Raw genomic sequence first — 72,089 nt, forward strand, 5'->3', positions numbered from 1 at the left:
TATAAAAATACTACTACAAGAGACATTGCTAGCTTTTTATTTCATTTTTGATAATAGATATTTATTAAGATAATTTGCACAAGTTCCGTATATTAAACATGTACATGAATCTCTCAAAGAACTGAGCTGGCAAGGCCACACATGTGCGGCGTCGTAAATGAAATGGTAACAGAGAGCACACATCATCATGGCATGTGGAGACCACTTGATCATGATCACACATCCATTAAAGAACAAACACTTCTGCATCACAACACATACAATCAATTCAACCTCAACTTGCCTTTAGTTTAGTTATGGGATCAGCACCTTAAGGTACAAATTCGTGCAATATAATCTTTGGGGGATATTGCCAACCCCATATATTCACTCCAAAATTATGTCTATAAATAGAATCAACACAACCACATTTGCCACAAACAACCTAAACTAGAGCCATAATTTTTTTTTTTGAAATTTAAGGTAGAGATTAAGGATGTTGAAAAGGTTAACAAGGGTGAGAATAATGAATGAGAGAAGATTGACCAAGATAGAACTTGAGAGCAAGGAAACAAGGTGTCAGTTGTCAGGTCCTCCATTGATAAGATACAAACAAGATACAACTTCAAACACTGTACTTTAGATTTCCCTATATCAACCCCACATCCCATTAAATATCTAAACATAATGCACAACAAACAACAACTTGTCATGTAAACTTCCATGTATCCAAAGGACGCTTCAAAAGCTATGCAAAAACATACCAAATAACAAGTGATGTGATAACTATCATCATCTCACATATATCCCTCCCAAAAAATGACTTTTTTTTTTCTTCCTATTCTCCAATTTTCACCATTGGTAAAACACCAATCCCAAGCACATAAAAGAAATACAAAAAAAAAAAATAAATAAAAAAACTGTACCTAAAGGATACTGCTTCAGTGAGCTTCTCTGGTGTAGGATCCTCCATAGCATGCTATCCATAGGCTTCATCAAATTATGTAACTCTTTGCACAACCATAGTATCTTGAGTGTATATATATAAATATATATAAAAGAACAATCACCATAATTGAGAAGTTGGATTGTATCAAGGTTCCGTTCCAATAAATTTCTCTATATTTATTTATAGAAGAAAAAATAATGAAAAAATAAAATAAACTAAGCTTTTTTATAAATTAAAATAACTTATGCACTAAACATTTATAAAAAAAATTCTTTCATCTATCTTTTTAAAGTTGTCAAATGCATAAGTTACTTTTTAACTTAAAAAAAAGCCAATTTATTTTACTTTTTTCTTGATTTTCTCTTCTATAAATATTTACAGAAAAAATCATCAAAACAAAACAGAGCTTTTTTTTTTATTTTTTGTCTTTCTCAGATTCTATCGAAAACTTGGGGCAGGTGTGTACATTGCAAGATCAGACCAACCATGAGAACCATTCCAACAGCCCGAATCAGCATTCTGCATTCCAAGAAAACTCTCTGAACTCGCATTACTCTGAACCTGCAACCCCGGGTCGGTACCCGAACCCGAATTCAAACCCGGGTCAGAACCCACGCCCTCCCCAAATTCAGCCATTTTGGGACCCGACCCAGATGGATTGAGACCCTCCAAGATGGTTCCGAAGTGGCCAGAAGATGCCAAAAGGGAACTGAAGCTGCCACCACCAATGGTGAGCACCCCTTGATCAACCGGGACGGTGTGGATCCGGGTCGGGTCGGGGTCGGAAACTGCAGGGGAAGGTAGTGCAGAAGAGCGTTTAGAGGTTGAAGAGCGTTTTGTGGTCTTTCTGCTTCCACCCCCAACGGGGATGTTTCTCAAGGCGCCACCTTTGGTCCAGTACCTTCTGCAGTTCTTGCAGAAGTGGCGTGGCTGAGAGAGGTTGTAGTTGTTGTAGTAGCAGAACTTCGTGTTTGTCGAATCACAACGTGGGCATTTCAGTTGTTCTTGTTCGGGAAATTGGGCTGCCTTCAAACCTTGGAATGATGTTGCGTCTTGCATCCTTAAAAATCGGTTTTTTAAGGTTTTTGGAAAGAGAATCGTGTGTGTGTGTGTGTGTGTGTGGACTGTGGAGTTGAGAGATGAGTGAGGGGTTGGTTGGTGTGGGAAGATCCAAATTGGTTTTGTGTGTGAAGTGGCAAAAAGGAATTGAAGTTGAAGCCGCACCAATGAGGAGAAAGTAGAAAGAGGACAAAAAGGTTGGATTTTGGAGGCGAATCACATGAAAAAGTTTGTGTTTTTATTTTTTTTGTTTCAATCTAGAGGCGATTTTGAGAGGGTTTGTTTTGTAGGGTAATATGAGTGGGAAATGCAGAGAGATTGAAGGTTTTGTTGTGTGGTGGTGAGTGAGGAAAGCAGAGAGATGAAAGATGGAGCAGCTAGCATTGAAGAGGAAACGAGAGGGATGTGAAATTTGGAGAAGAATGGCATGAAAATGTTGACAAAGATGATGATGATGATAATGAAGATGAGTTATGTATATGTTGCCACTCGGTTTATCCGCGTGGGACTGACTACATACTCACACCTCAAAGCCTCAAATAGAATAACTTCCTATGCCAATTTATACATATCATTGAAAATTTATAAAAATCAGTTTTTTATAAGAATAAAAAAAAACTATAATTTTATTGTTATTTTTAATCAACTTTACATGTACATATACATATTCACTACTCAACTAACTATGTTAAGATACTTTTATTTTACTTTGTGGTGTATTTTTACTTTTATTATAAGTTGAAAATATATAAAAATAAGCAAAATATAAATAATTGAATGAAAATATATAATAAATATTTTAGAAATAAAACTATTTTATTTTAAAATAATAAATAATATATATAGATAAATTTTTTACTATTATAATATTTTTTATAAAAAAATTCTATAAATAAAATTTTCTCGATTTATGTACTCGAATAATACTCTTTACTGAAGATGAAATTTTAAAATTTACTCCAAATAAATTTGTAAAAAAATCTTTCTTTACTAAAGATGAAATTTACCATAAAATGCATGTTTTACTCATGGTTACTATTATTGGAAGAGAAATAAAGAGGTGTTATACCTAACTACTCTTCTATTTCCTCTTCTCTCTACTTCTATTTTATCTCTTTTCCACCAAACTGATCTTTAATTACTATCAATTTCAGAAAATTTGATAAAATTTTAATTTAATTAAAAAGTTAACGTCAAAATTGCTTAAATAAATGAACTTAAATTTATTGCTTACATTTCATTATAACATTTCTAAATTATGATTATAAATCATTATATTATAAATTAGGCATTAACGAGTTAAATTATCACAATTTTCTACGGTAAATGTTTTCCTCAAAATTTTGTTAAAAGTACGCGTTAACTGCAATGACATTTTTATGGGAAAAAAGATATTATAGAAACATTTAGTCATTTAATCGTATGTTAACTTGCTTAATGAAAACATTGTTCAAAAGATGTACTATTAAATAAATAAAATTTTAATTATAGTCAAAATTAAATAGACATTACGAAAAAAATGTTAACTATAATAATATATAAAAAATGTCAATATAAATATAATATATAAATATAAATTTATTTAATATATAATAATATATAATTTTAATATTAATTTTTGAATGATATTAAATAATATATATTATGTGTCATTACAATGTATATATTATAAGAAATATTATATATAATAATATATATAAAAAATATTACTATAAATATAATATATATATATATATATATATATATATATATATTTATGTGTGCGTAAATCTATTTAATATAATTGCACATAATTTTAATGTTAATTTTTATTAATAATATATATTACATATTATTATAATTTATATCTATATTTTTTTAATAATGTATTAATATATATTATATTTATAATTTAAGTAAAAGTAATTTTTAGTGATAAATATTATATTATTATATGATGTGTTACTATATAATAATTATTTTTTAATAAAAATAATAAAATCATTTTTAATTATACATTTATTATCTTATTTTTAACATTTAATTGAATGGACTGCTTATAAATATAAAATTACAACATTAATAATAATAATAATGATAATTTATATAGTATAGTAAATTATACGGTGCGTATAATGAACAATTAAAACTTTGCCAATGAATTTTTTTTTATGCGTCAGAAAGATAACTTTGTCAATGAATAATTGATACAAATGATACATGTTAAAAAATTTAAATTAAGATGGAATTTTCTCGAAACTCACAATTAATGAAGTAGGAATATTAATTTATTTATCTTTGTAGAAGATACTTATAGTTTTAGATTAAAAAATAATTAAATATATAATTCTTAAGCAACAATTAATCATTATAGTTATATCTCTAGTTCCAGTTTAAAAGAGGCAAACCATAACTATCGTCTATCACCTATCATCATCCACTTTCCATACCATAACCGAAAGTGCACTGGTAAATGAAGGTATATTAACAACAAAAATTCCCTTGGTAATAGACAAATTTTATCAACAAGATTAATACTAATTTTCTTAACAAAACATTACTTAGTGATAATAGAATGTCTCTATCAAATTAATCAATCCAATAAATCCACCAACCCAAAGCACAACTATCAACTAAGTGTCTAATCTAATAATTTAAGATAATAGTACTCCCTCCCTTTGTTCTATCGTGTAAGAAAAACTAAACTTTAAAATATTTTTGCAATACAATGTTAAATTTTGTTATATCCTAATAATATTCTTTATAATAAAATTTATTTTACATAATTATTATTTTTTCATGTATTTATTAAATTTATTTTGGTCAATGTAAAAAATCTTAAAATAACACTTATTATAAAACAAATGAAATAATTGTTATGAAGATCACATTGACATATTCCGAAATTTGCACTTCACTAATACGAATTTTTTACTGGAATAATATTTTTTAAAAAAAAATTTACAAGAATGATCACTGTGCAGGATTATTTACCAAGATAGAACCATTTACTGTTCAAGCTCAGAATTCGGTTCCCCGGGAACCGAATTCTGAGCATCAAAATGTAATTTTTTTTGTTTTTTCAACTCAGAATTCGGTTCCCGGGGAACCGAATTCTGAGTTGGTTTTAATTTTTTTTTTTCGTGTCTGGGTAAATGTGGACTGATGTGGGAAGCGGAACGGCCCGTTCCAAAAGCAGAACGGGCCGTTCTGCTTAAAGAAACAGAGTGCAAATTCTTTAAGCAGAACGGGCCGTTTCACATTCAGAATTTGCACTCTGTTTCTTTAAGCAGAATGGCCCGTTCTGCTTTTGGAACGGGTCGTTCCGCTTCCCACATCAGCCCACATTTGCCCCATACACGGAAAAAAAAATAAATTAAAACCAACTCAGAATTCGGTTCCCCGGGAACCGAATTCTGAGTTGAAAAAACAAAAAGAATTACATTTTGATGCTCAGAATTCGGTTCCCGGGGAACCGAATTCTGAGCTTGAACAGTAAATGATTCTATCTTGGTAAATAATCCTGCACAATGATCATTCTTGTAATATTTTTTAAAAAAAATATTATTCCAGTAAAAAATCCTCAGTAATACATCAGAGACAAATAATATTAAAAAGTGTGAAATATAACACGTATATTTATCTCGACATTTGACTAACAAAAATCAATCTAGATAGGTTAAGACAAATTATGAATTTCGTAAGATCAACACATTTAATACCTAATATACATTTTGTCACCTGACACCCCATGTAGAGTTCTTTCATAATGATATACGTTTAATTTTCATTTTGCAAAATTTTTACTTAAACATTGACTTTACCATTAAAGTCCTTATAAGAGCACCTTTTTATATAGCTCGGGAAGCAATTTGTTCAGAGAAGTTTTACTTTTTTTGAAGCGGCACGGGTTAAATGAATGTGACGTAGGGCATCGGTTGCTTTATCAAGCAATGGTACTAGTCCTTCATAAATAATTAAAAAATTATAATAATATCGGTGTAACTTTTACTAAGTATTACACTATTTAATAATTTTATATTAAATGTGAATTTTGTAAATCTAACTATTAAATTGAAAGTTCATATTATTTTATATGTTTATATCAAAATTTGTAAAAATTGAATAATAACTTTAAGGTAATTAAAGTGTTCATAATTTAGTATATTTTGAAATGAATATATTACATCAATTTTGTTTTATAAAATTGAAGTATCAAATCATCTTAGATTAATATAAAATTTCGTATATATGATCTAAGAGATATGAACTTTCAATCTAACGGTTGGATTTACAAAATTCACAATTAATATAAAGTTATTAAGTGGTATAACACTTAGTAAAAGTTATATCGGTGTTATTATAACCCTCCTTTATATATATATATATATATATATATATATATATATATATATATATATATATATATATATATATATATATATGGAGAATGCTAATATACTCCCACCTATTTTTTACTTAGAGTATGTTAGCAACCTACACCAAAATTTTAGAACAAGAAAATCACTCATTTCTTTTGATTTGTTTAATTTGTACAAAGGATATTATAGTAATTGAATTTAATTTTAAAATAAAATAAAATATTTTCTCTCTCTTATTAATTTCATTCTCCAACCCATTTCTCTCTTTTATTAAATTCTTTCTCCAACCCATTTTTCTTTCCTATTAAATTCTTTCTTTAACTTATTTATCTCTCTCCTATTAAATTTCTTCTTTAACTCATCTCTCATGATGTCTTTCCTCTCTCTGAACAAATAAAAAAATTAATTAATAGAAAAAAAATAAATGAGTTGGAGAATGAAGTTAATAAGAGAGATAAAATATTTTATTTTCTTTTATTATTAAATTAAATTATTATAACATCCTTTATACAAATTAACCAAATCAAAAGAAATAAGTAGTTTTCTTGTCCTAAAATTTTGGTGTACATTGCTAATATACTCCAACTAAAAAAATAGGTAGGAGTATATTAGCATTCCTTTCTCTCTCTCTCTTTCTCTCTCTCTCTCTCTATATATATATATATATATATTACTGTTATATAACAAGTTATCATTTTGAATATATTACTGTTAAGAATTTTTTTTTATATAAATAAGGGGATATTTTAAGTTCTTTTACATAATTAAAATCTCATTTTTTTTTCTCATTTGGACTTCATTAAATTTTCAACTTCTTTGATTTGTTTTCATTTGATAGATCCAAATCAAAATTCAGTCAATATGAATCCGTGCTTTAATTTAATGTCAAATTATCAACAATTCACATATCCAAATTTTAAAAATTCTCCAAAATTTTCTAACCTACAATACAATCTTAATAATACAAATTTTCAAAATCCTACACCTCCATTTCATCCATATGAAATTAATATGTTTCAATCACCACCAATTAACCCTTTCATTGATCAAGAGTCTTTAATGAGTAGTAGTAACCCTTTCATTGATCAAGAGTCTTTAATGAGTAGTAGTAACCGACAATGTAATGAAAAAGAGTATGATACATCATCCGAATTCATGCCACAAACTCAAATTCCACCATTTTCCATCCAAATTGAAGGAGCAGGAGAAGAAGAAAAATGAGAAAGAAGAGGAGGAGGAGGAAAGGAAGAAGAAAATGAATGTCTTATCGATGCATGGATAAATGTTTCGAAGAATGCAATTGAAGGAGTAAATAAAAAAGGTCAACTTTATAGATAAAAATTACAGAAAATTACAATCAATATCGTGAACAACATTTGAATCTGAAAGAAGTGTCACAACTAAAATATAATGGTAAAAGATCAATGGTAAATATCAAAATTCTTAATGTGCTACAAACAAGCTTGACAAAGAAAAAAGAGCGATAGCTCCAACATAATGTGAGATGCACATGCAATTTACTTGCACGATAAAAAGGCAAATTTCAAATTAGAGACTGTATAACATGTAGTAAGGAAGAAACCTAAATGGTTGACTCAATTTGAAGAATCTAGTAAGAGAACACAAAATTATGCTTTTAAAGCACACTCATCCTCATCTAATCTATATGTTATCAAGTTACGAGTCAACATCACCTAAAACAGATCGTCCAATAAGAACAAAAGTAGCAAAGAGAGCCACGAAAGTAAAGTAAAGGCAAAATCTTTGGATATTATTAATCTCCCAACTATGGAAGAAGTAATCAAGGCGAAAGTTAAATCATTAGAAATTATTGCACATGTCAAACTTGAACGCTACAAGTTGAAGGATGAAGACATCCAAGTGAGGGACAAAGAAATCGACATGCAAATTCTCTACAAGGACATTGTTGGTATGGTCGATGCACAACTACAAATTCATCAAAAGTTGTGTAACAAAATTATAGAAAAATATGAATTGTAGTAATTATGTTAGTTATTGTGTAATTTTTGTTAATTATTTAGGTTTTAATTATGTAATTTCATTAATTATGTCATTTTTTTTAATTATAATTGTGGTTTTATGGAACTAGTCATTGTAATAAACTAGTCATTATTTCAATTAAAAAAAAAAAAAACTAGTTGTGGAAATAAAATAGTCGCTATTTCATTTGTTGTAATAAACTAGACGTTGTATCTTGTTTATTGATTACTTAAACAATGATTTTTCCACATCTCAATTGTGCAAAAGTTGTATCAAGTTTTTGTAAAATCTATAACTTTACGGTGTTGCATAAGATGGACTCTAGTGATTCATCTCTTAAAGATGAACTCATAGAAGATTTTCTAAATGATGATTGTGAAAAATAATATATATGGGGTTGGTAATGGAATGACAACAACAATAATCCGTTACGAGAAGACAACACCCATTAAAACACATTGAAAAGAGATCGTAAAGATGAGCATGATCGATTATTCAATGACTACTTCTCCAATAATGTAGTTTGCACAAATGACCAATTTCGAAGAACATTTAGAATGTGAAAGAATGTCTTCCTTCGTATTGTACAAGCCCTTGAAGATCAATATTTTCAGTCAAGAGTTGATGCAATTGGAAGGATGGATTTTTCCTCGTTTCAGAAATGCACTACTATTATTCACATATTAGATGGATCACATACTGGTAGTGTCGATGAGTATGTTCGAATTGGAGAAACCACAACATTACAATGCTTAGACAAGTTTGTAAGGAGTGTCTACAATATATATTTGGATTTGAGTACCTGATAAGACCCAACAATAATGGCATTCAATGCTTACTGCAAATAGGTGAGCAACATGGTTTTCCAGGTATGATAAGTAGCATTGATTCTATGCATTGTGAATGGAAAAACTATCCAATAGCATGGAAAGGTCAATTTTATCATGGTGATGCCCTGCCGAAAATCGTGTTAGAAGTAATGGCGTCATAAGACTTATTGATTTGGCATGCATATTTTGGGGTTCCAGATTCAAACAAAGACATCAATGTGTTTAATGAATCTCTTGTCTTTAATGAAATTATGGAACGAGAAACCCCTACAATACAACTTACAGTGAATAGAATCCAATATAACATGGGGTACTATCTAGCTGATGGTATTTATTCAAAATAGGTGACTCTTGTGAAGACTATCCCAAGGCCACAAGGGGATAAAAGAAATTTGTTTGCTCAACATCAAGAAGTAACAAGAAAGAATGTGGAGCATGCACTTAAAGCGCTTCAATATTGATTTGTGATTGCATGTGGCTCTACACGTGGTTGAAATATGGACACAATCAAACATTATATGCATGCATCTACATAACAACATGATTTTAGAAGATAAACGACACACGTATAATGACAATTTTGACTACCATTATGATAATCCCATGGATGATGTCTTGACAATTGGAACACATGTTGGTCCTCATCTAGCTCTTAAACAATAGTTGTAAAGAAGAAGAGAAGTTCATGGTAGATGGCATCATCACCAACTTCAAACAGACCTTGTGAAATGTATTTGAAAACATTTTAAACGCAATAATTAACAAAATTAGATATTATTTTATTATGTAATTTTTAATTAACCTAATTATGTTAAGTTGTTTATGAAAGGTTAGCAAGTTTTATCATTTTAAATAAAATATAATTTACTTATATTTATATTTTAATTTTTATTACATGAATTTTCACAATAATAGTCTATAAAGTTTCATAATTTTAAACTTTAATAATTTGTAAATAACATAATTATTAATTAATAAAATAATAAGTTATTAATAAAACATAATAATTTAAGATTTTTGATGGAACTCATTGGAAACAACTTTGAAGAGTTATCACTATTGTATAGAAAACACTTATAAAGTTATTTGTGTTGAGAAAAAAAAATAAAAAAATATACAAGTGGATCCCATAGCAACAAAGTAAGTTGTTACCATTGTGAATGCTCTAATGACTTGTTTGGTAAAAGGGAAGTGGAGGAGAAGAATGAGGAAGTGTGAAAAAAATTTAAAAAGTGATTGAGTTTGATAAAGAAGAATAAAAGAAAATGAAAAAAGTAATTTTTATTTGATATTTTTAAGTGAAAAATTATATTTTTTAAAAAAAAAGTAATTTCCAAAAATATAATAATACATTATTTATTATTTATAAATAAAAATACTTATAAAGAATCAAACTTTGAATAATAATAAATTTTTTACACTTGTGTGCGGTTTTGTTGTTGTAATTTTGTTTAATTTTTTGTTTGTGATGGCCAAACACAATAATGTCTTTTTATGGAAGGTTGAGACTTGAGATGAGGGAAGGGGAGCCAATGAGCCATGGGCCAGGGCACCTCGCGTGCGACCAAAGCAAAGGGACATGATTCAGTTTTCTGGGGAAGATCAGAGCCGTTCAATAGTAGAAAATGGAATCTGGACCGTCGAGGAGGAATGGTCCATTCCATTGCCGTTGAGTTACCGTCACCCCAGCTGAATGTCACCCGCAACACGTGGCGGAACCCCAACAGAGGCCAGTCAGTGCAGAGAGCAGTGACTGACAGCCAGATTGCTGTGCCTTCATCTTCATCTTCATCGGAATTGTTTTTGTCATTTTGTAATGATGCTACTCATCACGTGGCTTTCATTTTATGGAAGATGCTCTTCAACATGCCAAATAAAATGAAACATAATTTAACAATTAATTGAAGATGAAAAAATAAACATACATGTCAAAATATTAATAGAAACTTAAAATAAATGTTTCATTTTGTTATTCAAAACCTTTTGTTACTACAGTATAATATATGTAGTTTACTCCATTTAGTAAACTTAAATGATGCGGTATAAGTTATATTTTTTTTTATTTATTAAAATTGTAATGATAATATCAAAATTTCAACTTAAAATCATGTATATATTATTTTGATTCTCTTAACAATAGGAGAGAGTTTGAATTTAAAATTATATGTATATTAATTTTAATTTTTCATAATTTATGCATCTTATTATGCTTAGTACATGTTATGATTAGATTACAATAATAATTTATCAACTAATAAAGATAGCCGAGTTTTAAGAAAGAAAATTTGTTTTGTAATAGGAAAAAAATGTGATTAAGAGATAAGTTTATTATTAAGTAGAGATTAGTTATGACTTATGAATGAATAAAATTGTTAAATATTTGATATTATTAAAATATTAAACAGTAATATGTTAAGGAAAAGTATATAATTGGGTGGGATGGTACTTATTGGATTGAATTAGGTGATGGAAGGAGCACTAAGAAGGGTGAGTGGAGCCACTTTTTTATGATAAAAATAATTTAAAGGTTGGGATTTGATTTGGGTGATGAAGAGAAGCACAGTGCACCAAATTGTATAATTATTATCTCAGCAACAACTTGGGGGATTATGATTTGAACGATTTGCTCTCTTCACTCAATAATCAATATTTCACCCCTTTTCTCTACACCTCTTCATCATCACCCTCTCTCAAACATCATGCCCATCTTTTTTATTTTTTCCCTCTTATAAATAATTATAAATAAATTTGTGCAAAATTAGTCTCAATTTCATCTTTATTAGTAAAAACTCAAGAATCTAGATTAGTGTTGTGAAAGTTAGAATAAATATACACATGTCTAGATGCATCAAGATTTAATTCTAAACCTCACAATGATAAAAGAATTTGATTCTCACTGTCGTCGTAAAAAGAAAATAGCAGGAATCTAAATTAACTACTTTTAATTGTTACTGCTAAGAAACACAAAGCAAATATATCCTTAAAAGTTTCAAATACAATAACGAATTGAAACATGATATATTAAATCGTACTAAATTATTAAACTTATAAACTAATTTAACTAAAACAAACTTATTTAATAGAAAAAAAATCTTTTAGTAATTTATAATTAATTTTCATAAGATAATTAAAATTGCTTTCTTATAAATTCTTAAATTATTTTTATTTCTTTTTTATCCTTATTAATTTAATTTAATTTTTTATTTTTTAATTAATTTTTTTTTCTACATATTACTATATTTCTTGTTATCAGATAAATAAATATATTATTTTACATTAATTAATTAATACGTAAATAATAAAATTAGTTTATTAGCTTTGACTAAGCTAATAAACTAATTTTATTAAACAACTCTAAAGAGTGTATTTTTTTAAATAAGGTAAAAAGGAGTTTGAATATTTATTTGAGAAAAAAAAAAAGTGAGCAAGCCAACTCAGAAAATATTCTTGAAGCATAATGAAGGGTTTGTTCAATTGAGTCATATGAATATTTTAAGTGAGTGGACATCACAAGTCTAATTTAAAAAAAACTCATTTAAAACCTTATAAAAATAGGGTTTGAAGATAATAGAAAATATTATACATATTGTATATTTTAGATAGGTTTTAGAAAATAAAAGAAATTGTTGGAGATTGATGTAGGTATCTTACTTTACGTAATTCTTGTTTTTATTTGATTGATGTTTTTATTTCGTTAATTGTTTTATTTTTCTCTTTATACATATTTTGTCTTGATCACCTTCTACATGACTCCATAGATCTAATTGAGGTTGTAAATACTCTTTTGAAACTACCTATGGAAAATAACACTAATAACATTAAGTAGGTTATTTAACAAATTTCACCAAGAAATTGAGATTTTCCTTAAGAAATCTAGAATTTCTCAACTAAAATATTAGGGTTAAAATATTTACATTGATTGTTGAATTAACTTGATGGTTATTGAAATTGAATAATAATTGAAAAAGTTACGTGTGAGAAAAGTTAGTAAAATTAATTATGACATTTTTTATTTTAAATTATCAATTATCTTTTTAATTATTTTATTATTTTAAATTCCTAAAAATATGTTTTTTATCTTTTCAAATAAACTTATATTTTTTAATTAATATTAAATTAAATTAACTAGTTGTTATACAAGTGCCGAAGATTTAATATTTGAACTTTTATCTATTTTATTACTTGTGACAATTGGTATTTTTGTCTAATGTTTAATAATAAGTAATTTTAATAAATAAAATAAAATTGATTAACCTAAATATTAAGATTTCAGATTTTAGAAAGGTAATACAAAATAATTTTTTAAACATGATTAATAATTTCTACATAAGAATATGAATAAAACGTTATGCCATATTCCCGAATATTATATTAATTTGAATATAATAATATTATACTTTATAACATGATAACACTTTTTCACATTTATATATTATTACTATTATTTCTGCGACTCTCCATTATAACAATTATTTTATTCCATTTTTTTTCTTCTATATTTTTTGCCGTATTTTTTTTTTCATAGAATAACATAAAAAGAAATGTAGAAATACTGTTTTTCATAAGAATATAGTGTAAGTTCTATGAATTTTCTAGTACATCATTATTTTATAGAAAATTAAAGAATCTTTGAAATTCATGATGCTCACATAATAATAAGAAAGTGTGTACCTTTCTCCATAGTAGAAAACTCCTTTGATCCTTAGAGTGTTTTGATCTTCTTCGAGAAGAGAACCAAGATTTCACTCCCTTTGACTTTTCTTTTCTACTCTCTATCTTTCGTGATGGCTAGGGTTTGAGAGAATACTTTCTGTCAGGGGTGTGGACCTTGTCTCACATTAATGGATATTTATAATCCCTAAAGATTGTTATTTCCATCAAATAACAATTATTCTCATAAATGCTCCATTAAACCCATTTATGATTTAGTCTTTAATTATTTAATTATTTATTTATTAGTCCCTTTATATATTACATATTTCCCACATGAGACATAATTATCTTACATTCTCCCACTTGACTCATGTGACATTTCTCACAACGGACAAATAAATAAATTAATTAAATTAACATAATGCGCATTAAAATGGCTAAATCATTTAATACATTGGGTTCATCATAATTTCATATTTAAAAATATGAACTAATTTGAGTCATGGCGATTGTACATCAGTTTAATTGGCATAGTCCCTTCCATGTACTACAAACGAGTCTTCTTCTTAATATGATCGTTAATAAGGAGCACATAATTGGTCCAACATTATATCTTTATTCAAGATAACACCTGTTTACATTACTCTAACACAAATATGCATAAAACCATAGAAAACAGGTACTCAGAAACATATCATTAATGAGCTCAAAATGTCAATCACTTAATATCAAATAAACATAATACTCAACAATCATTAGTAACAATAATGCCCATATTTTTAACATGCTCAATAAATGTTTTGGGCAGTAATCCCTTTGTTAAAGGGTCAACTATCATAACGTTTGTACTAATATGTTCTATTGACATTCTTTGTTTCTGAACTTTTTCCTTCACGACAAAGTACTTTAATTTCATATGCTTAGCACCCTTAGAGTACTTGTCATTCTTAAAAAAAAAAAATACTGCTGTAGAATTATCAAATTACATTTTTAGCGGCTTGACAATACTGTCGACAATTCCAAGCCCTGAAATAAAGTTCTGCAACCAATTAGTCTGAATTGTAGCCTCAAAACATGCTATAAATTTAGCTTCCATAATCGATGAAGCAAAAATTGTTTGTTTTACACTTTTCCATGATATTGCTCCTCCAGCTAAAAGAAATACATAGCCAATAGTGGATTTTTTTAATCCACACATCCAACAAAATCAAAATTTGAATATCCAATCACCTTAAGGTGATTAGACCTCCCATATGTAAGCATGTAACACTTTGTTCCCTATAAGTATATCAAAACTTTCTTTGCAGCTTTCTAATGTTTCATTCCCGGATTACTTTGGTATCTTCCTAACATTTCAGCTGCAAAACTTATATCAGGTCGAGTACAGATCTGAGCATACATGATACTCCCAACAACTGATGCATACGGAATTGCTCCCATTTGTTTTCGTTGCAAGTCATTTTTAGGACATTGAGTGAGACTAAACTTGTCTCCTTTCTGAATTGGAACAGGCGATGCTGAGCACTTTTCCATCCTGAATCTCTCTAGTACTTAATTGATATATGTTTTCTAAGACAAGCCTAACAGTCCTTGTGATCTATCTCGGAATATTTCTATTCCTATCACATAGCTTGCCTCCCCATATCTTTCATTTCAAAGTTACTAGAGGGAAACTTCTTAGTCTCATGAAGAAGACCAAGATCATTAGTTGCAAGCAAGATGTCATCAACATATAGAATTAAAAATATAACTTTACTCCCACTGACCTTCAAATATATTCATCGATTAACAATGTTTTCTATAAATCCAAAGGAAACAATGGTATCATTAAACTTTAAATACCATTGGCGGGAAGCTTGCTTAAATCCATATATTGATTTCTTTAATTTGCACACCATGTGTTCCTTTCCTTCAACCGAGAACCCCATTGGTTGGTCCATGTAAACATTCTCGTCCAAATTTCCATTTAGAAAGGCAGTTTTCACATCTATTTGATGTAGCTCCAACTCATAATGGGCTACTAATGCCATGATAATTCTAAAAGAATCTTTTCGTGAGACTGGTGAAAAAGTCTCTTTGTAATCAATGCCATCTTTTTGAGTAAAACTCTTAGCAACAAGTCTAGCCTTGTACCTTTCAAGGTTGCCATCAGAGTCACGTTTAGTCTTAAAGACTCACTTACAACCAACTCTCTTGCAACCTTCTGGCAATTCTACAAGGTCCCAAACATCATTTTGTTCCATGGATTTTAATTCTTCTTTCATGACATTTAACCACTTTTCAGAATTATCACAACTTACAGCTTGTGAAAACGAAACTGGATCATTCTCATTAATACTTGAGTCAGTTTCTAACTCATGTAGATATACCATATAGTCATTCGAAATAGCTGGTTTTTTTCTCTTTGTGACCTTCTTAATGCTATTTCTTGTGGTTGTTCTACAATAGGTTCATTATGAATCATGGATTCATTATTGTGTTGTTCTTCTTCATTGTTGTTTGACTCAACAGTTAGAGGAACACTTACTTTATTGCCAGAGGCATAAGTCAAAGGAACTTGCATTCTAACTTCTTTGACTTCCACTTTCTGTGGAATTGTACTCCCACTAACTTCACCATTTTCAATGAACCTTGCATTTCCAGTTTCAACAATTCTCATATTATGATTAGGACAATAAAACATATACCCCTTTGATTTTTCTGGATAACCAATGAAATATTCACTGATTGTTCTTGCATCCAATTTCTTTTCTTGTGGATTATGAATCCTTATTTCTGCCTGACAACCCCAAACATGTAGGTGCCTTAAACTAGGTGTCCTACCAGTCCACAGTTCAAAAGGTGTCTTTGAAACTGCCTTACTAGGAACCCTGTTTAACAAATACATGGCAGTTTTCAAGGCATACATCCACAAATATATAGGTAAAGTTGAATTACTTAACATACTCCTAATCATGTCCATTAATGTTCTATTACGCCTTTCTGATACACCATTTTATTGTGGTGTACCTGACATTGTATATTGAGCACAAATGCCATGTTTCTGAAGAAGTTTAGCAAATGGACCTGGGTGTTGCCCAGTTTCATTATATCTTCCATAATACTCACCACCTCTATCAGATCTTACAACTTTCACTCTTTTTTTTCTAATTGCCTTTCTACTTCATTCAAGTAAATTTCTAAGGCATCGTCTGCTTGAGATTTCTCATGCAATAGATAGACATAACCATAACGTGAATAGTCATCTATAAAGGTAATGAAGTATTTTTCCTTTCCGAAAGAATTGACATCAAAAGGACCACATATGTCGGTATGCACAATTTCAAGAAGCTGAGTGCTTCTTGTAGCTCCTTTCTTTGTATGTTTTGTTTGTTTTCCATTAATACAATCCACACAAATATTTAGATCCGTAAAATCTAGATTTGGAAGGATTTCATTTTTTTATTAATCTTTCCATTCTTTCTCTAGAAATGTGACCTAAACGTCTATGCTACAAGAAAGTAGAACATTCCCAAGGAAGTTCTCATTCACAGCCATTCCAAAAGACTTAAGTCTTGTTACAATATTTATCATCTCAATGACATGCTCATGCATAGCACGTGAACCATCAAACTTCATGATGGTCAATGTACTCATTAGTGTCTCAGCAAAAAACTTATTAGTTGTTTGAGAGCGCTCTCCCACAAAACCCATAAATTCTTTAACATTTTCAGTTTTAGGTAGAGTTGTCTTAATACTGTCAGCAACAGTCATTCTCATTCTCATTAGGCAGAGTCTATTAGACCTTTTCCAAGCTTTATAATAAGCTTTCTCTTCATTACTACTAGAATCAGTAATAGTAGGAGGCTTCTCTTCCAATATAGCAAGGTCTTGATCCAAAACACCGAGGTGAAATTGAACTTGCTCATTCCAGTCAGAGAAATTAAGCCCATTAAAATTTGGAATAGACGCTACAAGAGAATTTAGTGAATTGGGAACAGATACTGCATAATAAAAATTTTTATGAGTGTTTTGAGACATAAAATACATGCTACACATATAATATATTCAAACATCAATTAATAGTATATTGATGTTCTCCTTTGGGTGATACATCAACACACAACATACAAACATAATGATGCTAATAAATTTAATCATTATTTTGCAACTAAACATGCACCAATTAAAATTATCTAATACCTTTGGGTATATAAATAATTTAATAGCACATATAAGTCACACAATTATATTCATTAATTATGAGAACAACTAATCAACCTTTGGGCGATACATAAATGTCTTATAATAATGAATTTCAATATACCCATAAACAAACAAATATTTTATTTAGCATCCATTATTCTATGGGTAACTGAATTAAATCACCATTAATTTGGAATTAAATAAATAAAAAATTTGGCCACTTTGGTGACTAACAAATTCATCATACAATTAATTCCAAGTAAATAAAAACTTTACTTGTCCCAATTTAAAGTCATTCATGAATTTCATAAAAGAAAGTAAAATAAAACTTCATATTTTAGAAATTGAGAACATTGAAATTCTACGTTGAAATACATGAAGGTAACATGCGCAGTCACAAATTCCAAAATTTGATTAAAAGGAAAAATCAATTATTTCTAATTTGAAATATTAATTTCTACGTTGAAACACATAAGAGTAGAATGCGCAGTCACGAATTCCAAAATTTGACTAAAAGGAAAAAAATCAATTCTTTCCATTAATGTGGAATTAAATAAATATAAAATTTGGTCACTTTGGTGACTAACAAATTCATCGTACACTTAATTCCAAAATTTGATTTATAAAAAAATCAATTCTTTCCAATTTGATATACAAATTTAGGTATTTCATAAAAAGGAAACTTTCAAGAAAATAATTCTTGCGCGATTACCACTAGGATTTCGATAATGTGGGATTTAATATATTGATCATAATTCAAAATTAAGAATTACATTCATGATTCAAAACAAACAACATGCAGCGGAAAATTAAACATAATATTGCAACAATGACCTTGATAGAATTATTCCACTTTCGGTGGTACTCAAAGGATCAAACATAACACTTATATAATATTCGTTTATTTATCTATCCTTTTCCTTTTCACTTTTCATAATATTTTCCCACTTCAGGTGAAGAAAATATTCTTTTATTTTCATTGTCGTACAATTATCTCACTTCGGGTGAGAAAATATCCTTTTATTTTCATTGTTGCACAATTATCTCACTTCTGGTGAGAAAATATTCTTCTCACTTCTGGTGAGAAAATATTCTTTTCATTATTGTACAATTATCTCACTTCCAGGAGAAAAAATTGCTTGACATTTCTTGATTTGACAATGTCTTCTTGATCATTGCAAAATCGTTATATATGTATATATATATATAACATTCATGGAGAATTATACAATTTTACAACACATATCATTAACGGAGAATCATTCAATTTCAAAACCTAGCTCTGATACCACATGTAAGTTCTATGAATTTTCTAGTACATCATTATTTTATAGAAAATTAAAGGATCTTTGAAATTCATGATGCTCACATAATAATAAGAAAGTGTGTACCTTTCTCCATAGTAGAAAACTCCTTTGATCTTTAGAGTACTTTGATCTTCTTCGAGAAGAGAACCAAGATTTCACTCCCTTTGACTTTTCTTTTCTACTCTCTCTATCTTTCGTGATGGCTAGAGTTTGAGAGAATACTTTCTGTCAGGGGTGTGGACCTTGTCTCACATTAGTGGATATTTATAATCCCTAAAGATTGTTATTTCCATCAAATAACAATTATTCTCATAAATGCTCTATTAAACTCATTTATGATTTAGTCTTTAATTATTTAATTATTTATTTATTAGTCTCTTTATATATTACATATTTTCCACATGAGACATAATTATCTTAGATATAGTGGCATTCAATATTTGCCCCGTACTATATAATCGAACTAACAACAACTATCCTTCATTTTCCAAATAAATTATTGTCTCAGTGCGATGTTAATTATAAATGATACATGATTGTGCTGCTTCCATATTAAAAAAAAGATCATCTAGATCGCTAAACAGATATCTAAGCTAAATATTCATGAAATTATTAAAGTCTCATTTTATTTATCTCACTAACAATTATTTTGAAAATAATGTTTTTCCTTAAAATTATGTTTAAACAAACATATAAGAAAGATTTATGTTTTATAAGTTTCTCGTACGAGACATTACGAGCAAGAAATCTGCAAAATCAAACATAAAAAGTACTGAAATATGTTACAATTTATACATACAGCTGGGTAGATGATTAATGCATTCAAGAATTGTAACAGTATAATTAAAATTACTCGGTTTTATAATTATAACATTGCAAAGGTGGTAGAGTGATTAACAATGTCGTAAATTAAGGTAGCTGATTGATAAGTACACATTCTTAAATTAAGGTAGCAATTGACTGGCTTTGAGCTTTTATTCCTTTAAAACGTAAAAATTACTTTCATTACCTTTCATGAAAGCCTTTTTAATATTTTTTATTAAGAAAAGTTTAGTTTTATGTTTCAAGAACTACTAGTATTTTACACTGTGCTTGCACAGGCTTATTTATTATTATATAATTACAATTTATAATCAATTATATATATATATATATATGGCTAAAACCCTATTTTGATCCCTTATATTAATTGTTTGTTTCAATTTAGTCCCATTTTTATTTTTTGTTTCAATTTGGTCCTAAACTAATTAATTAGTTTCAATTTAGTCCCAAATTAATTAATTGGTTTCAATGTGGGACTTCCGTCCAAATTATTTAAACGGAGTTAATTTTTGGCCACGTAGATGCATACGTGGATGCCACGTGGAAGACAATTTTTGGCTAAAAACCTATTTTGGTCCCTTATAATAATTGTTTGTTTCAATTTAGTCCCAATTTTATTTTTGGTTTCAATTTGGTCCTAAATTAATTAATTGGTTTCAATTTGGTCCCAAATATATTAATTGGTTTCAATTTGGGACTTCCGTCCAAAATATTTAAACGGAGTTAACTTTTAGCTACGTGGATGCAGTTTTGATCCCTCAAGTATTACAATTGTGCAGTTTTGATCCCCAAGATTTTAATTGGATAATTTTAGTCCTTAAAGAATTGCAATTGCGCGATTTTGGTCCTTCAATTTTTAATTGAACAATTTTAGTCTCTCGAATATCATAATAGTACGATTTTAGTTTCTCCCATTAAAAATTAATAATCTTAATATATATATATATATATAATGTTTTAAAATTAAACAATTATTTATCTATTCAAATTAACGTATATTATAATTTTCGATATTATATCAATAATATTATTAATATATTTATAGATAAACTAATAATTTGATAAATATAACTTGTTATATATTAATATACTTTTAAAAAAATATAAATATATAAGATCAGATATATACTTATATATATTAATATACTTATATTTTTGTAAAAGTATATTAATATATATTATAAAATATTATGATATTAATTTATGATATTATTGATATTAATTTATGATATATATTTTTATAATATATATTAATATATTTTTACAAAAATATAAATATAAAAGATCAGATATATATTTCTAATTAATATACTTATATTTTTGTAAAAGTATATTAATATATAACAAGTTATATTTATCAAATTATTAGTTTATCTATAAATATATTAATAATATTATTGATATAATATCAAAAATTATAATATACGTTAATTTGAATAAATAAATAATTTTTTAATTTTAAAATATTATATATATATATATATATATATATTAAAATTATTAATTTTTAATGGGAGAAACTAAAATCGTACTATTATGATATTTGAGAGACTAAAATTGTTCAATTAAAAATTGAAGGACCAAAATCGCGCAATTATAATTCTTTAAGGACTAAAATTACCCAATTAAAATCTTGGGGATCAAAACTGCACAATTGTAATACTTGAGAGATCAAAACTGCATCCACGTAGCCAAAAGTTAACTCCGTTTAAATAATTTGGACGGAAGTCCCAAATTGAAACCAATTAATATATTTGGGACCAAATTGAAACCAATTAATTAATTTGGGACCAAATTGAAACCAAAAATAAAATTGGGACTAAATTGAAACAAACAATTATTATAAGGGACCAAAAGAGGTTTTTAGCCAAAAATTGTCATCCACGTGGCATCCACGTATGCATCTACGTGGCATCCACGTGGCCAAAAGTTAACTCCGTTTAAATAATTTGGACGGAAGTTCCACATTGAAACCAATTAATTAATTTGGGACTAAATTGAAACCAATTAATTAATTTGAGACCAAATTGAAACAAAAAATAAAAGTGAGACTAAATTGAAACAAACAATTAATATAAAGGACCAAAATAGGGTTTTAGCCTATATATATATATATACCCTATATTTTAATATATAAATTATATTTAAATTTTATATAAATAAACATTTTAAAACATAAGTTATATTTTAGATTTATGATAAATAATTTATATTATAGTAAAAAAGATTCTTAATTTTTGATAATTTATTTTAAATATTACTATTTAATTAATAAATAATTATGATAAATAAAAACTGAATTAGATAAAAAAAATATAAAGAAAATTTTCACAAACTCAAAGAAAGTACCTAAAATCAATTTTGGTTATCATGTTTAACATATAAGAGTTAATTTTTAAAATTAGATTCACTTCAATTTTTTGAAGATAAGAATTTAAAAAAATTAAATAAAATAAGGCGATTTGAATAACCTAAATGTACACGAATTTTTTATATAAAAAATATCTTTCAATCTAAAATCTTAAATTGACCACTAAAAAATAGAAATTCATTTGAAAGGCTTATTCATCTCGATAGATACTCTTTTATATATAAATACCTAAAAATCGAATCACTGAACATATATAATTAAGAAAAATGATTACTAATGAATCATATATTCCTCGCTATAATATAATAAATGTACATACATTTATAGTTTTATTGTGTTATTGTGTTACCTCATAAGTACAAATTAAAGACCAACGAAGCATATGCAAAATGATAACGATGGATTCCATGGTGGTGCATATAAGGATGCATTATATTTATAGACAAAACTAAGATATAATAGTATAGGTGTTAATATTTTTTTTATTATAATTAGAATTTTATCTATGTAATAAAAATTTATTAACTACATTAACATATATTATTAAAGTGAAACTTCACTCTGATTTTTTTTAAAAAGAAAGTATTGACAACATTTTTTATAGTTTAAATATTAACGGTATTTTTTTAAGTAAATTAATTTATTTTCTAACCAGGAACTAAAGAATAGATTTTTTGAAATATTAAAATTTATATAAGAGACTAATTTCTTTTGATAAATATATTTTTATACATGCAAACAAAAAATTATATACCTAAGAGACAAAATAATTTACTACTTGTATGAAATCTTATAGACAATATTAACATTATTATTTAGTTTGATAAGAAGATATAATTTGTTGACTCATTTTTATCCATGATCGATTGTTGTATGAATAAAATGATATCTTGATCAGAATTTCATAATAAATTTAGAGAGAAGAAAGAAGTGAAAAAAAGAAGAGAAAGTTGAATGTGGAGTTAAGAGTTAAGACATGAATCATGAATGGGTTGGTTTGGGAGAGAGAGCAGCGTGTGCATGCTGTCATGTCCATCACCATGTCCTTCTCCCCTCCAACACGCCACATACAGACATGACGATGACGTGCTCCAACACTATCCCTCTATTTTGTTTCTTTTCGCCCAACCATTTTTTACTCATATATCAATTACTAATTTATGTGCCCAAAAACCTATAGATAAAAGGAAAAATAAATACAATAAAAATGAGTTGTAAAAATAAATTATAAAAATGAGTTGTAAAAGAAAAATTAAAATAAATTATCATCTAAAAATATATATTAGATATTAAAAACATATTTATATATAAATAAATTAAACTTGATTTTTATAAAATTTAACATATTTATTTTTATATTTTTAATAGTGTTAAATTATTATAAAATAAACCTTTACAATTGTAGTTCTATCCAAATATTTAAAAAATGTCTATGATAGATAAATAAGTCATATTTACGATATATATTTTTATAAAAAATTAGGTTCAAACTAACTAAATTATAATAAAATATAATATGACCTAATTTATTTTTATCTTTAATAATAATCGTAAATATAAAAAATTTATAATAAATAATTATAATATATATTTATATTTTTAAAAGTTATATAAAAATTTTAATATTATAAATATATAAATAAGTATTGTCTCTAATATCTAAAAAAATCTAGAACATATTCATGTCCAATTTGTTCTGGATTCCAATATAATAAAGGCAAAACGATAAGATCTTATACTTGTATAGTTTTATATTCTCTCTCTTTTTTCCCTCCACAGTTAGTCTTCTGTAGAGAAAATATAATTCGAGAACACTATATATGTAAACACTTGTCGTGACTTTATGGAAGACCAACCTCTTTAACTGTGTCCGACCCAGTATGTATTATATATACAACTTCCCATGAAACATGCATATTTTTAAATTTAACGAGGAACTTAACTCGCTTTCATGTAACCCTATGCGTGAAACTTATGTGAAGAAACAATATATCCTGCTATTTTGGATTCACCTAGGCTTTCTTCTGTTGGCCCACTCACCGACTCAAAAAAACCTCCTCGATATAAATAAATAAATACAATAAAAGTTGGATTCTGACTGTTATGGGTGTGTATAATTAATAATTGTATATGTAATAAAATATACTTATGTAGTTATTACGAGTATTATTCTTTCTTTTTCTTTATTCTTAAAAATAAAGAACTTGATTTATAAGTTTCTTAAAAGTACTTTAAAAAGGTTAAACCAAACATACTTATGTAGTTATTTACATAGGAAAAACAAGTAAAGAGACATTGGAGATCACATGTTCTGATAAAATAGAGGGTTTAGAGAGGCAAGAGGACTAAACAATTATATGAATATAAGCCTATGTGTGAGTCATGATGGTTGGGAAATTAGCTTTGGCATTGGTGAGCCATGTACATGTTGACAGGAATGATGGTGCTCAAATAAATAATTTTGATTGATGCAGTTAGGATGGAAACATGAGCGATGTAGAATGAAGATCTGAATGCATGGAAAGTGACTAGAATGAGTGATCAAAACGTTGAATAGGAAGGTGTGATAGACAAATACAAAAATAACAACTGAGAATGAATTGGTTGCTGATGAATAGCTGAAAACAGATCAGGTTCGTGAGTAGACATGTGGATACAACATGTTTTTCAAGAGTTTAATACGCTTGTCGGTGCAATAGGATTGCATGAGTTACTGCATGTAAAAAATAAGGAGAAAGAGAAGTCGATAGTCTTAACATTAGCTCACCACATTATGTTTCGGTGCGAATGTATTTACTTTAAGATATTATAAAAATCAACAAATTCATCTTATATTATAATTTATAATTAGGTTCTGATATAATTCTGTATACAGTTAGAAAGTGAGAAATTAACTTTATTGATGTAAAAATAATATTTTAATAGAATAAAAATATCATGTTATTTTCATTTACTAATTTAATATGGTAAAAATATTTAATTCACAAGTAATATTTGAAAACATTTTTATAAATATTTATGATTAATCAAACAAATTGTCATAATTTCAATTTTTAAAATTTATAATTTTCAAGAATCATAATTCCCAAAAATCATGTCTATTATATATGAAAAAAAATTTCATGTATTACACATTTTTTTTAAGCTTAAGAGTTATTAAAAAAGCTCTTTAAAAATGAAAGTTCTTTTTATTTCCAATCTTGTATACAAGACATTTTTATCCAATTTACAAGAACTAAGAAAGTTGATTTAGTCATTGATATTAATTTAATATATCTTACTAATCGGTGGGTGTCATTTTTCTTAATCCTCGTGTTACAAAAAATGTTTTTAGTTTACAACATTTATTTATTGACTAAAAAAACCTACAAATAATTAAGAACATTTTGTTAAGAACATTTATTTAAAAAAATCTTTAATATAAAAAAATATATTTAATGGAAAAATAAAAAAGAAAAAAAATTCAAGTCCCTTGAAAATGCTTATTTTCTTCCTTCTTGGACCTCACCTCATTCCTCCAATACTTGGTTAACTTCTAGCCCAAACGCTTTGCAAATGGAATGCTTAGGCACTCACCATGTAAAAATTGTTATCGATTTTCCATTTGTGTATGTTGCCTAAACTTCTAAAAACACGTTTAGTCATCAGAAACAAAAAAATAAAAAGTACTTAAGAAGCCAAGTAACATAAAACACGTTCAGCAACCAAATCACGAAATTTTTTAAGATAACCTTACATTATGAGCAACACACAACATATTAAGAACAGTTAGTCACAAGGCAAAAAATGAAAATAAAAAAAAAATCCAACAAGTGATAAAACCACAAAAATTGGTAGCAGAGACAACCCTGTTTATCCTACATTGCAACCTAAAATTATTACTCCCCTTTAAAATTTTACACAAAAATTGACCAAGTGCAGCAGCAAAAAATGGAGTTTGAAACAGTGTCAAATTAATTCCCAACACAAAGAATCAATGAAAAAATGATGCACTGCAGGTTTCCACTGCTCCATCCCACAAGACATCTGGGTAAAAAGAAAAGAACTACATTTTATCTTTTATCCTAGTGGCAGATATTGAACATCCTTTAGTATTTGTTGTAGGAGAGCTACAATCACATTTTCTTCTTCATTTTGCAAGCCAAACACAATATGACTGCACCTTCTCTTTTTATAAGAAGAAGATACAGAAAAAGGGGGAAAGAATATTAGGGTTGGAAGGAGGAAAATTGAAAAGGAAAAAAAAAAAGAAAAGAAAAGTAGAGATGCTGCCCCATCCAGAAACAAAATAAGGTCTGCCTACCCAGGAATTTTGAAACAGCCACTTCTGGATCTTTTACTAAAAGCTCCTGCTAAAGATTATGAAGGGCACTTGTAGTGTGAGTTAATGTAGCCTCCAACTCAACGGTTGGTAAGAAGGGTAAAGAAGCCTTCTCCACAGCAACCCAAAAACAGCTCAACCAAAGCAAATACTTATACATGTCCTCCAATCATTCTCTTTCCTCAAGCATAGTACATGTATAAGCTATTTGCAGCAGCACAAGCAATTGAATTCTCTGTTGGGTGCCATGCTAAGTGCAGCAACTTTGTTGTGAAATCAAATGAATTCCCATTCGCATCAACGCCAGCACTTTCTGCTCCTGTTCAAGATTTACCAAGATATTGATATGCTACAAGAAGAACAAGCTAAATAATGAAAACTCAATGTTGTTAAATAAAGAACTGACCGCGTCTTACGACTCTTGTTAAACTGTTTCCCAGTGATCTAGAAGGCCTTGAAGGCGTTGGAACCTGGCGTCTAAGGAAATGGAAAAGTTAATGTATAAATGCTACAGTACTTGACTAAAAGTTTATTTGGATACAAGTTAGAAGTGTTTTCGAGAACTTCTTTTTTGAAAAAAAAAAAAACTTATTTTCAGTAGAGAAGCTATAAGAAACACTTCTAAGCTTGTACCCAAACAATCTCTAAACCACAATTGTTTTCAGAGTTTGATGCATAAAATTACCTCATCGGATTTTTACTGGCTTCCAAAGTTGTAGCCTCAGTACTTCCCGGAACACAACCAAACACACGGAATAGATTGCTGGTATTAAATGAAACAAAATAGTATGAATGTAAGATGCAGACACTAGAATAACAGAACCACAGATAGATTGATCAAATTTAAATCACTGACCTGTAAGACCCAGTTGAAACACGCAATCCATCACCGCTTAGACAACACTCAAACTTGTCAAATATTGAATCATTTTCATATAAATCACAAAGCTGCAAAGAAGAAAAGCCAGTTACTATTGACTCGATAAAGAAGCAGAAATTCATGGCTCATTACTCTAATGTAAACAAGGGAATCCAACCTTTGGCCTCAAATACTCGTGAACCTGGAATGTAGAAACTGGGCCAGAATCCATATTGATGTCCCATAACTGGCATACAAGGGTAAAATGATATGAGACTCGAGGGATTTTGCTCATAACAAGCAAAGAGTGTATCCACACAGTACAATAAATGAATGAAATAGCATGCTCTGCCTGCTCAACAACAATTGAATGTTGAAGGTAAAAAAAGTCGTAAATTAAAAAATTGAACAGAAAAACATTGGCTCAAGGGCATCAACAACCCATCACTAATGGATTCTAACAAATACCAAAATTTCCATAAAAACTAGTTGAACTTGAGATCTCTTCCACACAAAGCGAGAATTTTATCATTGAGACCAAATACCAATGTCTCAAGTAGTACAATTCAATAAATCTAAAGTAACTCCATTCAAAATACTCAAAAGCTTTATTGACAGAAGCATGAAATTTTGAATAATAAATCTCTCAAACCTTGAGGGTCATGTAATCACGGCTAAGTATGTATCTCCCATCCTTCCCAAATTTTATGTCTGAGATGGAAGCAATAATCTCTGTAAAAAATGATCTGGATCCAGGGGCTTCCTGTTCCTCAAATCTGAACAGAAAGTAACTTTGTGAGTCTACCAGGCATAAGAAATCACATAAATGTATACATATAATAGGCTCCAGAAAAAGTGCTTTTCTTCATAGTCAAAATCTGATTGCCCCTGTAAAGAAGGAACCAATCATCTACTCCCCTTTAATTTTAATTTTACCAATAAGACTTTTGTTAAGTGTAAACCTTGGGAAAGCAAAAAGATAATCTTACAGTTTGGCATGAGAATCACATAATGCTGACTGCCGCAAGTCAACAAGACGAATTGAACCCTTTGAACTGCTATATGCCAATGTATTACAATGTGTAGGGTGAAATTCTGCTGATGTTATAACCTCTGCAATAATAGTATCTAGGGTCAAGGCTCAACCAAAAGCTACAAAAAAAAAAAAAAAGATAGAAACAAGATGAATAGTTTTAAAAGGTTCAACTTATGAAATCCAATCCACAAGATTAACTCTTATCTCTCTAACATTGTTACTAATTATCTGCCTGCTTTAGTATCACGAAGTTGTTCAGCTCGTTAATGGGTAACACCTCAATCAGCTAGAGATGCTGACCGCTTCTGGCACCTCACCTCAACATCATAGGCACACCATTTTAGCATATTTGCCTACATTGTTTAGTAGAATGATGATTGAGCCTTCATACTTACAGGTTTAGGACTCTATTCCTCTTTTCTGCAGGATTATTTATAGGTCTACTCAAACTAGTGTGATAGCTTGGTTTTAAACAAAAGATCAGACATATGTAAGACAACATACTGCTATATGCCTGAGTGTGGTGCAACCCAATCCATGATGCAATAATTACACATCATATTTTCTTTGTCAGACATCAAATAAAATTTACCCCATAAAATAGAATCCAAAGTCGATTCTTCAATTCTTCCTCAAACCCATTAAACCTAAACCATTAATACCATAGATATTGTTCACAGCAACTGATAGAGACTTGGGTACTACGAGGTGACTAAGACTAAGTCTCACATCAAGTAGTATGAATGCTTGGTGAAGAACTTAAGTGGCTTGGTTCTCCCACTTAACAGCTAGCTTTAAAGGGAGGGTTCCCCAAGTGCTTGGGTGTACCAAACAGCCATCAAGCCAACCATAAAACTTGATCTGATTGGTTGCACATCCCCTTACCAAGACCTACGACCAATGAACCTTCAGTCTACTGTCTACCTATTAATCTACCCTTAATTCACCCACAAAACCCTATTCTTATAGTTATATCCCAATTTCACCGTACCTCAAGATCACAGAGATGAGACTAGAATGCTTTACACGTGTAAATGAACAATACTTAGATAACTACAACTGACATGTTATTACTTCTTTAAAGTACAAGCTTACATGGTGGTGGTGGTGTTCTCTAATCAAAATTGGCCAAGTGTCATATCTCATCTCAGTAACCACTTTCTACTTTCAATATGGCATCAATTTCATCTAGAAAACTAAAATTGGTATCTAGCTAACAAGTGTTTATTGCGTTATACTTTGATTTGATCAGAGAGCAGTAACACCTATCATTACTTATGATACCATACCTAAGTTTTGAACATTTAAATGGATAAATTAAACCAAGTTACCAGCAGACTAACATTTTCAGCAAATCATAAAAAGCACAACAGGGAAAACTTACCAGTCAGATCCTCCATATTTGTAGGCTTTACATCAACAATATTAAAACTTTGATTGCTAATATCCAGGTTCCAAAGATTTATTCGTAAATCATCAGCTGATATGAAAGTTTCGCCATCGCTAGCAGATATTTGAAACATACCATAGTCCAAATTTGATCAGATTCAGAAAAGCATGCAAGACTATAAAACAAGGGTGCAAAAAACCAAGCATGTTACATAAAACAGCACTAAAGAAACAAAACTAGTTAACATTTTCCAGTAAATACATGACAAGAAATAAAGATAACCACAAAACAAGACTTGACACTGAACAGTCTATGATAGGAACCCTCAGCATTTCTCGCACCATCCAAAATTTACTACATAGAAAAATATGGCACACAGCAACAAAAACTAAAATCACCTGTTATTTGAAATAGAATTAATATGATAGTCATGAGCATGGGCATATACTCTACGACATCGAGCCACCAAACTGGTCTCATGGCTGGTTACCTACATATTTTACAATCCATGTGTTAGCACCGCTGAACTACAAAGACTCAAACAAGTCATTGTCAATGTTTGAAAACAGGCTCTACTACATATTAAAACACAAAAAGGATGGAAAAACCAAACAACATATTAAATGCTAATGTTTATCTTTCTTTTTCCATGGAGGTGTCTACACACAAGGGCTTAAAAAATGTCTGTTATATGAGTGATAACTGGAAAAGTATAGGTGTGTTCCACTGTTTTCCTGCAACTTATGCCAACAAGCATCTATGATAGGAATATGATAAAAAAAGGGCCCGAGCCCAACGAGAGGAAATGTGCACGTTGGTTACAATTGGAGAGTGTGTTGCGTGTCGAGGCGAATGAGAGGGGATAGTGTGGAAAAGACACAGTAGTATTTTGTTGTGAAGCAATTTCTTCTTGGCAGAGAATGCACAGATCATTCCACTTTAAGGAGCCATAGACTCTGAGCTGGTTTTTGGTTGAGTTCAATATTCACAGAAGAGGAATAAGCAAAGGTTGGTTGGAATTGAGCTTAAAAGATGAGGGATTCAGAGAGACAGCATCTTGCACTGAACAACTATATTTTGGGTAATACATGCAGACCAATGAGGTTATTGAAATTCAACCTAGCAATTTATGTACATGCCAATGTGCTCACTGGTTGGTGTCTGCTAGAAATGTTCTTTTAAGGAAATACAATTTCAAAAGTGAAATCTGCCATGTATATACAATACTACTGTATTCGGATTTGATGATATCACCTCTGAAGACCCTGATTTATCTTTAATTTGAGGCTTGGCAGAATCAGATAAACCTGTAACAAAGGCACAAGCAGATACTACCCTCACAAGCAGTGATGCTTTAGATAAAGTTAATGGAATGCGTCATGCATTGAAGCAGAATCTATGACAGAAAATGTTGTTGCCCATAGTTCTTTAGTATCTCAAATTGAGAAGGACATCAATATAAGTAGAGAAGGACTTCCCATAAAAAGGGGGGAAAATCAATGCTGTTGAAAGAATGGCTAAAGAACCGAGACATGAATTGGCAAGGTTAAGAGTTGTGTGCCTTGGTGAACAAAGGTTCTGGTATTGAATCAGAAATGGGGGTTTCTCAAGGTTAAAGCGTGAGGTGGAGGATCAATTGCAAAACCTTTTAAATAACAAAGTAGAAATATTATGTGAAAAGAAAAAAGTTAGCAAACTTAAACAAGTTTACAATATGAACTAGAGGTCAAGCTCAAAGCCTTGATTGGGACTTGGGTAGAAGACAGACCAAGTGAATTGGAGAACAAGAAAAAACCTTAGAGGAGGCTAGAGATTGTGATTAAAGTCATTGGATCAAAATTGTGTTTGAATTTCACCATTGTGAGGAGATCATACAGGAGTTTTGCAGTTAAAAGCTCAGGCAGCTCTCCATCCAAAAAGCAGTTGACAGGACTACATATGTAACGTACAAACTAAAAAAACACTTGAAGCAGCAATTGTCGCTTGTGTTCCTAAGAAAATGTATATTGAGGGAACTGGAGACACAGAATATAACATTTCTTCAACCGAGTTCATAGAAGTTAACAAGACAGAATTTAAGATATATCTTCTGGAATGGGCTAAGAGCTTCTTGAACCAAACAGAATAACCCTCTCCTTTCCTCCCTCTCCACCATTAAAACCACACCCTCCAATTCCCTCCTTTGAACCAAACAATGCATAAAATAAGAAATTTTAAGCATCACAATGAAATTCCAAGAAACATGTTTCTTGTAGTGGTACAAGCCATGTACATTCAACCTATATCTTCCAGGAGGTCTATGGCAAATGGAAAGGTCATGACTACATCCCCATTTTGAGAAACCCCTCTCCCATAATAAATATATATAAAAAAAAGCTATAAGTATCTGTTCAGACAGCGGGTAGATCCATGATCCATCATAAGCATGGCTGAACTTAGTCCCTTTCATGTTAATTGACCAATATCTGGGTTGTTCACAGCAAAAAACCATACTATAATTTTTATTCCCAAGAAACAAATATTGGAAGACAAAAATTTGGAAGGGATGAACACAACTACCGATGGTAATCTTAGTGAAGGTATGCCTCCTGGTGGAAATGAGAAATCTTTGCTCAAATAATTGTATGGTCCATCCGGAGATACTCCATTTGCAAGATATGATTTAGAGCTACTGGAATTACTTGAACTTGCAATAGAGCCATTTCCCATTGCCTTAGGATCAACATTCATGTCAGAAACTTTCTTGACCTTCTTTTCTTGAACCTGTTTAAATCCCAGATAAGGACAAAATATGAATAAGTGGCCAGTAGACAGATCAATCATGTGAATTCATATAAGCAAAAATATTAAAGGAAATGCTATCACAAAAGACATTCATTTCGAATATATGCACAAGCAAACACTAAGGGCAGAGTCCATTAGGATTTATTGATCAGCATGGCCATCTACCGTATCTACTTATCCTCGTAAAATATTGAAAGTAACAATCATTTAATCAATTAGACATTACGAGGACATATTGAATTATAAAATGTTCCAACCAATGTAATTAAAAGATCGCATTGCTCAGAAAGGAAGTCATGACATTAATGCACTTTAAAATGAACAGCTTACACATACATGCACCCTAAAAAGTCACCCTCAAAACGCAGAGATATATGATTAACTGAAAAATGATTTAATATATAGTGACCAAGGAATTAAAATATAATTTGTAATTTGCAAAGGCTAAGCCAAAGCAACAGATTCTATTAGAACCCAAATATATGAGCCTCATAAGCCATAACACATCTTCATAAAGAGATATATTGTCAAAGCATGTGAAACAAGAAACCAACTTAGTTCTACAGGAACAGAAATGTAATCATGTCTGTCATCCATAAATAATAATAAAAAATTATATAAGAAAAAGAGCATTCAGCATCCCACAAGTCAGCATTCACTCCATACCTTCCAAAATTTGATGGTTTTATCATTTGTAGACAGAAGAAACAAAGCACCATTAGATGTTTGGCACCACTTGATTTTGTTAATTTTCTCTTCTATTTCCAAACTCTTAAGATAGTCAAACTGAAACAACAATCACGTGTCATAGATGTTAACATTTCTGCTCCATAGGCATTTCAGGCAGTATTAACAGGTGATCAAAAATTACCTCTGGCTCGTGACTCTGAAACTCTGTTTTATAGCGGAACTCAGGATGTCTACTAATAGAATAGTCCATCCTCTCCATATCCCTTCTTGATCCACGAGGCTGCAAATTACAATATACATAGATGTTGCAAAATTAAGGGTGCCAGATGGAATCTTTCAAAACTAAGTACGGTTACAACAGAAACTGCTGAAGCAAAATTCAAACTTACATCTTTTGTATCTGTCCGCTCAAAGAGAACTACTCGACCACCACGATCACCGGTAGCGAGATGATCACCAGACTTGTCAAATTCAATAGCAGAAATAATGTCCACTGTAGAAAGAAAAATCAGTAAATAATTAGGAAACTTACACATTAACCTGCAACAGTGACTAATCCAATTATGTCAATTACTCCATACTGCAAGACTTGACAATAATGGTGTTAATATGCTGAGAATAAATACCAAACAAGAGAACCCATCAGGTCCAAAAGACCAATGTTGGAATTGCTATTCTTTCTATTCTCTTAATCCCATATTTAAACCATGAAATAAATCTTAGTTACAGTTTGACATAAGTACTGCATGTTTGCTGCGAGTTAAATTAACTTTAAAAAAAGGCAGAAGGTTTCTGTGCATAAAGAAATCAAAGTCCATTTTCCGGGTCCAAATCTCTACCACCATAGTCACGTGTGATATTAAGTCAAAAAATTCCAAAACTACCCAGTTTTATAATAAAACCTGTTCAGATAGATACAAATTCAAGAGAACTACGTGTCTTTAGTTCCCTCGTAAAAAAATGATTACATGAATATATTTCAGAATCCATGTACACTGTCAAAACATCAAACATTTATCTCGTCTTTGTGACTCAGTGTTTTCTCTCTTTTGGTGAGGGTTGGGGATTTGAACTTTAATGTTACTTGGTGGTTAAGTTTTCTTCAGTTATCACTCATAAGTCATAACCTATAAATTAGAACACAGCTCTGCCATTTGAACTAGCGACATGCAGCTTTTTTTTTTTTGGGGGGGTGGGGGGGAGGAGGACATGTAGGCTATTAGTTGCGACAGTAAAAATATGAATTAGCAAGAATGTAACGTTGAATCAGCATTATTGTAAAGTAATATGGTGAAGCCATCCAGATGCTGGATGCATACTCATCCACTTCTACCCTCAAAACTATCCAATCCCAAATGCTTCCTTAGTATAAAGGCAACATCGCATATGACAGAAAAAGCAATACATTGCTTCAATTTCATGACATAAATTTTTATTATCTTATGTTGACAGAAAAAAGGCTTTTCTTCCTCTAAGATACAGACAAATTCCCTAAGCTCTCATTCATAAAAAACATCACCACTGGTACTCCAACCAATCCAATCCCTGAAGCCAAATTCCAATGCCACTCACCACACCACACACCATTAAGATCTAACACCTAGCAGCCGAACTCACATTAAAAGCTAAACAAACCAATCCACCACAACAAAAACTGCCAGCAACACAACCACGAGCTAAAAACACAAAAACCAAAAACGACCATCATCAAGTCCAACAACTCAGTTTCACACTCGTATCAATCCAAACAAGTAAAAATCCACAATGCAAAACCCAAACTCGAACCACTACTTCCCTTCCCCCACAAATCAAAAAACACCCTCACAATCACACACCAATTAGGCAATGACCCAGAATCCAAAACAACAAGGGAGCGTCGAAACATGATCCGAAACAGATCGAAAGCAAGGAACCAAACCCTAATCCGAAAACATCAACTGGATCCGACAAAACAACGTAGGAACAATTACCTTCCTGAACTTCTTCCCCCGCCGTACGTTCCCCGAAAACCTGCGAGAATTTCCACTCCAGCGGCTGCGGTGGACCCGCCGGAGCTGCCACGACCTCATCACGACCGTTCATTTCTCAATCAACGGTTCTCAGAAAATCCCAACAATCTCTATCTACCAGCGCGCATCGAAGGTTTCCTTTCTGGGTTTTCACAAGATCATAGTTTCACAGACACCCACCAATCCAAGATGCAATTTTTTCTTAATCTCCTCTCACACCCTTCTTTGGATTTCCAGTTCAACCATTGGAACACCCCAAAAAAAAAACCAAATTTTTTTCTCTTTCTCTCTCCTGAAACCTCAATCTTTTCTCTCTCTAAAAGGAGTAAAATGGGAATTTTTGTGGGATTAAAATGGTGGAGTAAACGGTTCTTTGGGTTTGGAGATGCAAAAAAAACACACACGCACGCACACTCTTCTCTGTCTACTCTCTCTCTCAATAATAGGTTCCTGTTTTGTTCTTTTCGTACGTAAATATATAATTTCCTCGTCCGTGATAACCTCCCGCGTCGGTCACGCGGGGTTGTGAAAGTGCCGCCTTTGGTTGAATTCTGATGGGTGGTGAGGGTGAAATGTCCTTCTATCTGACGTCTGTGATAAACGTGTTGTGAAAAGCGGGTGAGGTTAGATAATAAATTTTAGACTGGTTGAATTTTTCATTAATTAACAAAGGTACTTGTGATAGGACCAGAAATTGTTGATGGAAAAAGGTTAAGGTGAGATTCTGTGAAATGACTCTCATGCCCTTACCTTTTCTCCCTCAGATATTCTTTCACCACCTTTCATCACAGAAAAGTGGGCCACATAGTTGGAGACAATGCCATGATCAAACGGTTCAGAATTGTAAGGGTTTTTATTAAATAATAATGTTAATATTAATAATAATAAAGAAAAAAAAATGTAAGAAATCTTGTAAGATTATGTTACATACATGATAAGAATGGTGAATACAAGGAACAAGCAAGTGATAGAGAGTGTGATTGATTTGCATGAACAGTGATTTGGCCATGACCATGTCTTTTTTTTTGGTTAAGGATTAGGGATTATGTTGCAAGTTATCCGAAAAGAACATGAACCTCAATAGTAATCATGAACTAAGAAGTCTCAACTAATTACTTAGTTTTACTTTCTTTTTTCCCTTTTTGATTCGATTATTTTCTCTTTCTTTTCTTTTACATTATGTTATTTATCTTATCTTCATCATGACCAAACAAACATTTGGGGTCTGGTACAATTGGCCCAAAAAGTGAAAAGCCACGTTCTTGGAAGGTCATGAAGTGATGGTGATTATTTATTTATTTATTTGGTCAAGTTATTATTTATTTATTTATTACACTAAAATAATTATTTCCGAAAATGTGTATAACTTTGTTGAAGATAACTTTTGGATTTTTCTTTGTCGGAAATACAATATAAATTCCTCAAGACAGAGAGAGATGAGTTGATTTATTTGTTTGGGAAGTTCTTTGTTATCCAGAATTATGTACAAATGATGCTTTTTTCTGGCAGATACATAATATTATCAAATCAGCAATAATATGTGAACAGTGGCATAAAATGTTCTGGTGATGAATTATTATTTTATTCCATGATTGCTTGCATTTTAAGTAAAAACATTAATTTCCGTAGTTAATGAAGAAAGCGTAATGCTAATAATCATATGATTTCGTTAAAATACCAAATTATTGTTTTCAGTTATTAATTGTTAATTCAAGTAAATAACTTTTTGCTACTGAATTATTATTTGAGTGTTTTTTAAGAGATATTTAAGGTTAAGTTATGTACCAATAATATATAATTAATAAACTTCAACTTTTCACTTTAAAGGAATGTGATTAGTGGATTTTTTTTATTTATGGTACGAAATTATGCTTTTATGCATATGTACAATAATGATTATTAATGAGAAAGGTTAGAAGTTCTTTCCAATCACAAAATGTCTATAAATGAGAAAATAATGTATGCATTCATTTATAATGAAAAAACTTTAACATAAGTAGTTGGATAACACATTATAAAAATATTTATTTAATAAAAAATATCCAATTTCACCAATAACGATCATAATACTATAAACAAAATTAATCTCTAATATAGTAATTTGAAGATATTCATGATAGTAAAGGTGTTTATAAATCTTTTTACATTAGATTTTACTAAACTTATTATTTAATCCAATTGAAATTATGTAAATTGGATCGAATTTATATAATTTTTGTCAAACTCAAATGAACCAATTGATGGCAATCTTAAGCACTATGAAGGTGGACAATTGGCTTGAGCCCTATTTTGAGTGAGACACCAAATTTTTTAGTTTATATAAATATAAAAAAAATTATATAATTAAATTATATAAGAAAAATATTATAAAAAATATTCAACAACAATGATCGATTAATATTATGTGGTGTTTTTATTTTTCAACAAAAATCTACGACATAATTTTAAGAAAATAAATCAGTGATGTTAAATATAAAAAAAAATATGATGCATAATATATTATTAACTTTTTCTCTTAATTTGAAATTTTTTCATTATTAATAAATAAAAATTATCTTAAACCTTCTCCCTCTCACTTTATATATATATATATTTTTTTTGGTAAACATGTAACCAAAAAAATTAGGAAATAAAAAATCATTTAATAAATCCTTTATATATATTTAATCTTTTTATTCTCTTTGTTCTCATTGTGATATACCACTATAGTTGATTTTTTTTCACACAAGAAATTAGGAATTTAAGGGAAAGGTTTAGAAATAAGCAATCAAATACTATATTTCATCTTATTGTCATTTATTTATTAAAGACTCATTATTTGATTCACGTATTATAATTTTTTTCTATGTCTAATTGTTTGAGTTTGAACATGTTACCTATAAAATAATCTTCTAGACATCTAAAATGGAAAAGAAACAATTTGATATTAATTCTCAAAAGGGCACTCTTGATAATTTTTTATTAATCATCTATAATTTTTTATTTTAAATGATGAAAATCTAAATAATTTAGACTCCAAAACTATAAATTTTGATAATGAAGAACTATATAAGAACAAATAAAAAAAAAAAAAACTTCGATATTTTAGTTAAAAATAATGAAAATAAAGATGATTATCATGATGAAAATGAACATTTTAATGATGAAAATAAACATATTCATGTTGAACAATCTATTTAGTATTACTCATTAAACACTCATGATCCAACTTACATGAAGGTTTATTAAAATTGGTCTTAAAAAAGATGTCTATGCGAATGGTTCTAATGATATTTTTGATATCTTAATAATTTTTACAATAAAAATATAAGAAGGATAATACTGAGAGCATCATTTTTTTGTTTATCTAAAATCTTAGAAAAACTTAGAATTAACCTTGAAATCAATCTAATACTAAATGAGTTGAATTGAAGTAAATCAATAAGATATTTTTATCAAACACATTAAACAATATAAATATTATTTTAGTTTAAATATATTTTTAGTTCTAATAAAATAAGTAAATTTTAATTTTGATCCTTTTTTTATTTTCTTCATTCTAAAATTTATAAACATTATTTGCTATTATTGCGAAATGAGTAAATTCTGATTTTGTTCTCTATAAAATGTGTTTCTTTGATTTTTATCATTTTAAAATTTAAAATTAATATTTTTAATTTTTAATGACCATAATAAATAATATTTATTTTAAGGTTGTATATACTTTTTTTTAAGATGGAAAGCACTTGTACTTTTAAAAATAATATAAAGTTATCACATAATTACATATTATACTTTTTTTAAGCTTTCTTCACCATGAGGCTTTGGGCAGCCATACCTTTGAACAATTTCCTGTGCCGCATATGATATTTGCAATTTCTTTTTTATTTTATTAAAAAATAAAACTCTTTATATAATTACAACTCTATTTACAAGGCGTAAAAAGTGAAACGTGAAATTAACGATTAATTTGAATTGGAAGATAATGTTTATGACATACCAAGAAAAAAGAAATGGTATTGATATTTGAAGCTGACACGCTTTGAAATTGACATTTCACAATGCAATTGCAGCACAGCACCATGTCGGCCAGCTGAACTGAGTTTGCCAAAATTGGCAGAGACAAATTTACTCAATTCACCTTTCATCTTCACAAAACTTTCCTATAGATTTTTTTTAATCTAAAATATTTTTTATAACGAGATGTTCTTAAAAATATAATATCTGGACATATTTATAAAAGTTATTAAATTATCAACTATTTTTTAAAAATGATATATTTATGTTAATCACCACAAAATAAATTATCTATTTTATTTTATTATCGGAAATTTTCATTCCCACTTGTGAAATTTAGATACTTTTTGTTCCTGTGTTAGGATACACACTCCAATTATCTTTGTTGTAGCGGGTCGGGTCCGGGGTCTAGGTCTTCTCGTCCTTCTCCGAGTAATCCGAAATGAGGGGGGTGCCTGCAAAGACACTCCAACGCTCAAGTAAGTGCTCACGTATTAAATGCGGTAGTTGAAAAGTTAGTTACGTACCTCATTGGGGTCCTATTTATAGTAATTCTTATTGGGCCATAATTAAGGACTGGGCCCCGGGAAATTAGGGGGCTAATCCGGTGCATTACATAAATTAACCTCTCCATAATTATCCTGGCGTAAATCCGTGACTTGACCGAGCACACCGACACGTTCCGTTCAGATTGTGAGTGGTCGGTGGGTTCGGGTATTCGACCTGGTCGTCCATGATCTCGGGTATTCGGCCTAGTCGGCCACGAACTCGGGTATTCGGCCTAGTCAGTCACCATATAATATACTTTTCTTAACTAGGGTAGTAAACTATTTTTATTTTATTTAATTTTCAATTCTCAAGCTTCCAGCATTAATAAATCAAATTCGGAAATACATAAAAACGAAAAAAAAATAAAAATAAAAATGGTGACGGTGGCTGAGTTGGGAACTTAGTATCCTAAAATGCCCTTAAAACGGAGCTGTGGGCTGTACTTTCTGCTCTGGGTATGCCTTCGAATGGGCTTTAAGCCTCAATTGTGTATATGGATTGCATCCATCATAGGCTCCTATATATACACTTCCTTTTTTTTTTTTTTTTTTTATAAGTTCATCTTCTATTTAAAAAAAAAATTGTAAAATATCTTTAATTTTTGGTTTTTAATTTTACATCCCTAATATTTTTTTTTCTTTTCCACATTTCCTTTTCTCATCTTTTCAGTTTTAACATGCACATATTTACCTTTCTTTCATTCTCCACGTATTTTAGTAAGTAATTTTAATTTTTCAATTTTACATTACTCTTTCTCCTCCTTTCTTAGTTCTCACACTATTATCATCTCACTCTTCCTCTTTTAGTTTTCATATGCACCTATGACGTATAACTAGTTTTCGGCAACATTATAGATGCGTGTAACTTTCTCGATAATGTCAAAGGTACCGAACCAAATGTGTGTTTTTTCTTCAAGCACTTTCCTCATTTACACGTCTAAAAAGTACAATATCAAATAATTTTAATATTCCTGAAAATATTTTTCAGAACAGTAAAATTAGTGTTCACGAAAGTATTTTTCATAATTGTGTTTTTAACATATTTTCATAAAGTACTTTCTAGAAAGAACTTTTGAGAATTATATAAAATAACACACTTTTGAAAAATACTTTCTAAAACATTAATTTTACTATTTTGGAAAGTATTTTTCTAGAACACTAAAATTAGTATTCAAAAAAGTACATTTATGAAATGTGTTATTCTATATAATTTTATAAAGTTCTTTTCGAAATAGTAGATTTTGTGTTCTAGAAAGTACTTTTTAAAAGTATGTAAGAAATACAAATTTGAAAAATACTTTTTCGAAACACTAACTTTACTATTTTGAAAAATATTCAGGAATAATGAAATTACTATTCTAAAATGTTTTTTTTTTCATAACACTAAATTTAATGTTAAGATTTTTTGAAGTGTGAAAGTGAAGGAATTGTTGGAAGAAAAAACGCACATCTAACTTGTCTACAACGTTGTTAATTATGCACCAGTTATAAGGTTCGGGTGCATATGAAAAGTGAAAGAGGTGAGAGAGTGATGGGGTTATTTTTTATGGTATTTGTTTGAGGGGATATTTTATAAGAGTTATTTTTATCAGAGGAGCATAATATAATTTTATTCACGAGTCTCTATTTATAGAGAAAATTTGTTATACAAAATCAAATATTGATATTATCCTATTCTAAAATAAGGAAATAAATCTTAAAATAGTCAGAACATATTAAATCTAAATATTTGAAATATAAATAAAATATTCTTATAAAAAACTAACTTAATCTCCTAAAGATATTTAGGCATATTCTTCCTTTAGATAATCCCAAATTACTTTTGTCGATTTGAGAGTCATAATCCTGGTGAAAACATTTTGTGAAACACAGGCAAAGAGACAATTTTTTGCCTTTGCCTTCATGATTTTCTTTTCTTTGTGAATTTTCATTTGGGCTATGGTAGAATTGTCTGGCAACGCAAAAACATCATAATCTTCTTCTACGACTTCCCAGAGATAAAAACCTTCTAGGTATGCCTCCATTCTCACCGCCGTAGAAGAAGATTATGATGTTTTCGCGTTGCCAGACAATCCTACCATAAAATATTCCTTCAAACAAAAACCATAAAATAACCCCAACAGTGGTATCAGAGTCGCAGGTTGGATTCGGTGACAACTAATAACTCCCATAAAAAAACTCATAACATATAATGTGCTATATAAAGACAGATTTCGCTGCATAAAAGGTTAGGTCCCTTGTTTGAGGGGAGGATTGTTGGGATACAAACAAGTCCCACATCGATAAAATAACACAACAAATAACAACTTATATAATACAAACATACTTCAATGATCAAGAGACCTTTTTGGTGATAACCAAGAGCAAAACCGTGAGGGCTAAGGCCCAAAACGGACAATATCTCATTATTGTGGAGTATGTTTGTGTAATAACCTTATAAAAATAACTCATAAAATATCCCCTCAAACAAATACCATAAAATAACTCCAACAGAGAGAAAGAAAGTAATGTGAAAATTGAGAGAACTAAAACTATCTACTAAAATAAGTGAGGAATGAGAGGAAGATAAAAGAATGCATGTGAAAAATGAAGGAGGTGTGTGGAAAAGAATAAGAAAGTGATAAAGAAAATTAAAGAATTAAAAAAATTAAAGATATTTTAGGAATATTTTTTAAAAAAATAAAGGATATATATATATATATATATATATATATATATATATATATATATATATATATATATATATGAGTTAATTAATCACCTATACACCGCTAGTGTAAAATTTTTTTACACTGACAACCAATTATATATTTTAATTATGTCATGTCACTGTTAACACATTTACTTTTAAAAGTGACATGACACAATTAAAAGATATAATTGATTACCAGTATAAAAAAACTTTACACTAATAATGTATAGATGATTAACTATATATATATCATGAGCCTAATCATATATTACAAATCCCGTTGACTTCAAGGTTCATTTTTTTCTTCTAAAGCACTCACCTCCTTTTTCACACACTCCTCCTTGTTTACCCACCTTAAACTTTCACCATTAGATAGATTCTACTGATATATGTAAGACCTATATAAAAGTAATAAACATGCTTATATTATTTTATATTTATTAATTCATCCAATGACTACTTTTATCAAATACTTCAAATTCAAGGACTAATTTTATCCAAAACTTTTAAATTTAATTAGTTAATAATCATGTTGTCAGCATTTGGATACTGCATAAATCATGCTTATGAAAGAAAAAAAAAAAGCTAATGATCCTGTTGTGTAATAGGATGAACTTTATAATAAAAAAGGTTGAGATAGACATACAAAAGTTTAGACTAAGATATTACAGTTGTAATAGCTTTTATAGGTAAGAAAAATCAACTAAATGTTTTATCCACTATGAACTATAAATTCATTTATTATGTCTCACGTCAAAAATCAAAATAAGCGAGCTATAAGTTTCATTAAAGAAGATTTTTATTGTACTTTCAAGGGTGTGTATTAAAGAACTTATATATAACTAATTTGTATTTTTCTCATGTTAGAAGTGCTTTCATATATAAACATTTAGAAAATTTTACTTAAAAAAAAACCGTTGATATGTTTATAAGTTATTTTCATATTATTACATTAAGTTCTCTAAAATAACTTTTTTTTTTAAATAAAGAAAATATTATTGAGATATAATCACAACACAAATCGTGCCTGAAATGTGTTAAAAGATTACAAAGCTGTTATATAACCATAGAGCACCAGTAGAAGAAAAATAGCAACTTATAAAAGTAACTTGTATTAAACCAGTTTTACTTTTTTCGATTATAAAAGTAATTTGCATTTAACTATTTATCATAACAAACACTTATTCAATAAGCACTTGATTAAATTGTTTTCCCAAACTCACCCTAAGCTGGGTGCATCGAGGAACTTTGCAGAATTGCAAAACAAGAAAGAAAGAAGGAAAATGACTAGAAAATAAAAGCATTGTTCATGAGTTCAATAAGCAACTCAAATAAAGGAGGTCTTGTCACAAATGTAATCGGCCATTAACTTTAATTAGTAACTAGTAAGTACTGATTATAGAAAAATGTAACAAATATATTATTTAACAAATTTTTATTATCGCCCTATTTTTCATTTGTTTTATTTTCTAAAAAATTACATAATGTGGAGAATTGAAAAATATTTTTTTTAAAAAAAGGCAAAACAAAATGGTACATAAAATAATACCTTCTTATGGTTACATTTTCTTTAATATACATATTTGGATATAGACATGAGTCATTATTTAAAGTGGAGGCCTTAAACATGATGGGATGTCTACAGAGAAATTCATTAGAATTCGGGTCCCGAAGCCCGATACATTCATTTGGGCTATTGGATGTGGGTCTCAAATTCTGGGCTTTTCTTTCCTAACGGTAGATGGCCCAATGAAAAGATAGATTTAGAGAGGGCTAATGATATATACACTTCCTTATTTTTATAAGTACACTTCTTTTATTATTTTTTTTTAAATCTTGAAATATCTATCATTTTTTTTATTTTTAAAATTTTTAATTTTACATCTCTAACTTTTAATTTTTTTTTTTTTCTTTTCACGTACTTCCTTTCTTCTTTTTTCCAGTTTTTACATGTATCATCTTGTCTTCCTCTAATTCATCACTTATTTCGGTTGGTAGTTTTAATTCTCTCAATTTTTATATTACTCTCTTATTTTCTCACCTATTTCACTTTTTCACATGCACCCAAATCATAAATCTGGTAAGCGACAACATTGTAGGTACGTGTAGCTTCTTCGAGAGTTTCTATTAAATTAGACACACTTTTTTTCTTCCAACACTTCCTATCCTTTCACCTCTTTGAAAACCTTAACATTAAATTTAGTAGTATGAAAAAGACATTTTCACTATTCTAAAGTACTATGCGGATAGTGAAATCAGTGAGAACTGAAAGAAGAAGGGAAAAAGAATAATGTAAACTAAAAGAATTAAAATTACCTACCAAAATAGGTGGGGTGAAAAAAAATAAAGAGGGTACATGTGAAAATAATAGAAAAAAGTATGTAAAAAAAGTGTTAAATTAAATGTTAAGAGTGTAAAATTAAAAAAATTAAAGATAATAAAAATTAAGAATAATTTAAAATTTAATTTTTTTAAAATGGGGGTGTACTTATTAAAAAAATAAGGAGGTGTATATATAATGATCCTTTAGAGAGATGCGCAAGCCTCAAGTCATGTTCGTTTTCTGATTTTGCTCCCATATAAAATCCATAAAATTAATTTCGATTAGTTATGAGTGTACTTTTTTAAATTTAACATTCAATACACCATGGTATATAAATAAGTTTAAAATTTATTTAAATAAATAACTTATATATTATAAACTTTAATAACTTTTAAAAATACAATCGTTTGTATATACACACTTTTTTTTTGTGTAATTAAACATTTATCTTATTTTTTGATTTATGTGCCTTAAATTTTTATATCAAATTAAATTAATATTTTACTTTTAGTTAATTAAAATGATAATCCTTGTCATTTATGTGTACTAATTCATCCTCATCTTAACAATGATTTTTATAAGATCGAGTTAAACCTAAATTAAATTTACTTTATTAAGATATAAAGTCTAACAAATGTTGTTTAATTTATCACATAACCTGCTATTAAGTTATAATTAGACTTTACAAATATTTAGTCCTCAATGTGAGGAAAGTGTGTTAGAAATTTGAATCAACTAGTGATATAATCAAAATAAAGTATATAAGTGTAGAATAATCAATTACCTTATAAATAAGTTTTGTAAGCTTGAGTTATACCCTAACTCCCAATTTCACATTTTTAGAGTTTATTCTATTAATTATTATTGTATTTATTGTGCTACTATCTATCAGACTGCTTTTTGATGTTCTATTTAACAAACTTTGCACTCCAAATATTCGATCCTCAATGTGAAGAGGTATGTTAATGTTGGATCGAACATTTATCACTAGGCTAAAAGTTATAATTATTAATCAGAGTGCAACTATTTCTACTTAATCGTAACAATCCAAATACTATGTGTTGAGTGTGACTTAACTCACTTAGGCCTCTGTCATAAGATAATTGGTGCCACCCGACAAACAATTTTCCCCTTAGCAATTGCTTCCATTGGAAATCGATCATGTGACCTTGTCTCTGATACCAATTGTTAAATCAAGCGCTTACCACTAGACAAAAAATTATAACTGTTAGTTTGGACATAACACTTTCTACTTAATCATAACATCCTAAGCGCCACACATGTCGATTGTGACTTGACTCACTTGGATCTCCACTACGGGACAATTATTATTACTTGACAAATAGTTAAAGATTTCACATCAACTATTGACATGATTAAAATAAAGTATATAAATAACAATTATTATAAGTCAGTTTTATAAGATTGAGTTAATTTTATAACCATATTTCTTAATATGTACTATAATATTCGATAGATATAAATATATTTTTAGTTCTTATAAAATGAGTGAATTCTATTTTAATCCTTATAAAAAAATTTCTTTGTTTTTTTATCAATTTTAAATTTATAAACATTATTTTTAGCCCTTGTAAAACAAATAATTTTTGATTTTGATTTATGTAAAATGTTTTTTTTTATTTTCATCCCTCTAAAGTTTAAAGTCATTGTTTTTATTTTTTATTTTTTATTTTTATTTCTGATAGCTATTTTAAGGTGCATATATATATATAATGTTTGTTTTAAAGATTTATAAAATCTTTTTTAGAAGTATCACATGTAGAAAAAGTATTCCGAATAACTAAGAATACCACTTGGATGATCACATAATAATAGAAATTAAAGTAATAGTTTAGAATTTTGAAGGGAATAAAAAAATTTACTAGATCAAAATCAAAACATATTTATTTTACATAAATTAAAAATATATTTAACTTTATTTGATAATATATATATATATATATATATATATATTATTTTTATCTTAGACGTTCATAGAAAATTATATATATATATATATATATATATATATATATATTAATATATTTTGGTTTGATTTATATTATATTTGATTACCAAATTTCAAAATTTCGAGAATAAATATTTCTACCAACATCATATAAAAAAAATTATATTTATTTAATAGTCACGGATCATGGAAGAAGATTAAACTAATGTCTCAACCGCTTCAATCAAATATTAAAAACATATTAACCACATAGACAGGAGAAGGAGCTAGATTCACCCCGACCCACCCTAACCCTAGTTAGTGTGTAAAGAACATCACAGTTTTAGTCATTTTTCAAACAATGGAATCTATACATATCATGTCGGTGGATATATAGTAAAATTGATATTGGTTACATACTTTTAAAGAGAATTATGGAGCACTCATTTCATCAATCCATATATATAATATATGAACCAAAAGAAGGACCATGTGACTGGATAAGGTATAGATCCTATAGAAATGACACAGGCAGAGGAACACCCCCCAGAAATTCGACATATGTTGTGCTTAAATAGAAATAAAACAAACTACTTACATTACATTATATATGTATTGCATCTCTAACACGAGTATTATTGATGGCGAATCCAAGGGTGCCTTATTTCTTTTCTTATTTCAAATTAAAGAATAAAAAAAAGTAGGCCTATGAGATTAATATAGGGTCATGTATTTAAATTCAAATGCGTCAACCTAGTTGGCCATGATGGATGATTAGATTCGGGTTAGTGATGAAATACTAAATCGTCTTTTTTTTTTTCTTTTTTCATTCAAATATATATATATACTAATAAAGGATACTCTTTTCGGTAATTATCTTAGTTTTTATTTTTTTTACTATTATATCATTTTATTTTAAAAAATTAAAAAAAATATTTTTAATTAAATTTAAGAATTTGAAATTAGTAGATTAATTATAATACCAATTAGATCAATATATTTTTATTATTTTATTTTATTTTATTTTTAATAGAGAACGAAGTGTTTTAACTTTACCAGTATATTATAAAGGAGATATAGAGATATGTATCTTTTTCTGGTCTTCACATTTTTAATGGACCATTATACCCCTCAGATATAAAAAAAAAACTTATATTCTTTTTAAATAACTTTATGTAACTTTCTAATATTATATATTCTTATAATTTATTGTTTCACCATTTTGTGCGCCAAAAAAAAGTGGTACAACTTATCTAACCCCTATAAACTTCTTTAATTAAAATAAATATCCTCAAAACATAAATTGATCTCTATAAAATCTTTAATTGATCTCTATAACATCTTTAATGTTAATAAAAGACGGTTGAGTTATAATTTTGTTTTTTAATTTTTACTTTTAATAGTTATAATAAATTTTCTCAACACTTTATCAAATACTATATTGCTTATTTTAATTTTTGATAAAAACACTTGATCTTTTAAAAAAATAGATAAAAAACTAAAATTAATTAAAAGGGAAAATTAAAATATTAAGTACCTAATTTTTTTTAATAATATCAAACCAAATAAACTGGATAATTGTCAGGCCAAGAAACTGTTGATCTAATCGTTGAACCATCAAGTCACTTTTTTGAAACCTAATTTGACTTGTTGAAGTAAAAGTATTATACATAATCTCCAAATTCATTCATGCTAATAAAGAGACTAGATGAGTTCCACACTAGTGACACTACCACCCCTGCATCTCACTCTCACCTCATCACAAATACAATAGCTATCTATTGGAAAGAGATTTTTGTTTTTTACACATGCAATTATTGAATTTTGTAAAAACTTATCTCTTTGTCATGTCATATGGCGCTAGCTCTCTCTCTTGATTAAAGTTTAAGTGCGAATATACATCTGGCAATGTTCTTGTCATGTCTCAGTGCTGCATATTAGAAAAGAAGATTTGGGCACATTGTAAAGCAGTGTGAAGTGTTCTTAGTTCCGTGATATTCTACCGAACTAAGTGTATAGGATATAGCTATCACCCAACTCATGAGAATATGCCCCAACTCATAGAGTGGGATTGGGGCACTTGAAAATTTATTTATTTTTTGTTAAATATAAATCCCATGTATAATAGGAGACAATTATGTTTACTAGTATTATCTACAACAAAGTTTGAAATTCGGAATGTTTTAATTAGTGTAACCAATAAAAAAATTAGATTATTTAAAAATTCTCATCTATTTTAAATCATTAAAAATATCCTCCATCATTTATTAATGTAACATAATCAATAACAGTAAACATGAAAATGTGGGTGAAGCCGTGAAGGTTGTCTCTCTTATATATTCTACATTTCTCTTATTTCCAATACATGAGATCTAGACTTTTTCAATAAATATCATTTAATAAGGAAAATTTTCTTTTCCTTTTCTCTTCTTGCTGGATTTCTTGGCTGAAATTAGAACCTTTCAAGACACGTACATGCATACATTTCGAAAAAAGTAAAACAAGTGGAAGAAACAGGTTTCGTAGTTTAGTATCAATCAAGAGCCACAAACTTGAAAAAGGTTGAAAGGGAAAGTGGACGATTGGAAATAAATGCTCGTGAGGTAGGTTAACATGTGTTTGTGCCATATGAAACCATGATGCATATGGTGTTTTCCAATGCACGTTGTTGTCTCAACATTTGCGGTTTGCACGTAGGAACAAGCTTCGAAGCATGATTTGTTTCGGTTGGTATTATCAATTATGTACGTAAGATTAAGATCACCGTGTTTTTGGATACCACGTGTCTTGAAAGCCAACTAAAAATGTGACACTACTTTGCTTTGCATTTAATCAAAACGCAAAATTTCAGGAACTTTAGTTTGTGTATTTTGGCAAATGACAACTCACTTTCTCACTACCATACCTTCAAATGTCATGCCACCTTTCAAAGGCTAAACAAATGATATTCATAATATTAGTAACTAACAAGGTTTCGTAGAGTTGATCCATAATTGAGTTATTTACGTTTTTCTCTTGGCTGTGTGTATTATAAATTGTTAAAAAAATGATTTTTTTTTATAATTTAAAAAAATAATTTTCGACTATCAATTAGTGATATTATATTATTGAAAAAAACTCAAGTCTCACATCGACTAGAGATTAGGCAATTAAATAATATATAAGTGGAAAACAACCCTCACTTACAAAGCCGGTTTTGTAGGGTTAAGTTAGGCTTAAATTCACTATTCTAAGATGGTATCAGAGCCATCATAAATTCTTAAAAATGAGTCACTTAACATTCATGGACATGAAGGTGTATTCAAGTCCCGTCAATCCTAGATCATTAAAAAAGGGTCACCTACCATTTATCCACATATCAAGCCCAATAATGCTGGACGTGAGGGGGGTGTATTGGGAAAAATCCAAGTCCCACATCGACTAGAGATTAGGCAATTAAATAATATATAAGTGAAAAATAACCCTCATCTTACAAGCCGGTTTTGTAAGGTTGAGTTAGGCCTTAAATCCACTATTAGGCAATTAAATAGTATATAAGTGAAAAACAACCCTCATCTTACAAGCCAGTTTTGTAGGGTTGAGTTAGGCTTAAATTCACTATTCTAAAATATATGTAATCAAATTAATGATACACTAACTTTTGAGTATTAGTTGGAGAATATTCTTAATATAAAATAAATGATGCTAAGAAATGGCCCTTGATAATACTTTTAAAATTATAAGTTAAAAAGTTATTAAATAATTTTCAAAATAAAAAATTATTGAATACTATTATCTTTTCATCTTATCAGTATTTTTTTTTTCTCAAAAACTATATTAAAGATAACAATAAAATAAAAAACTATTTAAAATTACAGATAATTTAAAATAAACTAAAAAAATTTAATCGTCGATAATGATTTTGAGAAGGAAGGAATATTTTTTTTCTCTCCTTTTTCAGAAGATTCCCATCTCCCTGTGGCATTATTGAACACTTGGATGACTTTTATTATTTGGAGAAGAACAGCATAAATGCTTTGTATATTTAAAGTATCCATCTAGTTTTTGTTTTCCTTTGTTCTTTGTTGTTGAAATCTAGTTTATTTAAATTTTAATTGAATACATAAATGTTTCACTTATCCCTCCATTATAATAGCAGTGCTTATAATTTTCCCATGTAATTTATAAGTGAAATTGTATTCAACTCTTCTAAAATTTGTCTAAATGATACAAATTATTTTTTAAGTTTTTGAAAATTAAAGATTTTTTCTAATATTAATTCTATTTAACTTTTTAAATTATAAATAAAGCTAAAAATTGTTCAAGTAAAAAATGATAAATTTTTAATGTGCATAATTTTACTTTTTTGTTCATTAATAGATTTCTTCTTTGCTACTATCTCTTCTTTTTGGTATCTTTATTTAAGCAACTATTTTTAAGTTGTCTTTTTTTTTTTTTATACATAAAAATGTAATTTTGTAAATACTTCATAATTGCTCTTTTGGTGATTTTAATATTTGATAGAGGAACATACTATTAGGACTACAAAGTCACATCTTTAATTAATATATTTAGAATTATTTAAGTTTCTCGAGTTTAATTGTGGGTGATCAATATCATTGATATGATGATTTTTAGATGGGAATAATTAATCACTTGTGCCTTTGGCAGTCCACCAGTAAATAACATTTCTTTTATATTTGTACTATGTCACAATAGAATGAAACCAAGAACATAAATGTGCCCTAATGGTCTGTGCACTTTTTAGATCATAGAAAATTAAAGTTCAAATAATAAAAGAGAATGAATTTTAACATGTAAATGAATTAACATTATGAAAAGAGACGGTATATGAAAACTAAATTATAAAATAAAAAAGGTCATCAACTAATAAAATAAAAGGAAGGTTGATTTAATTTTGACAAACCTCAAAGGAGGTTATAGTGTTATATGGATTGAATGACGTTGAACATGAGGTGAGAGAATTGTCTTTAACTTGGTGACGACAAGCCCTAGGATGTGTGGCTTCTAGCGTGACCAAGACAAAAGTTGTATGTCGAGTGACATTGGGAGCCAATGAAGTGACATTGGGCGCCAATGAAGTGACATTGGGCGCCAATGAAGTAACATCAAATGTAAAGAGAGAATCGTCTCTACCTGAAATGAGATTGAGCGTGGGTTTAGTCATGCTAGGCGTGATTGTCCTAGGGGATCTTTGATCTCATCCATGTTGGATATGGGTTGAATTGTGTCAAACGTGGACGACATGGAGAACTCCCTCAATGACACTGAGCACAAGGTGGATGACATGAGTTGTTTTATGAAAACTTGTTGTTGGATTGAGAAAATGTTGAACATGGATAGGTTAGGTGAACCTATTGTAATTGTTATATGTTGAATAATTGTTGATTGTTGAGGTGATGATGTTGAGAATGCTTTAGGAATTTAGGCATGTTATGTTGATTAACTATTGATTGTTGAGGTGATGATGCTGAGAGTGCTTAAGGCATTTAGGCATCATAGTCTGTTATGTTGATTGACTTTGGATTAGAGAAAATGGTGTTTTTGAAAGTTGGATATCTTATTGTGAGGATATTAGTGTGGTGTTATACGAGCCCAATTGTTGAAAACTATTCTTGAGTGGTTGACTCTTGAAATGGATAGATGAGTCTATTGTAAGACCTTAGTTGATGCAGTATGTTAGTTAGGTTAAGACATACCTGCTATAAGTGACCAATGTTGATCCATATGTGGGCAAGGTCCAGGAATACATGTATAAAGTGACCAATCGAGTAAGGTACAAGGTTGGGGGCTTAGTCCCTAATTGAGTGCTAAAAAAGTGTACTATTTGGAGAATATCCAATGGGCCAATTTCATATGGTCTTAACTGCTTAGTTATGCAACCTAATGTTGTGGTAGATTCACATCTAAGTTGTTTTACCTTGACAAAATATTAGACTTCTTAGTTTAAGTGGGGAAATCTGAAAAATCATGTTGTTATGAATTGGTATCCAACTTGGTTGTTGATCTAGCAGGTGAAAAAAGATCGTGTTGGTTTAGTACGTAGGATCAAACCACTTAGACTACTCACCTTTGTAGTAGGAGATCTTCATAAGTGAATGCGTGACAATACATATAGTTGAGGTGCTATGCATATGTGGTGATATTAGTGTGGTTCATATGCTATGTGATATTGTTGTTGAATGATATGGTTGCTGGTGTATATGTTGTTAAAATGTTTGCCTTTGTAAGGATGTTGAATGCCATGTTGAGGTATTATTGATGTATTGCTATGTTGTATGGATTACATGTTGGCGATTAGTAGTGTAGTTGTCTTTGCTACTATACATGTATAATTATTTGTTGAAATATTAGCTTACCTTTGCATGTTTTCTTGTGATTTGACTATGATAATCATGTTCACACACTACTAGAAAGTTATTGTTCTACATCGTCAATTCTACATCGGTTTAGGTAGAACCGATGTAAAAACTGGATACGGTGGCATATTCGTAAATATGAGTTGAATGTAAAACAAATTTACATCGGTTATATACAAAACTGATGTAGATTTAAATGCGCGGTGGCAATTTTGTAAATATTTACAAATAGATCTACATCGGTTTTCAAAATAACCGATGTAGTATTACCTCGCATGGAAACCCTTTAGCTTCTTCACACATTCTCTATCTCTATGCTAGGGTTTCCTCCTCTCCAAATCCCCCCAAGATCTCTTCCAATTCTCTGACTTCTCCAACCCCGTTGAGCCCCTCTCCGCCCTCCCCCTCGCCCACGACTCCATCCTCTTCCTCGCCTATGACGGCAAGCACCGCGTCCCCGGCCCCGCCTTCAACCCCGCCGGCTTCTTTGGCCATGGACAACCTCATCGCCAAGTAGATGCGCGTCATGCGCCAGGAGAATCCCCACTGCCAACTCGTCTCCTTCGACCGCGACTGCACCAACGCCTTCCAGCACTACGTCAACGACACCCTCGCCTTCGCCATCAAGCGCGACAGCTTCATGTGCGGCACCGTCTCCGACAACGGCAAGGTCGAGGTCGACTTCATCTATGAGCCTCCCCAGCAGGGCTCCGAGGACCTCCGACAAGGAGAAGCTCGTCGATGCTATTGTCGTCGGCTTAGGGATGCGAAAAGCTGGCTTCATTTTCACGCAGACCATTAGCTTCAGGCTGAGAGTGGCTTGAAGGAGTGGGTTACTGCAGTTGTCAAGCTTGAGGTCAATGAGGACATGGCCGCCAATGTGCATTTTGAACCGTTTCAGATGAGTGATGTGTGTGTTAAGTTGTTCAAGGAAGGCTGGTTCGAGACAGAGATAAAGGCTCCTATTTGTTTAATTTAGTTATTTATTTTAAATTAAGTTACATCAAGGTATATTTGTATCTTTGTATGTTGATAACATTTTACCCTATTTTTTAGATTGTGCTTCATGATTGTGGCAGTGAAAATGTTTATGCAGTCGGAGGCCAAATTCATGTACCAATTTTTGGCAATGCAGAAATATCAGTTCTAAACAGTAATATTGGAAGTGTTGAAACCCAGAAAAAGTATGTTTCTATTTTTGTTTAATATCTTATTTGTAAGTTTCTTTGGTGATATTTAGGATACTTTTGTTTTGTGATCAGTATGTCAGTTGATTCGCATTCTATCATGTGTTTGAAGTCTTAACTGAAATATGATTCATATTTCTGCTGCGTTTCTACTTGTAACTCTTGTATGCTTTTGATTTTATTTTTTTTAATTTTTGACTTTCATTTATTCTTTACCTATCCAGGCTAGATTTGGCTGGAAATGACGTTGTTTCACTCTCAGCTAATCACCTACAGAAGTTGAAGTTGTCTTTCCAATTGACAACACCTCATGGTCATGTTTTTAAGCCTCATCAGGTTTGCGGTTGAGACATGAGACAAAGGTTGAACACGTCTTTGTGGCTGGAAATACTGGCAAGAAGTTTGAGATAATTCTTGTTAAGTATCTCTTATAATATTATTTCATTGTCTGGGTTTTTTGAGGTCTTTCCCTGAGTACTTGTTCAGTTTGTTACATAGCTATTATACTGTTGAATTCACATAATTAATCTCTATGGTATGTATATTTTTCGATATAAAGGAAGATTAAGAGATGAGCATTATCAAATGAAAAATTATTTACTGATTATACCATATTGCAACTTTGATCACTGGTAAGGCAACAACAAGATTTTTTTTATCTTTTAACTTGGAATTATTGACCTGCTTTAACACTGCTTTTGAGCGTGGCTGTAATACAATTGCTTATCATTTTTTATTTTTCTTTTATATCAGGGAATACTATAACATTATTTTGATTCACATTTTCCTCCTATGGTTCTCTTTCTCTCTCTTGCTTTGCTTACATTGTTATTTTGACTTGTAGGATTTTCTTGGCTTGGTGGAGAAACTTTTTTATCTCTCGGGTAGATATGTGGATTCATTTGTTTGGGTGGAAGCTCGTGATTTGTTTAACCTCCCATTTTCTTCATTAATATGTCAGTTATGTAATTGGGATGAAACTATATATACTAATTATTTTTCCCCAATTTAAGGGATATTAAATGTGCAAATATATTGGTGGATGCAAGAGGATCAGTCAAGCTTGCAGATTTTGGATTGGAGAAGGCAACCAAATTGAATGATGTTAAATCAATGAAGGGGACAACATACTGGATGGCTCTTGAGGTTTGCCTCCAATCTAGGGAGCTGGTGGAATTTCTTGAGCTTGTTCTAGATTGGTAAGAATATTTTATTCTGGATTTATTTATAATTTTTTTAGAAGGTATGGATATGAACTATGAAATTATATTGATTTGCATAATGTAAGTCTATAGCTTTTGTATTGTTGCATACGATTCTTATGTTGTATGACAAGTACGGTTCTACTGAGTGGATAGAGGACTATCAATAACAGGTGTTCTTGAGATATTCAATTTGATTTATGAGTTGTTCTCACTTCTATTGTTATTGGACCCCTCAATTTCTTTATTGAGGTTGATGGATTCGGTTGGTTCTCTGCTTTTCGATGCCAATATCTGCACCAGTGAGTGGCAGCAGTGAAATCAACTAATCCAAGATAGCATTAATGTTACAACATGCAGGAAATTAAACATGTAGTATGAACTGTGTGTAATCAAATTAAAACAAACGTGTCAATGTCAAAATGAACCAAATGATTGCTTATTTCCAAACCCAAGAAACTATGCATGATAAATATGAAATTGAGTGGAAACTAGTCTTTATAAAGTTACTGTGGATGATTAAAAAAATAGCTTTCGTAGAAAGTTGTCATAGTAGTTCCAGAAGTTAGTGAAGGGAAATAAAATGTTATGAATGCCATGATTTATCATTATTGCAAATCGCAAGAAAAAAACAGATTTTATAGAAAATAGAAGTGGCATGACAAAGCATATGGCATCCCAGTAGTCAATAGTTATTAATTTGATTGTAGTGTTGCCTTATTAATGCAAAACTATTGCAGTGGATCCCCTTCTTCACCTTAACTATCACCTTTCTTATATGCTACACAATACAGATATAATGGTTGGCTTTTGGGTCTTAATTTACATACTACTTTTATTATTTTATTTTGTTAAGTTTTCACCACACTCTTTTTTTTTTTGGTTTCTTTGTCAATTTAAATTCCATGTTGTTCTCCATTTTTAATTGCTTGCATATTTTCATTGGCCAAATATTATTACAACGGTAAAAGAATCAAAAAACAAGCATATTTTTTTTTTTTTAAAAAAAAAGCAATCTACATCGGTTCTCAGGAGAACCGATGTAGATTTAAGCATAAATCTACATCGGTTCTCCTGAGAACCGATGTAGATTTATGCTTAAATCTACATCGGTTTTCCAGAACCGATGTAAAAATGTATACATTTTCTACATCGCTCTATTCTACATCGGTTTCAGAACCGATGTAGATGACTTTAGAGAACCGATGTAAAATATGCTTTTTGTAGTAGTGACATGGGGATAGGATAGGGTTAAGCTAGAAGCAAGATGCATTTTGTGAGGTCATGCCAGTGGATGGCTCGCTACAATTTGTTGAGTTACTTTGATGTAACCAATTAGTGTAGTTGTTGTTTGTCTGATAACTTAGAATTTTTATTTTCAATACTTGATACATACTTATATAATTTTATATTGTTATTTTAATTCTTTAGTTGTTTTACCCATACATATATAGCATTGTACATATATCTTGATAGTGTGTGCATCTATCTATCTATCTATATATATATATATATATATATATATATATATATATATATATATATAGGTGGTTGTAGCTTTATTTTCTATTAGTTAAAGTTGTCAAAATGGATAACTCGACTTGACCCACCACAAGTTTATAAGTGGGTTAACTCAACCAAGTTTACCTTTGGTGAGCTTAAAAAAAAATCAACCTAATTTGGCCTACCATGAATTTGTGAGTTAAGTAGGTTGTCTCACTTGAATTAAAAAAAAAAATACAAAAATTATTAAATTTTATAAAAAATACATATTATACTCTTATATTTGAGAATTGCAATTATGTTAACAATAAGACAAACAAATGCAAAAAAAATAGACATCAACTACAATTAGCTTATATTATCAAAGTTGTTACGTGAAATATTGATAAATAATATCAAATTGATACTTATTATCATAATTTACGGTTAGTAGGTACAAATTTAACCAATGATATAAATGTATAGTTACATAAATTAAGATTTGAAAATCTAAAAAATAAAAATTAAAAGTATGTGATGAGCCAAATTATAGATGAGTTTGACAAAATTTTTCTTATAATTAAAATTTACCAATTTTTTTTTATCTTACCCAAATCAAACTTATTATAAATTGAGTTGACTTACAGATTTTAACTCACTTTAATGATATTATTACTAATAGATCATGATAAGACGTTACAATTATTCATCTTCAATTATTATTGTTAATTGAAGGCATTCGTTTAAAAAATTAATTAACACTTACAAAGTTATTATTGTTAATTTTTTTTATTCCTTACAATAAAATAATATATCCTCTGTTCTAAAAAAAATATATAATCTGTGGAAAAGTTAAAATCACAAATATAGAATCATCTCAAGTGATACTATTAAGTATTATATTTATTATTTAATAGACTGTCATATTGTACTCGTGCGAGAGAAAGATGTTTCGTTATCGATCCTAATAAAGAAAAACAGATATATGTTCCTTTTATAAAGATCGAATATGAACATAAGTAAAATTAAAGAGGAATATATTATTCACAATATATATTATTTCTAACATACTCTCTATTATTAATTAATACAGTATCATTTAAAAATTATAAAAATATTAATTAAAAGTGAAACCTATATAATTTTTGTACTACCTTTGTTCCAAGCAAATAAAGTTTAGCTAACCATGGAAATATGTTTAATTAAAAGAGTAAACTAGTGAGCTTTGTTAACATTTCACAAAATTTAATTATGTTGCTAATAAAGTGTACACAATTTAATTAAATAAATAAATGTTTAAATTTAATTTATTGATCAAAACTTATAACAGTGAGATTGAAATTTAATAAAATTTGTACATAAATAAAAAAATACTTCAAGGAAATTTTATTGATATGCATTTTTCATTTTTTTTAAGTTTAATACTATATGTAATAAAATATGTAGCTTTTAATTTGATTAAACAATATATTTTGATTTTATTTGTTTAAAATAACTAAAAAACGTAAATATAAAAGTTGAAATATTAAAAAATGAAAATTCAAGAAAAATATTAGGTTACAAAGAATTCTAATTTAAATAAAATTTAAAATATGAGAAAAATGACACATGACAACTTAGGAAATATAACTCAGGATATATGTCTACGACTCTATTACACTTGCGATGAGTGCGATAAACTTGGTTAAAAAAAGTGAAATGCTGAATCCTACGCATTAAGGAAGGATAGGTGTAGGTGTCCCCACAATTCTTTTTTTCTAAAACATTTTTAACACAATTTTCATTATCAAATAATTCAAGCAACGAGAGAGTCTCCTTCCAAAAAAGAGCTTCACAAAGTTTTTAAATTCAAGCAATTATGATTATGCAATCCATTAACTCAGACTTACGACCTAGGGATAGAATATTACCATGTTTCAGAAGATTGTTTTTGTTTCTACAAAATAATCTAGAATATTAATCACGAGTTGCAAATTCAATTCACGCAACAAGTGACGATTAACGCCAATTACATGCAAGTACGATGCAATGGATGTGGTCAAGATTGATTGATTCTATATACGGTATAAAAAAACAAGTTGCAATAGATTGTAAGTACATGTTTAAATTCACCTTAAAATCATTTAACATGATTTTGATTAAAAAAAACCACGTAATATTGATATTAATCTCTTCAAATTATCAAAACATAAATTAATTTGGTCCAAAACGAATATGATTCATAAGGCTGAGACAACAAACACTAGCACAATGGTGTACAAATACAATAAGCATATTGGGTCCCCTGTGTTGGTCATCACCAACTAATTATAATATACAAATCAGCGGATTACCAAATTTAAGACGCAAAAAAGTGGCAGAAACCCATTAGCAGGTCAAAACCACTAATAATAAAGAGAATCACTATCTTGATGATATGAGATGTGACGAAGCAAAATAGAAGAAGAAGATGACAAGATAATAATGAAATAAAAGTAGGGTTTAACAGTGATATATTTTCAACTAATAAAACATCATGTTTCTAAGATAATTATTATAAAAATTAACAAATTTATAATAATAAATGATGGTATGCGATTAAATGGTTCTTAAAAACTGATTTTTATACTGTTGATGCATAGTTTTTATTTATCTTCATAAAAGTATAATACATAAATATTCGTGAATTGTGTCTTGGTCCCTTGGATAACACTTGAATCCAAACACATGCATGTTGATAATAATAAAACGTGTCGTATTGGTCCCTTGGATAACACTAGAATCCAAACATGCATGTTGATAATAATAACAAAACGTATCGAGGTGTGTCTCTTGAATCTTACTCAAACCCACTGAATATTGGGGACACGAATGGTTTGGTTTGATGTTATTAAGTAAATGTTTGAGCGTGAAGTGGTAATCCATTGCATTGAATTTGTCAAAAGACAAAAGAAAGAGATGTGTAGGGATGGGAATGGAGGGTTTGACATGTGTTGTGTTATGCTTGAAGTCTTGAAGGGATAACCTCATGCTGCTCTTTGCGTGTCCCTTACTCAGTAAGCATGCCAAAAGGGGCTTGGCCTTGAAATCTTTCTGCTTCTGTCTTTGCAAAATCTCAGCTTCCATACATATTTCACACTCTTAATATGCATTATCTTATTAACACGATTAAAGACAATAGTAATAAATTGTGTTTCTTAGTCTATTGTCGAAAGTTTACATTATGATTTTAAGTATAAAATATACGATGATGGGAGAAGAAGTTTAAATCATGATGTTAAGTATAAAATAGACGATGGTTGGTTGGAGAGAAAGTTTAAATTATGATTTTAAGTATAAAATAAATGATGATTGAAGGAAAATATTCATTTTATTATACTTGTAATCTTAAAAAAAATAGTATTATTTTTAAATAATGTATATTTCTAACCGATAAGTAGTTAAAAAATAAAACAATCTTCAATTAATATTAAGTATTATTGATTTTATTTTATAAATTAAAAAAACTTAAATACGTACTTGTCAAAATTAGGTGACCATAAATAGGTAATGATTTTATATTCCTAATAGTTTTTGATATAGGGTTTAAAATGGGGAGGAATAGTTTGAAATTTTAAAACCCATACTTATTTTTGTTGGATTTTATGAAGTTTGATATCCACAACCACCTATACTCTATCGATATATATCGATATGGTGATAATCTTTTTTTTCTTTGATAATTTCAATATTCATTTATTAATATTTAATTTATACCTTAATCCAATCTATGGGTAATTCTTTTTGTAACTCAACTTTTAATAAAAGTACCAATTACTTGTATAATGTATAAGTTAAATGTTTATTATATATAAATAAAATTTATAATAAAATAACATATAAATAAATAATATATATCTTAATATATAAGTTATACTAATTTAAAATTTATTTAAATAAATATTTTGAAACATATAAATTATATTTTTTTTATAAAAAATAATTTACATTATGAGACAATATTACTTTTAATCACTGAAAAATTATTTTAAAATTATTAAATTAATTTATAAATATATAATAAATATAATTTAAAATAAATAAAAAATTAAAATATTAGTCTCTAAAACATTTTAGCTTAAGATACTAATTGGTATCATACATACATATATATATAAAAGATTAAATTATTATTATGATAATTTAATTATTAAAATAATTAATTTGTATTTTAATAATTGTAAAAAATAAATCCAACCGATATGAATTAATATCTTGACGGGTTAGTTGCTTACGTTAGCCTAAGTAAACTGAATAAGTGGAAAATATGAAATGAAAAATGGAAATTATATTTTCCAGTTGTTTCAACAAATGTTTCCAAGTCTATATAATTTCTAGTTGAAGAAAAATCATCCAGTTTAAAACGTGATCTTGTTTTTCTAATTTATATATTTATTTATTTTGGTTGAACTTTAATTTACATTTACTAATTATTTCTTTGACAGTAACATATAAAAAATGAGTGGTCACGAAAATTAAAATAAAAAATGTGAAAGGGAAGAAGATCGTTGACAGCAGGAGACCTTGGAAGTTTGAATTTTGACCTCTCATTTGCAAAGCGACACAGGAAAGGGAAAGGAGCACGAGATAGACTTCAATTTAATCTCCATTTTTCATCAGCAATTTAACATCCACATGATATTGGTTCTTTTTAAATCATCATATGATTATACTTTTCTGATTTTATATTAAAATCTATAATCATAAAAAAAACAATTTTTAATTAGTAGTTAAGGAAATAAAAGTATTTACTAAAATGATTTATCATGTTAAAGTTATTAAACTTCTTTAATACTAACCTACAAATGACACTTCATTGTGAATTTTGATTAAAAATTAAAAATAAAATAAATAATAAAAAGTAATTAAATTTAAATATGATAAACCGATTAACAATGAGTGTGAGTAGTTTTAGATAATTAATTAGAGGATATAATAAAAATAAAATAGAAAAAGTGTTTTAAAAATTACAGGATAAAATAGTCAACAAAAAAATATACACAAAAAATATATGCCTTTATCAATTGTAGATACTAGATAAAAAAGTATTTCTCTTATTTTAAAATAAAAATAAAAAGATAACGAGTCTTCTTAATTAAAAAAAAATAATTAATGATTACTTAAAAGATAAAAAAATTAAAAAGTAAATATGAATAGAAAAAAGAGAAAATAAATAATAAATAATAAATAATAAAAGAAAAAGTAATTTAAAAATATAGTAAAAGATTCGCTAAAATTTTTATACACAAAAAAATATTATTCTTTTTTATTAATAATATAAATTTATCGATTAAACTGATTAACTATATTTTACAAGATAAACTAAAATATCTTTAGCTACTATTTCAAAATATTCATCGGAAGAGTAAAAACAGTTTTTAAAATCATTACTATTTCTTTTAAAAGATAATCAAGGATTTTTTTTTTTATATAAAAAAATATCTACTTTTTTAAAAAAAACATTGAAAAGTAGATGAAATAAAAAAGTAAAATAAGATAAAATACATCGGGATGATTATCTTATATTAAAATATTTTAAAGATTTTTTTTACTAAAAAATGTTTAAAAATTATTTTTGACCAGAAGATTTTTATGAATTCTTTTAATTTTTTATAGATAATTTAATCTTTATTTATCATAATTTTTATGAATTAAATTTGAATATTTAAAATAAGTTATTAATAAATAAAAACAATATAATGCTGCAATATACTTATTTTATTAATTTAAAATATAAATTATATATTTAAAAATATTTATTTATACAAATTTTAAATATAAATTATATACCTAAATATAATATTTATTTATATATAATTTATTATAAATTTGAATTATATAATAATAAAAGCAGTTACTAGAATATGAAGCAAAAGATTAAATTTAATCTAAAATCCGATATTAAAAGTCTTTAATTGTAGTTGCAATATTAATTAATTTGTTTATCTCTGGAATAAAATGCATGAAATAATTATCTCTGGAACCGGACTATACCCAGAATATTCTGGTGGATTGCGTTGTATCTGTTGGTGAAGTGCGTTTCTTAGTCATTAGAGGCAACTCAATTCAAAATCAAATGCATCCAATTCCCCTCTCGAATATTCCCTTTTATTCCCTCTCTCCTACACCCTCCGATCCTTAACCAACCCTATTTTCATCACATCCAACGCTTCGGATTAAACTTCAATTTACACTAAATTTTTCATGGCCTCCTTCTCCCCTGCCAGGAACTATCCATGTGCCATGTAATATTCCTTTCGAATCAAAGATTCCTTTTTCGTTTTTGGGTTTAGGGTTAACCCTCTTCACTATAAATACCCTTTTCTCTCTTCCCATCAAAACCAAGCCAAGAACCGATCTTTAGAGCACTTCCACGCACCCAAATAGATTTCTTCTTCTGGGCCACTCACATTTTCTCAAAATGTCTGGAATTGTTGTTGTGTTTGACTTCGACAAGACCATTGTTGATGTCGACAGTGATAACTGGGTTATTGATGAGTTGGGTTTCACCGACTTGTTCAACCGGCTCCTTCCCACCATGCCTTGGAACTCTCTCATGGTAACACTTTTCTGTCTTGTCACGTGTTCTGTTTTTTCAATGTAACGTTTCTCATACTTCTTTTTTTGTTTTTTTAATATAACTTTGAAAAGTGCATTGTCTTAAGGGAGTGTCTTGTGTTTCTGTTTTGGAATTACAGGACAGGATGATGATGGAGCTTCATTCACATGGTAAAACAATTCAGGACGTTGAACGTGTTCTGCGTACGATCCCCTTGCACCCTAGAGTCATACCTGCTATTAAAGCAGCTCATGCTTTAGGGTATGTGATTATGTTATGAATCTTTTTTTTCTTGTTTTCAATATTTCCTTTTTTTTTTTTTAATTTATTTTTTAATTTAAATATGGAAATTTATGGTGGCATTTGTTTTTTCAGGTGTGATTTGAGGATTGTGAGCGATGCCAACATGTTTTTCATTGAGACCATTTTGAACCACTTGGGGATAAGAGCATACTTTTCGGAGATCAATACTAATCCTGGTTATGTCAATGAAGAAGGAAGGTTAAGGATTTTACCTTACCATGACTTCAACAAAGCTTCACATGGCTGCACTTTGTGCCCTCCAAACATGTGCAAGGTGAAAATATAAACATGTTATTCGTCCATTACCTTATTTTTCTGATACAAAGATAAATATTTTTTTTTACATGATTTGAACCTGTCTTTCGTCGGTCAAAATCATGGTGGAAATTGAAAAATGTACTTAATTCTCAATTGAAACTCTTCTTAGTTTAAAAAATAAAAAACCAGTTTGTATGAACAGTTGGCAACAATAATACACGTTTCTAGATATAGTTTTCAAGTTGATCTTAACTGGCTCTACCTTCTGGGAAAGTGTTTTTTTGTTTATATTTAAATTATGAAGATAGGTGCTAACGTGACTCAACATGTTCGAGTCATGCATTGATCCTACAACAATGGAGTGCTGTCTTCTGAATTTTTGGCCATTCAAAAAAAATTAAAAAATTTTGTTTAATCAACCACTCTATTGTGGTTTTCGTCTCTAATATGAGCCCACCGGATTTGATTGAAATAGAAAATAAAGAATAAATTTTGACTTAGACCCACCAATAGTTCAAACAAATAAATGTTAAATAATTACGTACCAAAAGATGTTGGGTTGAAGCTTCTTAAACTGATTAAGAAGATTCTTTTATTTTCAATTGTGACCAATTACCATAAACTAAACTCTTATTTTATTTGTAACCATTGCAGGGTTTAATCATAGACAGAATCCAAGAATCAATTTCACAAGAGAACAAGAGGATCATATATCTTGGAGATGGTAGTGGGGACTATTGCCCAAGCTTGAGGCTGAAAGAGAATGATTTCATGATGCCAAGGAAAAACTTTCCTGTGTGGGATTTGATATGCAAAGACCCTTCAGTTATTAAGGCTGAAATCAATGGCTGGAGTGATGGAGAAGAATTGGAGCAAGTGTTGTTGCACTTGATCAACAAAATTTCCATTGAGGAAAAGGCTCACTTAATTTCATCTGATTGCAAACTACAAACTCTGTCTGTCTCTGCTTTGGAGTCTTTGCCCAAAGTCCTCCCAGTTCGGCCATAATTTCCTACTTTATAGTATCTATAAAAATGTATCATAATAACTCAAAAGAGGGTTTTTCTTTTTTCGTTTATTAACCCTACACTAAATTAGCTAATGTCGGAATTGGTCCAAGGTGGCTGTCCATGTTCCAACCATAATTTCTATTAAATAGTAATACCTGTTTGCTTTAGATCCTTGCAGATTGGTTATTTTTATGTGCTGAACATTATTTTACTGTGGAAAGTATTTAATTAGAACTTGATATTTTGGTTCTTGGCAAACATACCTGACACCACTTTTGTTTTCTATTCGGAATACATAACACTGATCTAAAACATCTTCAATGTTGGTCTTTGTATAAATTAATACTTAAAATCAGACAGGATAATATTGAAAATTTTAAAAAATAATGAGAAAAAATTGAATATTTTAAAAATAAAGTGACATAATTGATTAACAATTAAAAAAAAGGCAAAAGAAAATATTAATTAGGTAAAAAAAATTAAATTTATTTAAACAAAAAATAATGTTAAATAAATTATTATTCAATTTGATATTTCTATTTTTTAATATTCAATTTAATCTTTTAATTTTTCAGAAAGTTCAATGTTGTACTTTTATGCAATTTTGTAAATGCCATTTGTATTAATTTTCATAGAACGGCAACATTAAATATTTTCTGAAAACTAAAAAATTAAATTAAATATTTAAAAATAATAAAACTAAATTAAATCTAAACAATAAAAAAAATTGAAAGTATAATTTAACTTTATTTTCTTTACCTATCAAAATTATAACAAATAGAATATGAGCTTCTTTCCACCTCAAACATAGGTCGAATAATTATTAGGGTTAAGTTAGTAGTTGGGTGGGAAGGGGTTAGGGTAGTTAGAAGGACTTAGGTTCAATCTTCATTGCGATTATCTTTGTAATCTTTTCTATCTTTATTAAAAAAAAACATAGGTCGAATCAATAGTGCTAACATGGTGTTGTTTTGTAACCAAGTATCGAGATATATAGTTGTTTTAATTAATTGGTAATAATTTTTTACCTGTCATAACAAACTAACATAATTTATTATGGAAAATTTCTGGTGTTCTAAAAAATCTACTAACGGTAATTTTATGGTTGTTTTTGAGACCTCCAAAAGATATTCTTAGTAAATAAAATAAGGTTAAAATAAATTTTTAATTTTTATAATTTTATTTCATCTTTTAATTTTTATATTTTAAAATAGATTTTTTTTTTAAGTTTTTAAACTTATCTTTTTTTTTTTTATTTTAAAATTCCAATATTTAAAGATAATTTTTTTAGTCTTTATATTTATAATTTTTTTAATTCTTTTTATCTCTATCGTTGATTCTTTTATAATATTTTTTTATTGACATGAAAAAAATATTAATTCAACTTTATATATTTTATATTAAATTTATTTTACTGAAATTACTCTAAATTAAATTTCTTAATATTTTGTGTTTCTTTTATATTCTTATGTATGATATCTATGATTAATGATAAAGAATTAAAAGATTAAAAACCTCTGTAGGCATAAAGATTTAAAAGATCTATCTTAAATTGTAGAGATTAAAATAGATTAAAAAATAAATATAAAAAATAAAAAAAAATTATTTTAAATTATAAAGACTGAAATATAAAATAAGTATAGGTATATAAATTAAAAAAATATTTTAACTATAAAAACAACTTTTTTGCGAGTAACTAATTTGAAAACAACCCTATGACAATAAATAGCTTAAGAATGTCCCAAATTGGTGAATAATTCGTCATTAGATTTCTTGCAGACGCCTTCAAGACTTTGTTGATTTTCTTAGTGGACTTCAAAAGCAACAACCCTTGATTTCCTCATTTCATTTTTGTTATCTCCAACACAAGTAGTAACTTTGATTTCTAAAGCAGGTAACTCACTCCATGTTTCTTTTACAAACTGATCACTAAAATATATTTGTTTCAAAAATTTTCACCACTAGTAGTTTTCAAAGATTGCTGGAAAATGAATGCTCACAATAAGGGGTGATATGCAAATTAGGTGTTTTTTTATTTATATTTTTTTTACCAACTATGTACTAAAGTATATTTACTTTTAAATGACATTTTTTTTAACTTTTGAAGGTCAATTTTTGATATTCTTAAAAGCTTTCATTATCAACATTAGTTTTCTGACATTTGTTTTTAAATAATCGAATCATTTTTTTTATTATCACTTAAAGATGTTTCTAATTTATATAAAATGAGTTAGTTTTGATTTTTATAAAATAATTTCTTTGTTTTTTATCTTCTAAAATTTTTAGATATTGTTTTTATTTTTGTGAAATGAATAAATTTTGATTTTAATCCTATAAAATATTTTTTTTTAATTTTCATGTATATAAAATCTAAAGTCTTTATTTCTAATTCCATACGGTTCTTTCTAGGTAGATAAATGATAAATACTTTAACGATTTATACAAATTTTGAGAGGTGTGAAACACCGGTATGAGTTAATAGTTGTGAGATTGCAAATGATTTCTCAAACACCATCGTAGGTGATAGCACTGGTCATAAAACAATGATTTAAAACAACACATATCTATTTAGTTTAAAAAAACCTTAATAAATTGAAAAATAGCATTGTTGTACATTGAAATTTTTTGATAAATGGCAATCACCTATGGTTTCATATGATTAGGTAAATTAATTGTATGCACACAAATCTGGAAACGGACTATACCCAGAATATTCTCTTGTATCTGTTATTGGTGCAGGGAAGAGAAGTGCATTTCACAGTCAGGACAGTTAGGTTTAGGCATCCAATTAATTCCCCACTCATATATTCCCTTTTATTCCCGCCTTTTCTTCTCAACCCTATGATTCTTTGACTAGCCCAAATTTCAGCATATCCAACGATTCAAACTTACCCAAATTCTTATGACACTTTCAAAGTTTCAAATATCCATGATGCGCAATGCAACATTCCTTCTTTTTTTGGGGTTTTAGTTTCACTATAAATACCCTTTTCTCTGTGAGTATCAAAACCAAGCCAAGAACCAATCTTGAGTCCTGACACACCCAAATAGATTTCGCAAAATGTCTGGAATTGTGGTTGTTTTCGACTTCGACGACACCATTCTGGATGTCGATAGTGACAACTGGGTTGTCGATCAGTTGGGTTTCACCCATTTGTTCAATCAGCTACTTCCCACCATGCCTTGGAACTCTCTTATGGTAAGCATTTTGTTGTCTTGTCACATGTTCTGGTTTTTCAATAACTCTTTTATTTATTTTTATCTTATTTTGAGTAAGTCTCCGTATCATTAATTCAAATTAATAACACCAGTACTTGAATTTGACGTAGAATATGAGTTATTGAAAGTAGTTTTGAAAACGGGTCTATCTATATATATATATATTTCTGAAACCTTGTCTTTCTTTGTGTTTGGGTTTTCCATTTATAGGACAGGATGATGATGGAGCTTCATTCACATGGTAAAACAATTCAGGACATTGAGCAAGTTCTGCATAGGATTCCCTTGCACCCTAGAGTTATACCTGCTATTGAAGCAGCTCATGCTTTAGGGTATGTTTGTAACTATTATGTTATGCTTTTTTTTTCCTTGTTTTCAATATTCCTTTTTTTTATTATTTAATTTAAATATGGAAATTTAGGGTGGCATTTGGTTTTCCAGGTGTGATTTGAGGATTGTGAGCGATGCCAACATGTTTTTCATTGATTCCATTTTGAAGCACTTAGGAATAAGGGAATACTTTTCGGAGATCAATACTAACCCTGGTTATGTCAATGAAGAAGGAAGGTTAAGGATTTTACCTTACCATGATTTCAACAAAGCTTCTCACGGCTGCACTTTGTGCCCTCCAAACATGTGCAAGGTAATTCAGATATCGGTTTTCATGCATTACCTTATTTTTCTTAAATGATGTGAACCTGTCTTTGATTGGTCAAAATCATGATCAAAATTGAAATTTCAAAAATCGATTTGTGTAAACAGTTGGCACCAATACACGTTTCTAGATATAGCTATCAAGTTGATCTTAGTTGGCTATAGCTTCTGTGAAAGTATTGTTTTTTTTATTTTTTATTTTTTATATATTTTTAATTACGAAGTTAGGTGCTAACGTGACTCAACATGTTCATGGGTCATGAATTGATCCTATACCAATGGAGTGCTATCTACTGTTTTACTGACCTTTAAAAAAATTACAAAAACCAGCCAACCACTCTATCGTGGTTTTCGTCTCTGATTTGAGCCCACTGGGGTTGATTCAAATTCAAGGCAAAGAATAATTTTGACCTACTCCCACCAATAGTTATAAATAAAGAAAGAATTATCTACCAAAAGATGTTGGATTGAAGCTTCTTAAACTGATTATGAAGTTTCTTTTATTTTTAATTCTTACCAATTATTATAATTCTAAAATCTTATTTTATTTTAACCATTAATTGCAGGGTTTAATCATAAACAGAATCCAAGATTTAATTTCTCAAGAGGATAACAAGAGGATCATATATCTTGGAGATGGTAGAGGGGATTATTGCCCAAGCTTGAGGCTGAAAGAGAATGATTTCATGATGCCAAGGAAAAACTTTCCTGTGTGGAATTTGATATGCAAAGACCCTTTGCTTGTTAAGGCTGAAATCCATGGCTGGAGTGATGGAGAAGAATTGGAGCAAGTTTTGTTGCAATTGATCAACAAAATTCCCATTGAGGAAAATGCTCAGCTCATTTCATCTGATTGCAAGCTACAAACTCTCTCTGTCTCTGCTCATAAGGCTTTGCCTAAAGTCCTCCCAATTCGGCCATGATTTCCTAGTATAGTATCTTCAAAAATGTATCATAACTCAAAATTATTATTATTATTATTTTTTAAATAAATTTAAACCTTCACTAAAATTGCTAATGTTGGAATTGCTCTAGATCCTTGCAGCTTGGTTATTTTTATGGGCGAAACATTATTTTACAGTGAAAAATATTTGATTATGATCTCAGTTCCTTAAATGGATATCTGATCCTTCAAAGGCTGATTTGTATTGCAAAAGGCATAAAGTAACTTGCCTCTTTCGAAGTTGTCATGCATTCTTGTAGAATGCGAAGGACACCCTCCAAAGTCGTCCTAAAAATTCAAATTGGATAACATGCGATCCTTTAATAATTTTCCTCATTTTCTTTTCTCACCCCATTTTTTTAAAATTTATTTTCTTTCTTAAATTCAGATTCAAACATCGTCGTAGCATTCTTCCATTTATGACCAAGCTACACTAGTGTCAAAACACGGATGATCACAAGTTGCATTTAGAAACAAAAACATAACATTCCCAAGCAAGTTGGTGTCTACAAAAATAGGCAACCAATATATATATATATGATGGAATAGTTCATAAATAGCATTTGAAAAGCAAACTCATGCTAGGAGCAATGTAATACAAGCAAGTTGGCGGATCCACCCTGAGTCAGTGAGGACAAGCTTTTTAAAAAAATAAAAACTAGTAATAATATATTATATTTATAAAGAATGTATGAATAGAATTTTATAGTATAGTGACTAAGTTAACTTTTTACACTCTTCAATTGTGGCTTGATTCATGCTAAGAACTATTGTAACACTCCAAGTTTTTTAAAATTATTAAAAAAGTATATTTTAATTAATTAAATGAGTTTTAGAAAATATTTTAGAGACTTTTAATAATTATGAGTGTTTTTAATAAATGTTTACAAAATTATTTTGCATAATATTAGTTGGAGGAAAATATGTGTTTTTGTTATGATTATTTTATGCATTTTATTTATAATTGTGTTAAAAAAATATGTTTATTTTATATATTATTTATAAGTTTTAATATTTGAGGGAAGGAAAGTGTGACTATGGTTAAATTGTTTTACTAAAGGGGTTAAAGATAAGTTAAGGAGTTAAAAGGAGTTATGTATTACGCTTCTCATTTTTCATCTCTTTTTGTTTCGTGCTCTAAAGAATTGGGAGAGGTTGCTGAAGATCATCGGAGATAATTGTTAGGTAGTAAGATTTACTACTAATCTCTTTTCTCTTCTGTTGTATACATTGTATGAAAGGAAAATCCCAATGTGTGACTTATGTTGTAATTTTATCTTCCATGTTTCTTCAACTCTCTTAGTAATGTATTAAACATATATGCATAGTTAGTTTCATATATTGAGCTAGTATTGTGAATCTTCGATTTCTTGTAGGCTTGTGGGAATTCTAAGGGAATGCATTTGGTAATTGTACAAGCACTAGCGCAAAAATTAGATTTAAAATCGGAGTTTTAAGATCGGTTAAAAGGTAGCCGATCTTAAAAGTGACGCGGTGACAATTTTGTAAATAATATGAAAACTTTTATGATCGGTTAAATTTTAACCGATTTTAAAAGTACTTTTAAGATCAGTTATTTTATGATCGATCTTAAAAGGTATGTCTGACACAACTTTTAAGATCGGTTACAAAACAACCGATTTTAAAAGTTGTATCAGACATAACTTTTAAGATCGGTCATAAAATAACCGATCTTAAAAGTACTTTTAAAATCGGTTATTTTATGACCGATTTTAAAAGTACTACTTTTAAAATCATTTATTTAAGAACCGATTTTAAAAA

The 72,089-nt window shown here is 29.1% G+C and overlaps 3 protein-coding genes and 2 pseudogenes across 8 annotated transcripts; 2 read left to right on the forward strand and 3 right to left on the reverse strand.

Annotated features, from left to right (window-relative positions):
* Positions 1-547: 547 nt before the first annotated feature.
* On the reverse strand, positions 548-2,527 carry LOC109808809 (dof zinc finger protein DOF1.7 pseudogene; annotated as a pseudogene).
* Positions 2,528-17,309: 14,782 nt separating this feature from the next.
* LOC145957705 (uncharacterized) lies at positions 17,310-19,418 on the reverse strand. The gene is made up of 2 exons (XM_083074121.1): positions 19,409-19,418; positions 17,310-17,815 (listed from the first exon to the last, which is right to left on the reverse strand). Exons 1-2 carry the CDS (start codon positions 19,416-19,418, stop codon positions 17,310-17,312), a joined length of 516 nt encoding a protein of 171 aa, XP_082930247.1.
* A 6,886-nt stretch (positions 19,419-26,304) lies between these two features.
* LOC109807780 (serine/threonine protein phosphatase 2A 55 kDa regulatory subunit B beta isoform) lies at positions 26,305-36,059 on the reverse strand. Of its 3 annotated transcripts, none has more exons than XM_020370405.3 (14): positions 35,568-36,059; positions 33,987-34,090; positions 33,779-33,877; positions 33,574-33,693; positions 32,680-32,886; positions 30,522-30,613; positions 30,118-30,236; positions 28,687-28,810; positions 28,350-28,473; positions 27,876-27,944; positions 27,695-27,786; positions 27,524-27,601; positions 27,245-27,315; positions 26,305-27,151 (listed from the first exon to the last, which is right to left on the reverse strand). In XM_020370405.3, the coding sequence occupies exons 1-14, from the start codon at positions 35,677-35,679 to the stop codon at positions 27,021-27,023; spliced, it is 1,542 nt and encodes a 513-aa protein (XP_020225994.1). In that variant the 5' UTR covers positions 35,680-36,059; the 3' UTR covers positions 26,305-27,020. The 3 variants fall into 3 exon arrangements, with proteins under 3 accessions (XP_020225994.1, XP_020225993.1, XP_020225992.1); XM_020370404.3 differs by having other exon boundaries at positions 26,305-27,157; positions 32,683-32,886; positions 35,568-36,058; XM_020370403.3 differs by having other exon boundaries at positions 26,305-27,157; positions 35,568-36,058.
* A 16,299-nt stretch (positions 36,060-52,358) lies between these two features.
* Positions 52,359-56,934, forward strand: LOC109809494 (NPL4-like protein A pseudogene; annotated as a pseudogene). The gene is made up of 3 exons (XR_014433717.1): positions 52,359-52,472; positions 53,794-54,656; positions 54,884-56,934. The product of XR_014433717.1 is annotated as an NPL4-like protein A pseudogene (transcript).
* A 6,677-nt stretch (positions 56,935-63,611) lies between these two features.
* Positions 63,612-70,375, forward strand: LOC109808097 (inorganic pyrophosphatase 2). 3 transcript variants are annotated; one of them, XM_083074760.1, is made up of 4 exons: positions 63,612-63,920; positions 68,921-69,042; positions 69,152-69,353; positions 69,931-70,375. In XM_083074760.1, the coding sequence occupies exons 1-4, from the start codon at positions 63,783-63,785 to the stop codon at positions 70,285-70,287; spliced, it is 819 nt and encodes a 272-aa protein (XP_082930886.1). In that variant the 5' UTR covers positions 63,612-63,782; the 3' UTR covers positions 70,288-70,375. The 3 variants fall into 3 exon arrangements, with proteins under 3 accessions (XP_082930886.1, XP_020226526.1, XP_020228585.2); XM_020370937.3 differs by lacking the exons at positions 68,921-69,042; positions 69,152-69,353; positions 69,931-70,375 and adding exons at positions 64,060-64,181; positions 64,296-64,497; positions 65,136-65,658 and having other exon boundaries at positions 63,691-63,920; XM_020372996.3 differs by lacking the exon at positions 63,612-63,920 and adding an exon at positions 68,475-68,690.
* The last annotated feature ends 1,714 nt before the right edge of the window (positions 70,376-72,089 follow it).

This window comes from Cajanus cajan, chromosome 5 (genome assembly GCF_000230855.2).
Source record: "Cajanus cajan strain Asha chromosome 5, NIPB_CcT2T_4, whole genome shotgun sequence".
Classification (NCBI taxonomy): domain Eukaryota; kingdom Viridiplantae; phylum Streptophyta; class Magnoliopsida; order Fabales; family Fabaceae; genus Cajanus; species Cajanus cajan.

Excerpts from the sequence above, each read along its gene's own strand:
- LOC109808097 (XM_083074760.1), top strand. The coding sequence starts at position 63,783 with ATGTCTGGAATTGTTGTTGTGTTTGACTTCGACAAGACCATTGTTGAT. Across the intron at positions 63,921-68,920 it reads TGCCTTGGAACTCTCTCATG|GACAGGATGATGATGGAGCT; the intron begins GTAACACTTTTC and ends TTCCATTTATAG. Across the intron at positions 69,354-69,930 it reads GCCCTCCAAACATGTGCAAG|GGTTTAATCATAAACAGAAT; the intron begins GTAATTCAGATA and ends CATTAATTGCAG.
- LOC109807780 (XM_020370403.3), bottom strand. The coding sequence starts at position 35,679 with ATGAACGGTCGTGATGAGGTCGTGGCAGCTCCGGCGGGTCCACCGCAG. Across the intron at positions 27,787-27,875 it reads ACGAGTATTTGAGGCCAAAG|CTTTGTGATTTATATGAAAA; the intron begins GTTGGATTCCCT and ends TCTTCTTTGCAG. Across the intron at positions 27,158-27,244 it reads AACAAGAGTCGTAAGACGCG|GAGCAGAAAGTGCTGGCGTT; the intron begins GTCAGTTCTTTA and ends AATCTTGAACAG.